This window comes from Macaca mulatta, chromosome 11 (assembly GCF_049350105.2).
Source record: "Macaca mulatta isolate MMU2019108-1 chromosome 11, T2T-MMU8v2.0, whole genome shotgun sequence".
NCBI lineage: Eukaryota > Metazoa > Chordata > Mammalia > Primates > Cercopithecidae > Macaca > Macaca mulatta.
In genome coordinates, this window is record NC_133416.1 from 13,320,155 (window position 1) to 13,392,243 (window position 72,089).

Genomic DNA, 72,089 nt, shown 5'->3' on the forward strand with positions numbered 1-72,089 from the left:
ACTCCGCGTTGCAGACAGCCCGTATGGAAGTGCCGCTTATTGCATTTGGCAGCAGAGAATACCTAAAATGATCTGAGAACCCAATGAAAATACTTCTTTCTAATTGTATATCAGCATGGGGTGGGACTTTCTTCATAAACTTCTACTATGGCTCTGCAGCCCACTGAATGCAGATTCAGGCATGAGAACCCGGCTGTCTGAGGTGCAGAGATGTTAGGTGTTTTCACAGTGGCACAAACGGTTGCCACACTGCTGCTTATTTTGGAAAATGGTTTCTTCAAGACTGTGTTAAGATGTAATGACTTTATCATTGTAAAATGAACTAAATTGTACTTTTTTTTTTGAGAAGGAGTCTTGCTCTGCCACCCATGCTGGAGTGCGGTGGTGTGACCTCAGCTCACTTCAATCTCTGCCTCCTGAGTTCAATTGATTGTCCTGCCTCAGCCTCCCTAGTAGCTGGAACTACAGGTGTCCACCACCACGCCTGGCTAATTTTTGTATTTTAGTAGAGACAGGGTTTCACCATGTTGTCCAGGCCAGTTTTGAACTCCTAACCTCAAGTGATTCACCTGCCTCTGCCTCCCAAAGTGGTGGGATTACAGGCATGAACCACCACTCCTGGCCTCAGAAGCCTTTTGTGATCTTTAATAAAGTGCACAGAGTTCCTGAGACCCAAAAGTTTGAAAACCACTGGCTTAAACCGACAAAATTGTCCATGATTCTTCAGTGTATCTTCTAATCTGTTGATGGAGAAAGGACGTAAGGGTTGTTTTCCTTTTTTCCTTTCACATCTCAATGGTGCTGGGACAACTGGGGTATCCACATGGAAAAGGATGGCCTGGGCCCTTCCTCACCCTACGCAGCTTAAAATGGATCCAGCGTAAGGAGCTGACTGCAAGACCCATTCTGTCAGTCTGCTGGGTACCATGACCAACACCACAGACCTTGCAGCTTAAACAACAGCATTTTATTTCCTTTGTTCTGGAGGCTGGAAGCCTGGGGTCAAGGTGCGGGCAGGGTTGGATTCTCTGGGGCCTCACCCCATGCTGTGTAGACGGCGTCTTCTCTGTGTCCTCACAGGTTTCCCTTACGTGCATGCAGCTCTGAGGACTGTGTGTCTAAATTCTCTTGAAAGAACACCAGTCATACTGGATCAGGGCCTACTCTTAAAATCTTATGGAACCTAAATTGCCAAGTTAAAGGCCCTCTATCTACATACAGTGACATTTAGGGTTTCTGGGGTTGTGATTTTAACATGGGAATCTTGGGTGGGGGGGCAGTTCAGCTGATGACACTTTTAGGGGCGAATCCTGGTGAAACTGTTATGTTGGACTAGACAATGTTTCCTTAGATGAGATGTCTAAAGCATAACAAGCAACTGAAGGGAAAAAGACAGTATCAAAATTAAATGTTCATTTCAGAAGATACTATTAAAGTAAAAAGACAGCCCACAGAACAGGACATATTATCCCAATAAGGGCCTGATATCAAGAATATATTTAAAAACTCTTAATAAAAAAATCCAATTTAAAAATGGACAAAGCATTTGAATACATTCTCCAAAGACATAAATGCCTTAAAAAGCACATGAGATGTATAACAGAATTCATCATCTTAGGTAATGGAAATCAAAACCACCATGAGATACCACTTCACAACCACCGAGATGGGTAAATCCCCAGTATTGGAGAGTGACATGTTGGTGAATTGGGGAAAACTGAAATCTTTATATACAGCTAGTGGGAGGGGAAGTAAAATGGTACAGTTGCTTTGGAAAAGTCTGGCAGTTCCTCAGAAAAGTTAAGCATAAAATCACCGTACGACCCAGCAATTTCACTCCTAGGCATATACCCAAGAAAATTGAAAACATTTTTACAAAAAACTTATGGAAGAATCTTCATAGTGGCACTATTTGTAATAGTAGAAACAGCCCAGGTGTCTGTCAACAGATGAATGGATAAAACACGAACACAATGGAATATCACTCAGCTGTAAAAAGGAGCAAAAGAACATGTGCTCCAACTCGAATGAGCCTTGGATGTGAAAGATGCCGGCGCCAAAGGTCACGCACTGTGTACGAGTCCCTTCACAACAGGTGTCTAGAATGGGCAAATCCAGAGAAACGGAAGTCGGCTGGCGATTGCCAGGGGCTGGCAGAAGGAGAAGGTGCTGACTCTTAATGGGTCCAAGGTTTCTTTGGCCGGTGGTGAAAAAGTCCCGGAACTACATACTGGTGGTTGATTGTTGTGCAGCTTTGAGAATACGCGAAAAAGACCGAATTGTATCCTTTAATATTGGGGCTTTTATGGTTTGTAAATTGCTTTTCAATTTAGAAAGGAACTCAAGAACTATTTTGGTGTTATTTAGAATGTGAAAGAGACAGTATCCAAAACATGTTACTATGTAACTCACATCCCCAGAGAGTTAAACTTCATTAAAGGATGTGTTTGAGCCTAGGAGACACAACGATCCTATACTATATATTAGAGCCCATCTTACTGATTTCTATCTCACATAACAACCATATTCAGGGAAAACGGACATGTAAACGTGAGCTGAATGCTATGCAGAGGCACATTCCTCTTACCCGGATGGTCTTTAGTGGTGCAGTAAGAGATGCGGTCATAGCAACGTTAGTTGAATTTCCATGGCAACAGGAATTTGGCACCTCTGATGAGTTAGATCTCCCTGCACAGCTCCTAGCAGGGTTGCCCATTTCAGTGTGGTGTCTGTACGTTCTTGCTGTGGAAATAAGTGATAGCACCTGCACAAACACTTGCCTGGAAATGCGCATGAAGCTGGTGAAAGCAGAGGACAGGCGAGAGAGAAGCACGGCTCAGCCCTGGCAAAGGAGACGGTTATTTCAAATGCGGGAGATTGAGGAACCACGATCCTTGGGAAGACTGGTGATGTCTGTAGATCTCACCTCTGTCGGGTTGTCTCTGTGCAGTCAGTTACCGGAGCCGTCAGAACCGCATGTGTTGGTATCGGTGTCATCACTCAATGCTTCTGAATTTTCCTGGTGCTAAGGATGACTGCATGTGGCAGAAGTAAAGTGTTGACTTAGCGCAGATCATCAGCTCCCAATTCTTTTCTATCAAGGGGGGCAGGGTTAGAAACCCCCCCCCCCCAATCTTATAAGAACTGGGATCTGATGATCTGTGCTGTCAAGAGAGGTAGGGTTAGAACACCCCACTCCCCATTCCCATTGTTGAAAATAATTGACTTGGGAGGGTTTTTACTCCTAAGATTAAAGCCGTGCATTTTTGGAGCCTGGGCTGTCAGCTGTGGTGGCTGGGGAATGCTGGGGCTGCGGTCATCTGGCCGCTGGCAGCTCTGCTGGTGGGTCCTGTCTCTTTGACACCGTTCATTTCTGAAGCTTGCTTTCCTCGGTGTTGGAAGTAGCAGCACTGGAGGAATGGCCTCCTTCCTACAGCGAAGCTCTGCCAGGAGAGGAGAAGACACGGAGCGTCTATTGAAGGATGTGATGTTTGGGGCACCGCACCAAGTGTTCTGCTTCTCAGCGGTGCCTCCTGGTTGATGTTAGTATCACCTGGCATTGCCCAGGAGGTAACTTGCAGATGCCACACTGATGGAAAGCTGCAGCAGCGTGGTTCGAGTCCAGAGCCAGCTGGAGCTTATCAGCAAGGTCAGGTTGGACACACATGCTCCACCCAGTGGGTGGGTCTGTGGAGCTGGGGTGGCGTGAGAGCCAGAGAGTCCTGGTGGAACCCTGCCAGATGACAGGAAAGGGGCCCATGAGGAGAGGAACCAGTGGATTCGAGACAGGAAGTGGAAGGAGCTCAGGAAGGAGTGAGCCGTCTCAGGGTGGGAGGCTCAGGAGCCAGCAGGCGAGTGGGATGTGGCTTTGGGGTGCTGCTTCTTTGGTGAGGGGCCTTCGGTGACTTTTCTGAGTGCAGTCAGTTGTAGGGGTGGGTGCCGGCTCCCACAGAAGAGCCAAGCGTTCTGTAGGAGACCAACGTGTGCACTGGGAATTCCCAGGTGCGTGTCCTGGCACACGGCCCAGAGGCACCTGACAAGGCTCAGTGCACCAGGCACACAGTGGACTGTTGGTGCCTGATCCAACGAGGGGAGTGAGTGAGGGCCGAGACACAGGTGCGGGAATGCATGGAACGGGGGTACAGTCAGGTGGAGAGTCATGCTGTGGGGTCCGGGAGAGACGGGTTCGAGAATAAATGGGATGGGGGTATATTTTGGTGGAGAGTCATGCTGCTGCGGTCTGGGAAATGTGTTTTTGCTTCTATCTGAGAAACTGTACCTGAGTGTGTCTGTGCTTTGACATTTAATCTGTGCACTATCCTCCGCAGGGTGCATATCTCTGTGGCAGAGGATACCCCGGGCACAGTGGATGACAGTGGCTGTGGCTGGACTCGGGGTCCGTGAAAGTTGCGTGATCGAACGTGTTTGGTACATTCTCAGCACCTGCCGTTGCCTCCCGAGCATCGGGGTGCTGTGGCTCTCCACACCCTACCCATCTGCGTGTAACATGACCACCACCTTCCTACCATGTTTGTCCTACCACAGCTGCCGTGTCTAATGGATGTTTTGCTCTCCAGCTACTTTCCTATGATCAAAACCCTTGACTTTCCCTGTGTTTCAGAGATGACAGGGTATTAGTCTTTCATGATTGCTTTAAGGATTTCCAAAAGCAAATGCATCTTACAGGATGCAAGATATTGGGGGCAGTAATTATAGATGACTTTTCTCAGTCTTTTGATTGTGGTAAAGTTATATAGCACTCGAACCATTTTTAAGTGTATGGTTTGGTGGCATTAAGTGTGTTCACCCTGTTGTGCCACGATCACCGCCATCCATCTCCAGAACTTCCTAGTCTCCCCACGCTTGAAACTCGGTCTATCAAATACTAGCTCTCCTCCTGCCGCAGCTCTGGTGAGCATACAGATTGCTTGGAAAAGAGGCTTTGTCAATAAGAGAAGGGGCCAGGAGAAGAGCTCTCAAGACTCTCTTGAGATTTGAGGAAGTGTTTTAGGTTTTGCTCACTGGTTCCCAGTGTAAAGGAACTATTGAAGACGTGGGAAGGCGAAGGTCTGATCTCAGGAAGTGCTGGGCTGGGCAGCTTTCCCGCTGTGACGGGGGCACTTGCCCTCAAACCCTCCTGAGATAATCGCATGAGGATGGTGCTGCATTGTGACAGCTCTTAACTTGGTCTCCTCGAACGTTGCCAAGTACATAAGCTTTGGCGGTTCCCGTCTAGTGTCTGCGGGAGACCTAGAATTGGAACATTGTTGACTTTAGAACACACTCATTCTTATAACGCTCTACCTGTTCTCATCAATAGGATGTATGCTGTGTCCTTTTTTTTTTTTTTTTTTTTTTTTGCTTTAATATTCTGTGTTGCAGTAGTTGCAGCAGACTCTACTTCTGGTTCATGGTTATTGCCAAACAGAAGCTTCTGGAAACCATGTGAAAAATGAAGGGGGAAAGTGGTTTTCTACATAAGCCTTTTTTTGAACATCTTGCTTTTTTTCTGGAATATCTGTTGTGTAAAACGTTTTCTTTTTTTTTATTTTTATTTTTTATTATTATACTTTAAGTTCTAGGGTACATGTGCATAACGTGCAGGTTTGTTACATATGTATACTTGTGCCATGTTGCTGTGCTGTACCCATCAACTCGTCATTTACATCAGGTATAACTCCCAATGCAATCCCTCCCCCCTCCCCCCTCCCCATGATAGGCCCCGGTGTGTGATGTTCCCCTTCCCGAATACTATGCAGCCATAAAAAAGGATGAGTTTGTGTCCTTTGTAGGGACATGGATGCAGCTGGAAACCATCATTCTTAGCAAACTATCACAAGAACAGAAAACGTTTTCAATTTAGGGAGTTGTAACGTGTTTTATTCTGGTTAGTTTGAAACCCCATGTTTCTGCATGTCATGGGGCTGCTTTATCCTGTTATTCTATGATATAGCTGGTTTTCAAAACTATTGGTTATTTCACTTTAAAAACCAAAGGAGCTTACAGTATGAGTGTGATTCCCATAAGAATTTAATTGTAAAATTGATTCGTGTTCAATAAACTTACTGGAATGACGCGTTAGATCAGTGGACGAAAAGATGATAAGAACATGTCAAGTCTCTGGGCCAGGAAGGACTTCCAAATAATACACGTGATACACAGTAATTTCTTAACAAAAGATTAGATTTAGTACATAACTGTTTAAAATCTCTATTTTCTATTATAGCCATTCCACAGTGCCCACGGGGGTGGGCTGCAGGACTGCCTATGGACACCAAGGTGTGTGGGCGCTCAGGTCCCTGGTATAAAATGGCATCGTGTTTACATATGACATACACACATCCTCCCGCAGACTTTCAGTCATGTCAGGGTTGCTCGTAACACCTATACCATGGACATGTCATGCGAGTAGTTGTTAAACGATATTGCTTAATGAATAATAGTCTGAATGCTTAGTACAGACACCTTAAAAAAGTATTCTTGGTCTATGTTTGGTTGAATCCACAGGCCTGGAACTCGGGGATAGAGTACAAACTCTAGAAGCAAAATGAACAAATAAAGAACTTGAGGTCAGCAGTGACGGGTGTAGGATCACACTGAATCTCGTGTGTTTTGCTGTCTGTGTCACTACAGAGTGTAAACGGGGACCATTTTTAGCTTAAGGTAAAATAGGTAACAGGAAACACTATGGAATGGGCACGAAGGCGCGCCCCTCATTACCACGTGTTACAGCCAAGTCTCTGCCTCTTGGGGAAGGATCTGTTCTGTGGGGAGACTAGACGTTGATGATTTCTGGACATGTGAAGAGAAATGGCCTCCGAGAAGTGTGGCTTTGGCTGGAGCACATCAGACGAGAGTTAGCGTGGCGTGGAGTTGCCACAGTGCCCCTCACACCTGCTGCTTCTCTCCTCTCCTCTCACCCCTGGCCCTGGCCCTGGCCCTGGCCCTGGCTCTGGCTCTGGCTCTTACCAAGGGAGGAAAGTTCAGCTCCAGCTGAACCCCACACAGGGCTGTGGGTCTCTAGGGCAGGTGCTGCCTTCTCCTGAACAGGCTGTGGCAGAGGAGGGTCTGGCCGTACTTGAGCTGTGAGCGATGCTCTCAGAGATCCAGCATCCTGCAAACCCAGGTGCTGAAGGTCCCTTCTCCACCGTCCTGCAGAGAGAGGGGTCTGTTCCTGCTTCCCCTCAACCTGAGCTGACTTCTTGTCTGTTCTGTACACCTATCTCTTAAGAGCAGTTATTGTTAAAGATAATCCTCTACCACACAAACACCAGAAGGTGACAGTCTGGGAGGGTAGATGGGGCTGGAAGATGGTTTCCTGAATAATAGGTTCAGTTTCCTGTTTTGGTGTCACTTGACCCAAGGCCCCCAGATAATTGAAATATTGTTAACAAAACACCCATGTTGTATCTGAGTTTTTTTTTTTTTTTTTTTTAAAGCAATGGGTGCAAACTTCTAACAGGGACCTGACAAAAGAGAAGGATTTCTTCTCTGCAAAGCGAGGGTTGGGGCTAGTTGGCATTTGCCATCTGTGACTAGCAGGGACCCAGGCTGCTGCCCGACTCCTGACCCTCCAGCTCCTGCCCCTGTTCCTGTTCCCACCAACAGGAAGGAGAGCGGGAAGGTGCCTTTTCCCCTTTAAGGGGATGAGGTAAGAGTTGCACCTGCCATTTCGCTAGTCCCTGGAGTGCTTCTCCAGCATGGATGGGAGTTGGGTTTGGCGGCCTGAGCCCCGTGAAGCTGGGGTTGCTCTTCCTTGAGCAGCAGGAAGCCTGGACTCTGGGGAGTGGGGTCAGAGGGTAGCCTTTGCTGCATCCCCAGGAGGGGGCCCCTTGTCCCAGTTGACATCACTGCAGAAGGGGGTGTGGGTTTTCATGGTCCATTGATAAATAGAACGTTCCTTTTTTTTTCTTTTTTTTGAAGCACATCAAACCCTAATTCCTTTGGCCTTTACTAAAGTGGCATTTTGTGATTCCACATGATTGCATTATACCCACAGGAGAGAATGCTTCCTGTAAACCAGAAGCGTCTGAGATAGTTCTTGGCCCATTCAGAAAGTTCATTTTCCCAAGGTTAAAGACACAGCGTCAGGAGGGGTTGAGGATACACTGTGACAGTCTCAGGATGGGTTGAGGACACACCTGGGACACAGCCTCAGGAAGGGTTGAGGACGCACCGTGACAGTCTCAGGACCCCAAGGTGTTTGGGGCACAACTTGGTCTTACACATTTTAGGGAGATGTGAGACATCAATATATGTGAGATGTACGTTGGTTTGGTCCAGTAAGGAGGGATGACTCGAAGCGGGGAGGGGTTTCCAGGTCACAGGTAGATCAGAGACAGATGCGTTTCTGGTGAGCCTTTCCAGAGAAAGCAGTAAGATCCGCATTTATCTCCGTGTGCAGATGGTGACTTTGAGTTCTGTCCTCTGTCCCTGAGGAATTTCCTTGTGGACCAACGGTTGTGAGGGAGGTACGTGGCTTCCCCCCCCCCCCCCCAGTCTCTGTTAGGAGCATGGGAGGCAGATTTGCCCTAAGCCGTTTCCCACCTTGACTTCCCTTTAGCTTACTGATTTCGGGGTCCTGAGATGTATTTTCACTTCACACTTCTGAACACACTGGCACTCTAAACAGTGTTGTAGGAGGCGTTCTAACTGATTTAGAAGAAGACACTATTTGGAAGGACTTGAGCACCTTCTTCCTTGAGAGAAACAAGCCTTTGTTTATTTGCCCCGAGGCTGTTAGGCTGGCGGCATGGGTGGCCTTAGAAAGCTGTGCCTCTCTGAGCGCCTGCCTGTGGAATCTGGTGACTTTTAAGTTAATCCAGCAGCTACATATTTTGGAAAGCAGATTGTCTCTTAAAGTGTTGGTGATTGATTCTAACACCGGAATTTCAATGTGTATTTTCCACCCTCCTTACTTTGTCTCATGCCCTGAGATACTGCTGCATTTGTCCTTAGGCTTCATTGAGGGAGGGTCAGTTCTGGCCCTTTCTTTAGATACTGACCTTGAATGGACAGAATCGAGATTCAGAAAAAGCCTTGAGCTGTGAGAGTGTGCTGATATCTATGTCAGTGGAATTCATGTGTTAAACTCAGTAATAGTTTAAGAAATATCAATCCTAGGCTGGGCATACTGGCTTACACCTGTAATCCCAGCACCTTGGGAAGCTGAGGTGGGCAGATTCACTTTTGAGCCCAGGAGTTTGAGACCAGCATGGGCAACATAGCAAGACCCTGACTCTACAAAAAATTAAAAAGTGGTGGTGTGCACCTGTGGTCCCAGCTACTCAGGAGGCTGAGGCTGCAGGATCACCCAAGCCTGGAAGGTTGAGGCTGCAGTGAATTGTGATAGCACCACTATACTTACGGTGCACTGTGCCTGAGTGACAGAACAAGAACTTCTGCCACCACACACACACACAATCAATTCTAAATGAACAGAAAAGAGACCTTTTAAGTGGAAAAACATCCTGTTTGGTTGCTCTACTTGGGTAACTGTTGACTCATTTGCCAGGAAGAAAATGCAGTGGCCAGGTCTGCTGGGACCACCTGTTAAGGCTACTCTGGGCCTCATGGTTTGAGAAGGGTCTGTCCAGGGGAGAGTGGGAGTGGCTTAAGGGCCTAGAAGCCAGTTCTTGTGGTTCAGCGTGACTCAGGGTGTGGAGCTGGGGGCAGGGCCCTCTAGGGCATGAGTGGATAAACCGATGGGCTTCCAGGATGAGCCCCTGTGACTTTGCCTGGTTTACATCTGTCCAGTACAAATCCACAGTCTCTTACTCTAGAAGCTTCTGCCAGGGCTGATGGACTGGCCTGGGGATAGAGGGTGCCCTCAGAGCCTCAGGGTGCCTTCTGGTTTAGGAAGAGCACTTAGTCACCTAGATCTAGGATTTATGGCACTACAGGGGACTCGTCACACTCAGAGAAGCAGCCATGTACATTCTAGACTTGGTTCTAGGCGAAGTATTTTAAAGCCTGTTGGAACCCTGTGTTCTGTTTATCTGTAAAACAAGTTAGAGTCCTAACTAGTTAAAACCTATTTTTAAAATTTTGCCACAGAATATGGCAGTTGTGGTGGAGCCTGGCCAGAGACCCCACACTCAGAGGCTGCTGCATGCTGGGGTTGCAAGCATTGCCTGCATCAGCTGCCTCTCCTGGCGCATCTGTGTTTTTGACATGGGCGCCCATAGAGGCTCGGCCTGTGGGACTTGTGCAGCCATTTTTCCGTGTTCCTCTGAGGTTCCACAGACTTCATGGGTCCGTGGCAGAGCGTATGGTATCTGCTTGCATCCTGATTTCCCCAAACCCCAGGACAGGCCAAGAATTCCTTACACACAGCTGCAGAGGGCCCCGGGGCGTGGATTTGCGGGTGACACAGGCTTTCCCCAGCTCGGCCTTCATCTCCAGAGTTGGCTTTAGAGCGATAGAAGCTTCCATCAGACTGGGGGGCCCTGAAGCTTTGGTGGTAGGAATTGGGTGACCAGCACGCATGATACCCCATTTCTTTGCATTTGTAGCAATAGTTGTTAACATGACCACGAGATGTATAGAAGAAGGAAAAAAGGAGGTTTTTTATTTTCAGAGTAAGTCTGTGCTTTGGGAAATGTGGTCTCGGGGGAGCTGTAAGCAGACGCCTCTCATGAGGGGAGGAGGCCGCGGCGTTAAACGTTCCGGTTTTTGTTTGCTGTGTGTGTTCATCGGGCTCATGGAATGTCTGAACGTTTACAGGAAAACTGGGGTTTCTTCATCCGGTTCGTGGAATGTCTGAACACTTACAGGGAAAGTCTAGCACATGCGCAGTGAGTTAACCTCTAACATCCATGTTCGCCTTGGGGCTAGTGTAACATTCGAAATGAGGCGGACTCAGCGTGTCATGTACAAAGGTGAGTTGTTGGGCACAGACGTTTATGCGCAGCCTCAATCACAGCCAGGACTTGCTTAGAGTCTGCGGTTTCTGGCGGGAAAGAACACTCATGAGGCCATTCTCTCCAGTTGGGGCTGCCGGCAGGGTCCCAGGGTGGGGCTGTCTGGTCGGCCGGCGTCGGAAGTCCACCCAGGTCCCTTCTGTCTGATGGCGGAGGAGACTTTAGGCTGGTTAACAAACTGTACAGGAGTTAGCGTCGTGGGGCTTTGGGGCTGACCTTCCTCCCTGTAATGCCGGTTACATTTCTCTCCGGGCCTCATTGTAGCCACAGAGAATCCACCTCGTCTGACAGCAGGGGGTGCCATGTTGACATAGTGATTTATTGTATTAACCTTTTTATTACTATTTTAATAAAAGCCTTTTTTTTCTTTTTAAAGTGATAGGGTCTTGCTGTGTTGCCCAGGCTAGACTTGAACTCCTGATCTCAAGCAATCCTCCCATCTCGGCCTCCCAAAGTGCTGGGCTTACGGTTTGAGCCACTGTGTCTAGTCCAAAGCCATGTTTTTAAAACTTGGCAGTTTAAAAACACTACTCCTTTCACCCCCTCAAGCAGGTTGGTTGGCCTTGTACCAACTGGAGTATCTGGACCTTGGTCCCCCTTTTATTTTTCCCTTTGGCCTCAAATTCTGATGAGAACAGCAGTTACAAAAGGGGCATTAGGTGACTCTTCAGTTACTAAAGCCAGAATTCTCACTAGTTAGAGATGTTTGTCCCCAGGATCCCAGAAAGCTGTTTTTGAATCAAGCCCAGAGCAAATAAGTAAGGAACTAAAGCCTTGGTCCTCTGCTTAGTATCTGGGGAATGTGTTATTGCTCACACCCTTTCATCTGTGCTGACGTGCTGCATCTCATCACGGGAAGCAAAGTCGCCCTGTGGAATAAAGCCAGGCTGACGGTGGCACGTCGGGATGCTCCAGGCTGCCAATCCCTTAGATGGCGGTGGACATGGAGGCTCAGCATCTTGTGCAGAGCCCGGGCAACCGGGGTGCATCCTTGGAGACCACACAGACGGTCGGCAAGGTTGGACGTCCAGGCAGATGGCCCTGATGGTCTCGCCACGCAGTGGTGAGCTAGGAATTTGTTAGCAAAGAAATGAAACTCGCTTGTGGGTCCCAGCTACATGGAAGGCTGAGGCGGGAGGATTGCTTGAGCCAGAAGGTCAAGGCCACGATGAGTCATGATTGTAATACTGCACTCCGGCTTGGGTGACAGAGCGAGACTCCGACTCAAAAAATAAAAGCAAGCAAGCTAAACCCTTACTCTCCATAGCAGGAGGGAGAATTTATCCAAGTAACTGCAACAAAAGTCTTAGATGATGTAATTTCAGTGGCTAAATGAGCTGTCCAGCCCACGTGGCTGGCTCACAACGCAATAGAGCCAGGTGCTGCTGCAGCTGCCCTCCCACCCGATCGCTTGTGGACATTTTCTGTTTTCCCATATCTCTCTTTTGGATACATAGCTCACTCATTTGTAGCTAAGCATCAGTAAAACAGGTTGTCTATTTTGAGACCTAACTATTGTGTCTTTTAAGGACGAAAAATGAAGCAGGTGACAGCGTGGCGATGTGGTGAATAGATTTAGATGAATATTTAATACTTGGCACCACTCTAATCGCTTCTTCCTGTCCCATGCTTAATTACAGCTGCCGCCTCCTAGGACAGAACACTTTCAGTTCTGTGAGTAGGAATTAGATTTTCTAAATCAGAAGTTTGAGTTAAGCGGTATTTTACATGAATGGCCAGTCCCTAAGTGCTCACTGTACTGGTGTGTGGTATAGAGGAAGGAACAGGGGCTTGGGGCCGGGTCTATGGTGCAGTGTCTTGGTTCCCATCTGTGAGATGAGGGCCGTGAGAATGGCCTAGAAGGTTCAGACTGTGGGATTGAATGGATCTGCCCACTTCTGGGAAGCCTCGAGTCTACCTCGACTTGGGCTGGTTTTAGGGAGATGCCGGCAGCGCTGTTCTCACAGGTCACTGGGAGGGGCTCTGGCACCGTCCCCTTCAGGTGTCTCATGATCAGCCCAACTTGCTCATCTCAGAAGCTGCTGGTCGTGTTCTCGTTCCTGTTGTTGCGTGTTACTTAGGTTCTGTTCATGTGGGGACCTAGGAAGTTCCACAGTGAGAGGAGAGCCGCTGAGCCGCCTTCCTGCCTGGACGCCAGCCCCACGGAGGACCGTGACTGCTTGAGGTTGGCTTCTGCCCCCGGCCTCACCTGTGGACGTGTTGAAGTAGTGGTACTATCTAAGCTCCTGGGACACACAGCACAGTTATGTGGATCCACAGGACACTATGGCATCCAAGCACGTGCTCCCGGAGGAGAGGACCCTGTGGGCGCTGATGTTGGGAGCTGGCCGAGAGTCCAGCGTGTGAGACTCCCTGTGACGTGCACAGCTGCCATCTGCGCAGGCCCTCGTGACGCCAAGATGATCATGCGATAAATGCACAAAGCGCATCTCCAACAAAAAGCCGCCAAGCATCCACATCCAGGATATCCACCACAGTGGCTTTTTGGTGTTAATACGATGAATGTGAGCAGTAGGTGGTCTGCGTTCTGGGGGTGTGTGACTGTGCCACTGCAGTTTTGTTCTCATGTCTTGATGAGCATGAACGGCTCCTGATGAGGGTAGATAAGGATGCTGTGACCGGAGACTCTGCAGGATTGTAGCTTGAGGAACCAAGGAGGATTTTTCTCTTGCAGACCCTTCAGGGAGGAAGTTCCAGGCTGGTGACTACTCCATGAGGTATTCAGGGATCCAGGTTCCTTCCAGACCCCTGCTTTGAGTTCCCAAGGACGCGGCTGTCCTTGCTGTGGTTGGGACTGGGTGATTGCCACGCTGTTGGGGGGGAGGGGGGAGCCTTAGGGTGAGAGTGTCCATGATTTGCCTAATCTACATAATGACAGGGAGCTGGGAGTAAAGTGTAGCCATGGCCTGGAAGATGGATGTTGGTGAACGACTGGCTGCACTTACCGCAGCTGGCCCAGGGATGGGGAAAGATGGCTGATTATGCCATTTAACTGTACCTGGTTCTTTCAGATTTGACTTCCTTATGGATTTTTTGCTGTAAAGAGGAGAGAGCCTGTGGTTCTAGGTCAAGCATCTCACTCATCTCAAAACATCTTGTATCCCTTAGCGAACATTTATGTCAAGTTTTGGAAGTCCTGCAAACTGGCAAGCATTTCTCAATCTGGTTTAACCGTTGGATTTTATATCTGTGTCTGCATCTCTATTTACATCTATGTGGTTATTTGGCACCTTGTAGTACCTTTGTAATAGGTTCTATTTGGTGGAAGTTATTTTCAACAAACCCTTGTTGCTACTAGAATTTTCAAGGTTGCATGTAGAAAGGAGAAAATAAAAACCACATCTTCTCTAATTTTAAAATTTGTTGTTCCTCAAATCACACCAGAAGTACAAATATTACAAATTACAAAAGCAGCCAGAATCAAGAGATTTCTGGGTGATTCTGGCTAATCAGTAGTATTTGCTGAGGTGTGTGAAGCACAGCAACACACCAAGAAGCCCGGGATGGGGGAGAGTTGGGAGGCCAGGCTCTGACTTCAGAGGTGCTGTTGCCTCAGGGAGAGGAGCTAGATGCAGAGAGGATAAATGGCCGCAGGTGCGACCACCGCCATCCTTACCGTGGTACGGGGGCCTTTGTGAGCTGAGTTATGAACCAGGTGAAGGCCGTGCAGGCGTCGGAGAATCCAGGCCAGACGCGACCGGTGGAGGCTTGGTGGAGGTGAGGAGCCAGACAGCCTCGCTAAATGTGCGGTGGCTCACTGCAGACAGCACCCATCAGTCGCCAGACAGACGGGCTTGATCTTCAGCCCCTACAACAGCTGCCCTTATCTTGTCTGCCTCCACCTTCTGAGGGCCTATAGGCGTCGCAAATGTGTGTTTTTAAAACAGATTCGGATGAGTTGCTTTCTGCACAACACACCTGGACAGACGGAGGCTGGTTCTCCACAATGGCAGCAGGGACTTGGCATGGACTGGTGGGACAGAGCCTCGGAGCACAGCAGCAGCTCCCTGGGAGAAGATGGTGCCTGCGGGATGGAGGAAAGAAGAGGCAAAGGGTGCTGAGGCGTGAACGCCAGTTTGTTCTTAGACATGATACACGTCTTCCGGAAGTTTCCAAAAGCACCGTTAAAGCCACCAGTGTGGACGGATGCTGAGATCAGGACGCCCAGAACATACTTGTATTTGAAATCCTTCATGTACTGCAATCTCTTCAAAGAGGACCACAAGTCGTCTCTAATAATGTAAAATTAATTGTTTAGTAAGTGCCATGGCTATTTTTTTTTTTTTTTTTTTGGTGGGGTACGGCTGGTGTGTGACAGTAAAACAGATGCAGTGACACAGCTGGTGGGTGTTGGTTCTGGGCCCCAGTTGGGCAGTTGTATGAAAACAAACCGAAAAGTCTCCACAGTGGTATGAACCGAAACACCTGGATTACGTGTTTCCATGTATTTAACATAAATGCACACATTTGTATTCTAAACATACATTTTTCTATTATGTAATAAAATTCACACCTTTAAGTATTTAGCATAGAAACAGCTGTGCAGCATCTTCTCCCTGCCCACAGATACCCGGATGTTCTGTGTGGAAACTGCTACTGTGGGCTTTGCGAGTGGTGAGCCGTGCACAGATATGTGCTACGTTTGCTGTGTCCGCTGATGCGAGTCCTGGTCAGTCCTGTTTCAGGTGGATGCTTTCCCTTGTAGTTCCCTTCTCTTGTTCTGTTTGTAAGTTCAGTAAACTCGGGACCAATGGTGAAGAGTAGGCGTTACAGGAGCGCGGTGTCGGCAATTAAGGAAAATCCACGCCAGTTGCACAAGGAGGCGTGCGGGGTTCCACTGCCTGTGTGAGCTATCACTGGTGAGGGCCTCTGGGCAGAAGCTCATCTGGGCTACTTGGAAATGCAGATTCCTGGGCACAGACCTGAGAGGCCGTGGAGTGACCACCCTCCAGGGATTCTGCCCAAACTTGGCCATCTTGTCTCTTGGCAGGTCGTCGGTGCCTGGCTGTCTCATTGACATGCCCGGCCATCACAGAGTTAGCTGAGTCATCTGCACAGCTGCTGTGGATGTGCTGATGGGTGTACGGGGCTGGCCCGTCTTCCTTTCTTCCCCTATGAAGTGTTTGAAGGTCTGTTATCCTACCCTGTTTCCTCCCTGTCCTCAGTGGGCAAGCAGGAGGTTCATTTTCACTTGCAGATGTGGAAAATTCTGAGTCTCATAAAGCAGCCAGGATCATCTTCAGAATCTTCTTTGTTCCAATCAGCTCTGATATTTTCAGTTGGAAAGACTTTTCCTCAAACATTTTGCATTCGTTCTGTATGAGAAGTGCTGTAGACTTTCCTGTTGTTTTAGTAATTAGGATCTGTTCTGTTGTCCATTACAAAGGTATATATTTTCATTCTGAGACACGCTGAGTCAGCCTTTGCAGTCCAGAGGGATTTCATGTGCGTTCATAGAAGCTTCCATCAGAAACCACATTCCAAATAGCTGTGGACATACAACCTGCTTGTGACTTTGGGAATTGCCAAAGTCAAATTCTCGATTTGAGGCTTTAGGAGCTTTAGAAATCTTGAAATTATAAAGTGAAAATGTGACAAAATTAAGTGTATTTAAAACAAAAGAGATATTATGCTGCGAGTTTTAAGGGCTGTGATGCATTATTTGGTTATCCTAAAGGATGTCCTGTTCCACCCAAGTTACAAATACATGAAATAATTTAAATATAAGGTGATCCCTTCAGAACATCCTGGATTTGGTCTTGATCTTCTGCCCTTGAAAATGTGATTCTTTCTCTTTTTTTCTTGAAAATGTGATGGTCTTAAACTGTGTGTCTAGACCATCTCATCTGAATTGCTTCAGAAACATCTGCACGGGCATCTTTCTATTCTTGGGTATAGAGAGATAGATATCATTACGCTTTAAAGTAGCAAAAGGCCCGTAGAGCAGTTTTTCTTAAACTAAGGAGCTATTGTTGGAAATCAAGGTGTAGCAAGTTATAGAATCTCTCAGTGAAAGTGATTATTTAAAATAGAAATCTTAGTTTTTAAAATAAAATGCTAATAGAGAACATTTTGTTCGCAAGAATGTAAAATGTTACATCTTAGTTTAGAATTTAAGGATAGTAATTTGCTTCTGAAATCTTTGTGACTGAGATCTGAAATCTTAACTAGGGTTTATCATCAATGTTTTATACATATGCACGTATACATATATACGTAAGGTATGTAAAAGGAAAATAAGCATGTCTGTATTTACATTTATATACACTTCTATAATGTGTATACTTCTAGTCACACAGAGGTCTAAGTGACTATGACTTTATTTGATGAGCAAGAGAGTAATTGAATAATTTTCCTGCTCTTAGCCTTGCTTTTGCATCTGAGCAGGGACCCTGCGAAATGTGCCTCCCATGTTCCAGGCCTCACACAGCCCGTGCTAGGTTTTGGAAGCAGGAGTTTTTCTGCAGCCACTTCGGGAAGCAGGTGGTTGCCAAGATTGCCTAGAGCTCCAGGCTGTCTCCAGTCCAAGCCCTCCCTGCGTCGAAGCTGCCCCACCAGGGGCCTGGAACCAGGGACTGCTCCGGAAGGAGGAGGGCTCCTGTCACTGCTGGGCATGGGAACCTAGGACAGGAGGTGGAACGAGCCTCGGGCCAGTGCACGGCATCCCGGGAGTACTTGCGGGAAGCCCCAGCCACACTTTCCTGACCCCACGGCCAGCACCCAACTCTGTGAGATCCCCTTGGCCCACCCCTCAGGTTCCTAAAATGGTTAGGGTTTCCTGGGCTGTGAATTTTTAAGTCTAGGCTAAAAAGTCCTGGGACAGACTCACAGGGTTCTTTATGTAGAAACGACGAGTGTGCTGGTGACTGAGAGCAGGCACTGCACCCTCACTCCAGGGTCCTTTGCGCCAGGTGGAAATGAGCGTGTGGGTCATGCAGAGTCCCTGCACCCTCACTCCAGGCAGTGCTCTTTGGTTTCTTAATTTAAAGCCTTGATAATGAAAATGTGTTCTCCCCAGAGTAGATTTTCCGGTTACGGAGGCTCACCTGTAAAAGTCGTGCCAGGTCAAATATATTGGGATCTGGGCTAGGTCCTGCTTCCTGCCCATGGCCAAGGCAGGTACTTCATTTGGGAGGTGACCCAGAGGGACATCTGAGAGGCCTGCTTGTCCCCGAGGGATGAAGCCGCTGGCCTTCACACTCTGCTCCGGCCACCATCAGCTCCTTCCTACCTGCAAACTGCCTGCTTTTATGTTGCCATCATTGGAGATATGTTAGGAACTTCGTATGGAGAAACCCCCATAGGACAAGCAGATCGTGGAAAGGTGGAAACCAGGGCTGGGAGGGTGGTGACCACGGCCAAAATGAGAACTGTGGTGGGCTGGGAGGTCCATCTTCTGTCTAAAGTGTTTTTTAAAATAAAACAGTGTCTCAGGAGCATGAGAGGGCAGGCCACAGACGAGAACGTATCTGTAGAAGACTCATCTGATAAAGGCTGTTATCCAAACCATGCAAGGAACTCTCAAAACTCAACAAGAAAATTAACAACCTGATTAAAAATGGAAAAGAGACCTGGACAGATACCCCAACAAAGAAGATATACAGATGGCAAATCTATAAGTGGAAAGATGGCCCGCATCTTATGTCATAGAGCGAGGCACCACTGTACACCCAGCAGCCTGGTCAATACTGGAACTCCGACACCATCGCGTGCTGGTGGATGTGTGGGCATCAGGACCCTCACTCATCGCTGGGGGAAGTGGGGCAGCTGCTGTGGGGGGCAGCTGCTGTGGGGGGCAGCTGCTGTGGGGGGCAGCTGCTGTGGGGGGCAGCTGCTGTGGGGGGCAGCTGCTGTGGGGGGCAGCTGCTGTGGGGGGCAGCTGCTGTGGGAGGCAGCGTGGCAGTTTTCCGTGGAACTAAGCACTCCGACCACAGAAGCAAATCACAGTCCTGGACGTTTACTCAGAGGAGCTGAAAGTTTACCTCCACGAGGAAATGTGCACACAGATGTTGACAGCAGCTTTATAGCTTTATTTACAATTGCCAAAACTAGAAAGCAACCAAGATGCACTTCAGTAGGTGAACGGATAAACTGTGTTAGGTCAGAAACTGGGATACTATTCAGTACAAAAAAGAACTGGACCACTAAGCCATGAAAAGACACGGATCTTAAACGCATGTTGCTAAGTGAGTCTCCAATCTGGAAAGGCTGCCTGCTGTGTGAGTCCAGCCGCTGGGCAGTCGGGAAAAGGCAAAGCTGTGGAGACAGTAAAAACGGTCAGCAGCTGCCAGGGGTTGGGAAAGGGAGGGATGAATGGGAGGAGCATAGGGGGATGTATAGGGTGGGGAAGCAACTCCGGATGGGGCTTTCATGGGGAATCCATGCCGTTCCATGTCTGTGAAACCCACAGAGTGAGCAGCAGCAGGCCGAGCCCTCGTGTGAGCTGTGGACTCTGGGTGGTGGTGCCGCGTTGATGCGGGTCTGTCAGTCATACAGAAGTGTGCTGCTCCGGTGGGGGCAGGAGAATGATGGAGGCTCTGCCTGTGCTGGGGAAGGAGATAGATATGTGAGGACTCTGTACTTTCCTCCTGATTTTGCTGTGAACTGAAAACTGCTTCTGAAAACGTTTATTGAAAAGGCAAACAAAAAAGAGTGCTAGCCAGATAGCATCTGTGTGAGGGTGTGGCCTGTGTTCTATGTTCAGGATTTCCCTGTTAGAATACACATATCTAAATTATTCAGAAGTTAAACCTTTGCATTAAGTAACTCACTACAAAGTTACAGTATCGGCTTGAGCACTGCCAGGATAGCCAGGATCCTGTATCCTGACTAGCTTCTCCCCTTACAGGTGCAGTGATGCCCATGGCCTCACCCCAGTGAGCAGCAGGGCTGGGACCAGGAGTCAGGCTTTGGGGGGCAGAGAGGAAGTGAGATCTGTAAGCCCATGGCAGGGAGGAGCCTGTAGCAGGGAGCCAGCAGGAATGATTTTTTTTTTTTTTTTTTTTTTTTTTTACTAGTTTTCCTTATCACTGAGGCCTTCTTAGACTTGGGGAGTTGGGAGTCCCCACTCTAGGGCACCTCAGAAACCAAAGGCTGCTCCTAATCCTCATGTTCCATATGCCTCAGGGGGAGGTACCTGGGTTGTTGGATGCAGTTCCGTTATTTGCTGCTCGGTGGAATTTGCCCCCAGCATTTCTGGTGGTTTTTAAGAGCTGATGCTTGAGCTGCTTAAAATCACATATGGATATTGATTTACCTGTAAAAGTTAAGAATGGAATTTGAGTTCAAAGATTTGTGAAAATGCTCAAGTTTGTGTACTAATATATACATTTCTGGAAATATCTAAAAGTCCGGGATTTATATTAAACACTTCTCTTGATTTTTGTAATATCCACCTGTCATATTTCCATTTGGTTAATAGATGTCAGAGGGCTTAAATTTTGAGTGCCTGAATTCACTGAATTTAAAACTTCTTACATCAATTTTAATTAAATTGAATGTAGCCAACAGTATTATAAGTATTGATTAAAATATATATAAAAGCACATATCCATGAGCATGCAGATGGGGGCAACATATTAAACCATGGAAGTAGAATTAATGTTCTTTGTTTTCTGAGAAGACAAATTTTTTTTTTAGACTTAAGTTCTAGGGTACATGTGCATAACGTGCAGGTTTGTTACATATGTATACTTGTGCCATGTTGGTGTGCTGCACCCATCAACTCGTCAGCACCCATCAACTCATCATTTACATCAGGTATAACTCCTAATGAAATCCCTCCCCCCTCCCCGTGATAGGCCCCGGTGTGTGATGATCACTAGTCAGTGATCTCATTGTTCAGTTCCCATCTATGAGTGAGAACATGCAGTGTTTGGTTTTCTGTTCTTGCGATAGTTTGCTGAGAATGATGGTTTCCAGCTGCATCCATGTCCCTACAAAGGACACAAACTCATCCTTTTTTATGGCTGCATAGTATTCCATGGTGTATATGTGCCACATTTTCTTAATCCAGTCTGTCACTGATGGACATTTGGATTTTTAAAAAGCCAAGGGATCTTACAACTTTTTAGTTTGCAACTTATTTGCCCTAAAGTGAAAGTTTGGCAGCAGATTGACAGCAGCAGAAGAGTAGATCCTGGGCAAGTGTAGGCTCTGGGAGCAGCGGGGTGAGTGCTGGAAAGAACTGGCTGGAGGCAGAGCAGGGAGGTGCTCAGGCAGGTCAGGATGGCCTCAGGGCACACAGCTCAGCGAGCGAGAAAGGGTTCACATTTCCTGGAGAGCCCTTGTCTCTGCCCACAAAAAACTCAGACTCCTTCCAACTGGGATGGTGCATCTCATGTAAAAGTTGCTACTCCCAGAAAGAAAGCCAGTGGATATAGAATTTTTTTTTTGCAGAAATTACTTTAAATTTGTTTCTAACCTTATCCTTTTCTTCCCCCATCTTAGTGTCTAGTAACTTTCTACAGATAACACACATATCTTAGGAGAGCGCTGTATTTCAGTTGCTGTTGGCTCTGATGTGACTTTGTGGTGTCTGAGGTTCTGCCCAGAGTGTGACGCTCTCTGCTGAGCGTTGCTTGTTGAAGGCCCATATGGAAACTTTGCCTGTAAGCTCGTCGACCCCAGCAGTCTTGGTTCAGAAACCTTTGGATTTGCTGAGACTTCACACGGCCTTCTGAACTTCTTGCGTGACCTTTTCGTTTTAGTGTTCCCTATTAATTCAGATGTTTTCCAGAAGGTAAGTAAGCTGCTGAATGCAGGGTGGGGGGTGCCCTCCATTGGCCCTGGGGAGAAGCATCACTGTTTCTCCGGGTGGAGCTTCCCACCCGCCATGGTGTGCTCCAAGATGGAGTAGGGTTCTTCGGCAGAAGTAACCGTCAAAGGCCCGCCTCTCAGCGGCAGGGTGGCTGTGGGTGTGCGGCCTCGCGGCCATACGGGCCCCTCCCTGTCAATGGCACCAAGGAGAGGAGCAGAGAGAGGTCAGGGAAATGTGCTTCCGAGACTGCGTCGTCCGTTTGTAACTAGACATGCAGAGAAAGGGTTGGAAATAAGCAGGAGACAGTGTCTGTCCCTAATGAGCTCAGGCGTGCCGTCTGAATCGGCCCCCTTCCCAGGCTGGCTGTGCCAGCTGAGCGCCTAGGCCTGACTTCCCGCCAGGACAGAGGCCCCGTGTATGTTGGGGGAGGAAGGTTGGGGGAGGATCTTGCTTTATTGCCGTATCCAATGCCGATGCGGGGTCACCACTCAGGAAACGCCACGCAGGGTCAGTGATTGAGTTAAGAAACCTGGAAAACTCAGCAGTGCAGACTTTGGACATGACCCGTCCAGCCCTGGGGCTCTTTCTCTGAATTTCCTTCCATGGCATCCTCATCCCAGAGGCTCCTGTCCCCACACGGCTGTTGGCAGCTTCACAGCTTCCTCTGCCTCCCCTCCCAGGCCCTGGTGTGGCTGGGGCAGCTGCTGGCTGTGAAGACCCCACAGCCAGTAGATCGTTGGTGCCAACGGCTTGGGCCTGGGTTACCTGAGCCAAGGACTGCAGTGCACAGCTGAACTCACCTTGAATGGCTGGATTGGAAGGCCTTGGGTTGCAGAGAGGCAACCAGAAGATTGCAGATCGAAGGACAATCTGCAAAGAAGAAAGGGAAATGGGTATGCTGGATGGGCAACTGGAGAAGTCTGTGCAGAGCCTGGGACCCGGTGCAGACACAGAGCTGGCATGGGGAATCTGGTGACATGGCCACCGTGGAAGTGGGCAAAGTCAAAGGCTTCAGACCGACATGGAGGGGCTGGTCTAAAACGATCCTCCTTTTCCTTTAATCCTAGCAACTGTTGGCTTACAGGGTGGGGGAATGAGATCTGTGGTGGTGGCGAGGAGAGACAGGGATTTTAATTAAACCCCTCTTTCTGGGAGAGGGGAGTAGCCATCTCTGTAGGACAGTGAGCATTGTCATCTCAGGCAGCTCAGGCTGCTGTAACGAAACACCATTGACTGAGTGGCTTATGAACAACAGAAATTTGTTTCTCATAGTTCTAGAGGCTGGAAGGCGGGATCAGGGTGCCGCACAGGTGGGATCTGGTGTGGGTCTCTTCCTGGTTCGCACACACCTTCTCTCTGGCCCTGACACAGTGGGAGGGTGACGGATTTGCTGGGCTCCTTTCTGAGGCACAAACTCCATTCACAGGGCTGCAGCCTCGGAAACTCATCACCTCCCAAAGACCTCCTGAGAGCATCGCACTGAGGGTGAGGATTTCAACCTGTGTTTTGGGGGACAGGCAGGCGGTTCATAACCGTCAGCCTCTTTGTGTATTTCTGACTCAACATTGAGTCTGCATTGGGCTGTCCAGGGGACAGAGCCTATGTGGACACTGAGCGAGGTCAGAGCTGCAAGCATGTACACATCGAGGGTAGGGGAGCTGCCAGGGCTGCAAGAACGGTGTTTCAGCATCAATCGGAGCTACTTTCCTGGCAAACGTACTCATAAGCTATCCTGGCAACATTAGCTTTTCATGAAGAGTCGATCAGGCAGTGGGGGCAGCAGGCGGTGTTGCCAGAAATTTGGAACTGATGGGCAGCAGAGAAGGGGCAGAGGCCACGACCTTGGTGTGGTCAGAAGTGCCAGGTGTCTGCCCTCCAGGCCTCACGCCTGTGACTGCAGAGACTGAGCCGACCGGGGCTTGTCGGCCAGTGTGGCTCTCATGCAGGTGATTATCGGGGTGTGCTTTCTATGTAATGTTCCCTCAACCCCATCCCCACCCCACCAGTTTCTGTGCCTAGCAGAAATCATGCTGCTCTCCTTGATGAAGCATTGAGTTTCCTATGGAGGTGTAGGAATAGCACGATTTGGCTCACATCAAAATACTTTGCAGTGAAGCTGCACAGAAGAGGATTTTAGGCTTCCATTTGATGTTTCAGACAATGCCTGAGTGTTACAGGGCCCTCTTGCTTGTTAACAAACACCAGATGAGAAAGGCTACTGGTTAATAAGGGAGACGTTTTACATTAGCGCAGAGAGGGTGGCTTGAGATAAATTCAGTGTAACGTAGGTGTGTAAGCCGTGAAAGGGACCATCTCTCTGCTGGCGACACATGTTTTCTGGTATGGATTTTGTTCTGAAAAAGGATGACTGGCATTCGGTAGAATCATTCCAAAATTCACCTGGAAGGCATCCACATGGTGCCTTGTTTTCTCCTGACATTCTGGGCAACACGAGGAATTATTCTTGTCTTCAGCACTAGCAGGAGACTTCCTCAACACCTGCTCCTCTTTGGCATTGTGGGTGTGAAGGGGTCAGAGTGACCCTGTCTTCATGGAGATTTCAGACACCATGGGGACAGTGTGGCATGATGTCGGGCTCGGGTGGGATGGAGGCTTTCCCCAGAAAACAGCTGCTGATTCCAGGGCAGCCCTCGACCCCTCCTCCCTCTGTTCCTCCACGTCATGTCTGAATTAAGGTGGTTCTATCATAGCGGGGGTGTCATGTTAACTGGAAGTGTGCTTTTGTTCTGGGCGGTAAATAAATTAATGGTACATTTGCCAAGGACAGCGATATTTGATTTGATGAATCCAGTGTGGAAAAGGAGAAGGGGCTTGGCGGGGTGGGGACGTGTGTGATGGCAGCAGAAAGGAACAGCTGTACAGGCTGGTGGGATGGAGGGGCCGCGCCCGCATTTGCATGGGGTCTGTCGATGTTTGTGCCACTAGACCTGAACCTCTGTCTCCACTTCTAAAACCTGCATGGTGAGGAAGCCCCTGATGGGCCTGAGTTGTTACTTCCCGTGGTCATTGCTGGGAAGGGCCCCGGACGCCTCTCCTGGCTGGTGACGGCCCCGGGCCTGGACACTAGGTTAGTCCTGAGCTCTGCGAGGGGCTTGGGCTCCACGCGCAGCAGGTACCGGCACATGCCTTTGGAAGTGAGATGTTGGCGCTTGGCTTGGAGGCCACCGCGATATGGGTGTGGTCAGGACTGGCTCATCCTTTGGGGAGAGAGCACCTGCCTGGGGGCTTCTCTGAGGTGCATAGCCCTGCAGTGCCCTCATAGGATGCCATGTCCTTTGGGCACTTCCTGCCTTTCCCCTGGACCCTCAGGTGTGGGAGCCAAGTGTGGTGTGTCTGTCACGGGCGGGGGGTGCTGAGGACACCACGTGCCTGCTCATGCGAAGACCCGAGGCGCTGCGTGGGCTTGTTTCTAGGGGGCCGTTGGCGTCTGGGGGCCTGTGGGTGTCTTTCCACTGGCAGGAAATAATGGGTGGCCCATGTTATCTTTTTTGTCTTTTTTTGCCAAAAAGCCCTAATGCCAACGTTGTTGTCCCACTGTGGGAACCACCCATCTCAGGCTCACTGGCCCTTCTGTTTCTGGGCTGTTGCAGTGTTGTGTTGGGATAACTGTGTTAACTTCGTTTGAATTTTCTTCCTGTTCCTTTGGAATAAGTGTTGATAGCTTGTGCTGCTTGTTCACCCCAGAGGCGATGGTGTCCTTTAGGCCTGGCAGAGCACAGCGGTGCAGGGAGGTGCTGGGCCTCGGCCTCCCTTGTCGGCAGCCCTCAGTGCATGTCTGCTCTTCACTCCTTGTGCACACGGCTGGGGTCACGGACTGCTCGCTCTGCTGTTTGAGATCTTCTGAAAAGGTGGTGTTTACACTGAAGGGAGATTGGGGGTGTGCAGCTGATTTTAAATAGGAGGAAATGATGGTAACAGAATGAGCAATGCCTAGCACTTGGACTTAGGCTTGAGTAATTATGTTTTAGAAGCAAGGTATCCCCAACTCCGGTTTTCTTCAAATTAAATCTTTTAAAGAGTCCACAAATATAGTTAAAGCCTAAAATTATGCAACAGAGGGCCTAGAGCCCAACCCACTGCCACCTCTGACTCCAAGACACCTCAGCAACTTGGTCCTCCTCCTCAGAGAACCCCGCTTCTGCTCCTCCCTCCACGTTCCTCTTCCTCCCCCTCCCTTTCCCTGGACAGCCCTCCCCTTCCCCCCTTCCTCGGACAGCTTTCTTCCTCTTCTCCCTGCCTGTCCTTGGGCAACCTCCTTCGAACTCCGGTTGAAAGTCACTGGTCTGTGGGGCCGCCCACTTGACAGACGAGCATGCTGAGGCCAAGGCACAAGTGACTGACTCAGACCCGCGCAGAGGCTGACCCAGAGGCCGTACCAACGGGTTGTCACTAATGCAAGAGAATCAATGATGCTGCTTCACTGATCTCCAGGGAAAGCAGGTCGATAACAGGTTGGAAAAGCCATCGTCCACCTGTCAGCTTCATCTCTCCTGCCTGGAAGATGTAGGGAGAACCTGCCTTCAGCCCACCCTCATCCCGTAACAGGACAGAGGACAAGGGCAGAGACTCAAGTCCTGTCAGTGCCCTCAGGAACCCCCCGTTTCCTCCTCATGGTGGAAGTGGAAACCATCCCGTTGGATGATCTTCCCGTGGAGACCCTCCACCCTGAAAGCAAGGAATCTAGTTTGAGCACACACACATTCTTGGTGCCATCACTTTCTGCAGGTGAACGCTGCATACGTGGCCCATTAATCTTGCTCGTCCGGTGTTACTGGGTCCTGGGAGTTTCTGTGGGCTGAAGGCAACTGTTTACCATTGTGTTTAGAGAGAATAGAACTTTTTTGTGTCAAAATCACATGATAACCATTGCCATGTGATTCCTTGGGTTGGTTGGGGCAGGGGATGCTCAAGCATTTTCTGAGGGCTGAGTGCTTGTTTGAGACAGTCTCACTTTGTCACCCAGGCTGGAGTGCAGTGGTGCATCTTGGCTCACTGCAACCTCCGCCTCCTGGGTTCAAGCAGTTCTCCCTGCCTCAGCCTCCCGAGTAGCTGGGATTATAGGTGTGTGCCACCACGCTTGGCTAATTACAAAAATTTCTAATACAGGAAGGGTTTTGAAATATTGGCCAGGCTCATCTCGAACTCCTTACCTCAAGAGATCGGCCCACCTTGGCCTCCTAAAATGCTGGGATTACAGGCTTGAGCCACTGTGCCCGGCCGGATCCTGACATCTTTTAAAGCTGCCTTCATGTATCAAAAGCCAGTCTATGTTTGAAAATCAGGCTTGTGGAAGAGCCAAGGAGGAGAGAGGGATATACTTCAGCTAGGTAAATAACTATGCATATGTTAAAAATATGGGCCAAAATCTACCCCAAATATTAACTCTTCTGCTTGGCGTTCTATATCCATTTATGGTTATTCCTTCAGTATTAAGAGTTTTAAAGATTCTTTTGATAATTATGGACAAATTGCTATTAAAACTCAGCTGCATTTGTAACTTTAAAGAACTAATTGGATGACATTTTTCTCGGAGGCATTTTGGATAGTTACATAATTGTTTATCTCTTTGCCAGAAATCTTTTTTTTCCAGAGCAGAAACCTGAAAAAAAAATTCCTTTGCATTAAGTGCTATTTCACTGTGTGGCAATCAATTTTTGAATGTGAGGACAAGGTCATCGTGTATTTTTGGGATAATTCTTGCTTAATGGTGATAATGCTAAGTGTTAAAATTATGGAACAATTTGTTTCTTTGAAAATTACTATTTGCCTGCTCACCAGGTGGAGCTGATGAGAACGTGGATGTAAAAATTAAATTGTATTTAGCTTGTATAAGTTAAAACTTTTTTGTGTTGTGCTACTACTGAAGTTGCTTAGCTGTGGAAATGAGGTGATTGTAGGCACCCAGAATTTTATCTCCTTCACTTCCACAATGGGAAGAAATTCTCCAAGAAGCACAGGAATCTGACTTTCTGATATGGAGACTCCTAGGCATCAAGCCCCATGGAAGGGGTGGTGATTACATGAGCGTTGGCGTTGATGTGGGCATCCTCCAAGCCGGACGCAGGGAGCAGGGAAGGGCAGAAAGAACAGGCCCCTCAGGAGCCATGAGAAAATAAAGTGTTGTCAGCAGTGGTGAGGGTTGGTGTCAGGGGCCAGGAAGAGGTGGCAAAGGGGAGCATGTGCCTCAAGGCAGCCCTGGAACCCGCAGTCCCTGCAGTGAGGTCTGATCTGCAGGGGACATGGACGGCCACGCAGCGAGGCCCACAGACAGCCTGAACTTGGCTGCCTCAGAACTCTGGTGGACGTTGCAAACGGCCCCACAGGGTTGCAGTGCACATTCCTCGGACAGAAAGATGATGCTTGGAACTGTTTCTGGCACGAAACCAGCGCCCTGTGAACAGTGGCTGCTGCTGTCATGATTGTCGTCCAACTGGGGACATTTGCTCTGCTCAGTTCACTGCCTTCAACAAGCTTGACGCATTGAACGAGGGCTCAGTCGATAATGTACTCTGTAAATACTCTCTCCCGGCTAGAGTGAGCAAAGCCCAGGGAGAGGGTGGTTCTTCAGTATTACTCAGGTGTTTGTGGCAGGGCCAGCTGTGCGGCTGCCAGAGCGAATGTGACCAGGAAGCCTCTGTCCCCCCGAGGTGGCCAGCGATCCTGTTACATGTGCCATAGGCAGAAGGTGGGCACTGTTGGGGAACTTGCTCATGTTCCTGTTTTCTGATTGGAAATTCAAGGTTTATGAGCATCCTACTTCGAATTTGTACATTGCTGAGACTTGTACACATTTCAACGCTTGTTTTATTCTGCTTTTCAGATCTATACAACCTGGCGTTTGGCCGTGGCTTCCAGGACAGGCTGGATGCAGAGTGAAGTCCTCTCCTGTCAATGTTTGCAGATGTCTTCCTGTATAAACTTCATATTTCTTGAGACTTTCAATTAGGTTTTTACTTAACTAGACTTTTTTATATTACTAAAGTTCTAGAGTACATGTGCATAACATGCAGGTTTGTTACATATGTATACTTGTGCCTTGTTGCTGTGCTACACCCATCAACTCGTCATTTACATCAGGTATAACTCCCAATGCAATCCCTCCCCCCTCCCCATGATAGGCCCCGGTGTGTGATATTCCCCTTCCCGAGTCCAAGTGATCTCATTGTTCAGTTCCCACCTATGAGTGAGAACATGCGGTGTTTGGTTTTCTGTTCTTGTGATAGTTTGCTGAGAATGATGGTTTCCAGCTGCATCCATGTCCCTACAAAGGACACAAACTCATCCTTTTTTATGGCTGCATAGTATTCCATGGTGTATATGTGCCACATTTTCTTAATGCAGTCTGTCTCTGATGGACATTTAGGTTGATTCCAAGTCTTTGCTATTGTGAATAGTGCTGCCATAAACATACCTGTGCATGTGTCTTAATAGCAGCATGATTTATAATCCTTTGGGTCTATACCCAGTAATGGGATGGCTGGGTCATATGGTACATCTAGTTCTAGATCCTTGAGGAATTGCCATACTGTTTTCCATAATGGTTGAACTAGTTGACAATCCTACCAACAGTGTAAAAGTGTTCCTATTTCTCCACATCCTCTCCAGCACCTGTTGTTTCCTGACTTTTTAATGATTGCCATTCTAACTGGTGTGAGATGGTATCTCATTGTGGTTTTGATTTGCATTTCTCTGATGGCCAGTGATGAGCATTTTTTCACGTGTCTGTTGGCTGTATGAATGTCTTCTTTTGAGAAATGTCTGTTCATATCCTTTGTCCACTTTTTGATGGAGTTGTTTTTTTCTTGTAAATTTGTTTGAGTTCTTTGTAGGTTCTGGATATTAGCCCTTTGTCAGATGAGTAGATTGCAACAATTTTTTCCCATTCTGTAGGTTGCCTGTTCACTCTGATGGTAGTTTCTTTTGCTGTGCAGAAGCTCTTTAATGAGATCCCATTTGTCAATTTTGGCTTTTGCTGCTGTTGCTTTTGGTGTTTTAGACATGAAGTCTTTGCCCATGCCTATGTCCTGAATGGTACTACCTAGGTTTTCCTCTAGGGTTTTTATGGTATTAGGTCTAACATCTAAGTCTCTAATCCATCTTGAATTAATTTTCATATAAGGAGTTAGGAAAGGATCCAGTTTCAGCTTTCTACTTATGGCTAGCCAATTTTCCCAGCACCATTTATGAAATAGGGAATCCTTTCCCCATTTCTTGTTTCTCTCAGGTTTGTCAAAGATCAGATGGCTGTAGATGTGTCATCCCCATCAAGCTACCAATGAGTTTCTTCACAGAATTGGAAAAAACTGCTTTAAAGTTCATATGGAACCAAAAAAGAGCCCGCATTGCCAAGACAATCCTAAGTCAAAAGAACAAAGCTGGAGGCATCATGCTACCTGACTTCAAACTATACTACAAGGCTGCAGTAACCAAAACAGCATGATACTAGTACCAAAACAGAGATATAGACCAATGGAACAGAACAGAGTCCTCAGAAATAATACCACACATCTACAGCCATCTGATCTTTGACAAACCTCAGAAAAACAAGAAATGGGGAAAGGATTCCCTATTTCATAAATGGTGCTGGGAAAATTGGCTAGCCATAAGTAGAAAGCTAAAGCTGGATCCTTTCCTTACTCCTTATACAAAAATTAATTCAAGATGGATTAAAGACTTAAATGTTAGACCTAATACCATAAAAACCCTAGAAGAAAACATAGGCATGGGCAAGGACTTCATGTCTAAAACACCAAAAGCAACAGCCGCAAAAGCCAAAATTGACAAATGGGATCTCATTAAAGAGCTTCTGCACAGCAAAAGAAACTACCATCAGAGTGAACAGGCAACCTACAGAATGGGAGAAAATTGTTGCAATCTACTCATCTGACAAAGGGCTAATATCCAGAACCTACAAAGAACTCAAACAAATTTACAAGAAAAAAACAACTCCATCAAAAAGTGGGCAAAGGATATGAACAGACATTTCTCAAAAGAAGACATGCATACAGCCAACAGACCCATGAAAAAATGCTCATCATCACTGGCCATCAGAGAAATGCAAATCAAAACCACAATGAGATATCATCTCACACCAGTTAGAATGGCAATCATTCAAAAGTCAGGAAACAGGTGCTGGAGAGGGTGTGGAGAAATAGGAACACTTTTACACTGTTGGTAGGATTGTCAACTAGTTCAACTATTATGGAAAACAGTATGGCAATTCCTCAAGGATCTAGAACTAGATGTACCATATGACCCAGCCATCCCATTACTGGGTATAGACCCAAAGGATTATAAATCATGCTGCTATTAAGACACATGCACAGGTATGTTTATTGCGGCACTATTCACAATAACAAAGACTTGGAATCAACCCAAATGTCCATCAGAGACAGACTGGATTCAGAAAATGTGGCACATATACACCATGGCATACTATACAGCCATAAAAGAGAATGAGTTTGTGTCCTTTGTAGGGACATGGATGCAGCTGGAAACCATCGTTCTTAGCAAACTATCACAAGAACAGAAAACCAAACACCGCATGTTCTCACTCATAGGTGGGAACTGAACAATGAGATCACTTGGACTCGGGAAGGGGAACATCACACACCGGGGCCTATCATGGGGAGGGGGGAGGGGGGAGGGATTGCATTGGGAGTTATACCTGATGTAAATGATTCGATGGGTGCAGCACAACATGGCACAAGTATACATATGTAACAAACCTGCACGTTATGCACATGTACCCTAGAAATTAATGTATAGTTAAAAAAAAAGTTTACAAAAATGACTGGCTCTAAACCTAGGCCTTTGTTCATCAAGATTCTGCTGTTTCAAGAGGGCCGCTTGTAGACTCATGCAGCCCCAGGTCCAACACCCAGAGTCAGTACAGAATTCCTGTGCTAAAACATACCCTGTGAACTCGAACAGGCTTGACGAGCTGCTTCTGTAAAGCTCAGGCCTGAGAGGTCCCGACCTCCACCCTCCTACCTGGCATGATCTGGGTCCGTGTAGGGGACAGTTCGGATGCATTCGCCCACATAATTCACCAGGAAGGGCATCAGGAAGTGAGTCTTCATCTGCCAGGGCTTGAAGGTGGGTTCCTGAGGGACAAGGTGTGGGCAGAGGCAGCTGTTCTTTTATTTTGGCCTTTTTCTCAGTGTGTGTTTTCTGTAACTACTGCTATGTAGAACCTCTATGTGAGTTTTAGGTAGAGAATCTTGCCCACCCAGAGGTCCCCCACCCCAGAGAGCCTCCACTTCGGTCCCCCCAGGCTGGTCCTGCCTGTGCTCCGCTTGGTGTGACTGTTGAGTGTGACCGATGCACATGGCTGCTTGACCCTGCATCTCCTTCCTTCTTGTTGCTGAGGCCAGTTTTTTCTCTTTCTCCACCTGAACTGCACTTGAAGCCAAGATGAAGGATGAGAAGTGGTTGCTAAGAAGGATCCTCCTGCAGCGAATTTGCCGTGAGGCGGCTGCACTGGCCCAGCCTGTGCTTTCCTTCTCAAAGCTCATTGCAGAGGTCGGCCAGGGGCAGCCCGTACCTGCCTGCTCCTGTGGCCCGTGAATCAAGAATGGATTTTACATTTCCAAATGGTTGAACAAAACACTTCATGACACTGAGAAGTTTCCATGTCCATAAGTTTGATGGGGGTGCAGTCATGCCCATCTCTTCAGGGGCCACCTGCAGAAAGCTGCTGTTATGTAGCCAGGGCAGAGTTATATCCTTGAGGCAAAGATCAGTTGACAAAGCTGAAAATACTGACTCTTGGCTCTTTAGGGAAAGTTTCTAATCCCTGGTTTAAGGGCTGTGTGACAGGACCCCAGGATCTTGGTCAGATTGCTCCTCACTCAGGGTCTGCTGTGGCCCTGAGTCATTCTTCATCTAGGTTTTACGATTTATATCACAGGCGCGTTGTACACCCCTTGTTATATTGGATGGAATCTCATCTTTCAACCTGTATCTTTAGAACAGTATCCCATGGGGCCTGTAAATCCCTTCAGTATTAGTACTAATACCATCCTGTCGTTTCCTGGATATAAGAAAATACCACAGGAGGGGTGTACACCTCTTGCAATATTGGTGGTAATATCACCTCTACCATGTGGTTATTAAGGACAAATATTAAGGTCTTCAAAGTCTGAGTGCTATGGTGCCTCTCATGGCGGCATTGAACTCTGTTGTGCTAGATTTCAGGGTGTCTGCCTCATAGTCATGTCTAACAGAGACTCTGTGGCCAGATTCAAACAAGCAGGAAGTTGGTCTTTGGCAGCAAGGACACCTTAGAGCTGAGTTGCCACCCATCGTGAGGTGGTCCCATGATACCCACTCTCTGGGTCAAGGTTGGGGCAGGGCTGGTGTCCTGAACTGCAGTGCGATGTGGATCGTAATAGCCACGGGGTAGAGGGGGCTGCTATTACTCCCCACATTGCAGGGGGTGCCTCACCCCCCTGCGAAGTGGATCGTAATAGCCAATTACTCCCCGCCACAACGTGTGTCCATTATTAGTCTCTCTTGTTCAGGATATTAGGAACAATTTCACAGGTTGTGTGTACACAGCCTGCAATCGGAGAACAAATACCATTCTCTCCACCTCCAGATATGAGGAACCATATCACATAATGGGTGTACGCTTTTTGGGAGATTTAGGGTAACGTCCTGTGTTTCCCTGAGTACTTGGAGACACAGCACAGGGCGTCTGTACACTCACTACTCTCTTGGCAGGTACATCCTACTTTACCTACTGCAAATTAGGAGCAATATCACAGACTGCGTGTCAAGCTACTGTCATATTGGTAGTAGTATCATTCTCTCCCCCACAAGTTATGAGGAACAATATCCCAGGGTGGGTGTACATCCCCTGCGATACTGGGCATATTCTCATCGTCTCCCAACATGGATATTGGGCATAGTGTCACAGGGGGGTGTATGCCTTCTTCGATATTGGGAGCAATATCATCCCTCCCCTCAGAATTGTAGGCAAAATACTGCAGGGGTTTTACAACTCGTGTGATATGGGCAGTAATATCATCCTCTCCCCACCTAGATGTTAGGAACTATATCACAGGCGGCTGTACACTTCTTGCGCTATTGGGAGTCATATCCTCTCCCATCATGGATATTAAGAATATTACAAAGGTGTACAGCCCCTGCCATACTGAGAGAAATATTATGCTCTCCCCTTTGGGATATTAGGAACAATATCGCAGGAATTGTGTACCCTCCCTGCAATATTAGAATATCCTGTCCCCTTGAATATAAGAAACAATATCACAGGAGGATGCACATGCCCTGTGATATTGGGAATCATACCATTTTCTGTCCCTCTGGATATTCGGAACAATATCACAGTGGGTGTTTACACCCCCTGCGGTATTACCACTAGTGTCATCGTCTCCCTCCCAGGATATAGGGAACAATATCACAAGGGGCTGTACACCCCCTGCAATATTGGAAGTAATATCTTCCTCTCCCCCGCTGGCTATTAGGAGCAATGTCACAGAAGGGGTGTACACCCCCTGCTCTATTGGGAGTGATATCGTCCTCTCTGTGCCTGAATATTAGGAACTATATCACTAGGGAGTGTTCACCTCCTGCAATATTGAGACTAATATCCTCTCGCCCCCTGGATATTAGGAATCATATCACGGGGGTGGTGTACACCCCCTGCAAAATCAGAAGAAATAGCGTCTCCACCTTTGGATATTAGGGACAATATCACGGGGGAGGTCTACGTCCCCTGTGTTACTGGGAGTCATATCCTCTCCCAATCCAGGTACAGCGAACAACATGACCGAGGGGATGCATACCCACTGCGATAGTTTCCATGTTATCCTCTACCTCCTGGTATTAGGAATAACATCATAGAGGGGTATACACTTTCATCGATATTGAGAGTAACATCATCTTCCTGCCGGATATCAGGAGCAAATCTATTAATATAAAATTAATAGTAATAATCGATATTAATCACAATATAGTAAAAATTACTGCTCAAAAATGTTAATTAGTATTAATACTAATATCACAATAAAATATATCAGCAATTAATGTTACTTACCTCAATACTGAGATATTGTAATATTGTTAAATGACATTAAGTGTGCATAATCATATTTAAAATTATGTATAATGGTATCCTGTTTAATAGTATCATTAAAATGGACCATTGATGTTTAATAATTAATCATATTATTCCTAATACCGCAGGGGGTGTACACCTACCTGTGATGTCCTTCCTAATATCCAGGAATGGAGAGCATTATATTAGTTTTAATATCAGTGCCACCCTGTGACACTGATCCTAAAATCTAAGGGGGAAGAGTATGACATGACTTCCAACATAGAAATGAATGGACAGCCACCTGGTGATATTGCTCCTAATATTCACGGAAGAAGCGTATGATATTACTCCCAGTATCACAGGGAAGGTACAGCTCTTCTGGGATATTGTTCCTAGTATCCGGAGGGGGAGAGGCGGCTAATAATTCCAGTATCACAGGCTGTATTCACCCGCCATGAGATAGTTATTAATATCCTGGGAGAGGATATGACTCCCCACAGAGCAGGAGGTGTACACCCAGTCTGGGATATTCTTAAAATCTCAAGGCCGAGAGGTTGATATTACCCTCAGTATCGTAGACACTGTGCACCCCCGTGTGATACTCTTCCTGATATCCGGAAGGGGAGAAGATGGTATTAATCCCCATATCGCAGGAGGTGAACACCCACTCTGTGATCTTTCCGAATTTGCAGGGGGAGAGAGGATATTATTATTCCCAATACTGCAGAAGATGTACACACCCCTCTGTGATATTGTCCTTAATATTCCAAGGCACAGATGTTACTCCCCATATCGAAGAAAATGTACACCTCCCAGTGATGATGTTCCCATGTTCCAGAAGGGAACAGGATATTACTCCCAATATCGCAGAGGTTATAAACACTCCCTTTGATATTGTTCCTAATATCCAGGTGGGGAGAGGATGATCTCCCTCCCTATATTGCAGAGGGTGTACACCCGTCTTTGATACTGTTGGAAATGTCTAGGGGGGAGACGATATTACAAAATTGTAAACACGCTGTGTCTACCGTGGATCCTAATATCCAGGGAGGGCTAATACTCCCCAGGTCGCGGGGGGTGTCCACCGCGCCTGTCACATTGTTTCCTAAACCCAGGGAGGAAAGGATGATATCGCTACCAAAATTGAAGTGAACATGCCCCCTGTGATATGGCTCCTAATATCCACGTTGGGAGAGGATATTCCTCTCAATATCACAGGGGTTGTCCAACCCGCCTGAGATATTGTTCCCACTATCCAGGAGGAGAGCATGTCGTTACTTCCAAAAGTGCAGGTGATGTCCCCCGCCATGTGATATTGTTCTCAAGAGCTAAAGGAAGGTATTCTTCTTTGCACTGCAGGGGGTGTTCAATCAACAGTGATATTGTGAGGGGGGTGAGGCACTCCCTGCAAGGTGGGGACTAATAGCCACCCCCTCTCCCCACCTTAGCTATTAGGAAACAGGGTGGACTCACAGCCTGCTTACGATTTTGAGAGTAGTATCATCTCCCCCTCTGAAAATTATGAACTCTTTCCTAGACGGGTGTACACCCTCAGAGGATGTACACCCATCTGTATTGGAAGTTGTATCATCCTCTTCAATATTAAGAGCAGTATCCCAGGATTGTATCTACTCCCTGCAATATTGGGTGTCACATCCTCCTCTCCCACCTGGAAATTAGAAACAATATCACGGGAGGCGTGTACACCTTCTGCGATATTTAATGTAACATCCCTTTCCCTCCAGGATCATGGGAACAATATCCCTGGGGGGTGTACACTTTCTGCCATATATGTAATATCCCCTCTGCCTCGGAAAGTTATGAAGAACCATCTCACACGGGGGTGTACATCCGTTGCTGCGATATTGGGAATGTGATTTCCAAATATCTGCATATTTGGAAACATATCAGAGTGAGTGTACCCCTCCTGCGATATGGGGATATCTCTTCTTCTAGATATTAGAATATCACACGGGGGTTTGCACTTTCTTCCATATCTGGAGTCATGTCACCCTCTCCTGTTTTGAATGGCAAAAACAATCTCTCAGGGGGGATGCTGAGAAGTTAGGGGGCTGTCACCTGCCAGCTTAGTCCATGGGAACAAATGTGCTCTTCTATTTTCTTCTGAAAAGCTCCCTGTGATTTTAGAGTTGTGGCCATCTTCCATCCATCGGTGAATGTTACGTTTATAGAAACTACTCAAAGGCAGACGGTGGTTCTTAGACCAAGGCGCCTGGGGAAGCCTTTCCGATGCATAGGCATCAGGTCCCCGAGTGAAATGTCTGCCATCCGCCCTCCACGAGGACCCAAGCTCAGCGGGGAGAAAAACAGCAGAGAAATGCATCCGCGGCCTTCCCACCCACACACCAGTCCGGGCTGCAGCGCCCTCTCCTGGGACTCTGCAAAGCCTCTGCCTGGGCCTCAGCTCCCACCCCGGCACCCTGCAATCTCTTCACACAGACTGGAGACCCATCTATAAAAACCATTCAAAACCCTTTGCTCACTTCAAGTACACGTCAAGCCTTTCTTGGGAATCCCTGGCCCTGCCTGCTTCTGACACCAGGTCCCGCTCTAGCTCCAGCCACCCCAGGTCCTCCTGGGACCTCTGGATATGCCGGTCGCTGTGTACATCACATTCAGGCACAGTGGTGGGCGGGTGGGAGGGCCCCCCCCCCAAAGGAATCCCGGTACTAATCCCTGGAACCTGGGAATGTGCCCTCACGCGGTGATAAAGGTGAATCCTGAGGACTACCTAGGTGTGCCCTAAGTGCCGCCACTTGCATCAGAAGATGAGGGGTGCAGAGGCTGAAGGCCCTGGAGCAGGATGCTGCACTCCCACATGGGAGGCGGCGGCGGCTCCAGGGAACAAGGCATGCGAGGCCCACAGCTCTCGGCCCCTGAATGGGCCATGAGGGACTCTCCTGGAGCAAACACTCTGGTCTCAGCCCATGGCTCCCGCCCTCCAGAGCTGTGGGAGAGCGAGTATTATTTTCCAGCCCCAGGTGTGTGGTCAGGGTCACAGCGGCCACAGGACACCCAGAGGGAAATGTCATTTCCTCAGGAAAACGCCGTCTGGTTTCTAGGACCAAAGTTCCCTCCGTCAGGGGCTCTTGGGGCACCCCATGTCTCCTCTTCATAGAAATCACCCCGGTGTCTCTCCCTGCAGTTACCTCGTGGTTATTTGACTTGCAGTTCTCACTAGGCTGCGAATTCCATGAGGGCAGGAACTGTGGGCTGGGCTTACAGCACTGCACCATCAGCAGTACCCGGCTGAGCCCCCACAGCAGGCGCTCAAGAAATGCTTGTCTCTGAATGACATAAGCACAGTATTCCCCAGCCAGCCAGCCATCTGTCCGTCCGTCCGTCCTGGTCAATAAATAAGCCCAGGCTTTTTTCTGTGCCCGGGACATTGTTGCTAATCGTGGCCGGCACCACACACGGGGGATGCAAAGCTCCTGGTGGCGGCCTTGTGCCTCGGCCATGTCGCACACGCTCTTGTAAGCCTGAAGCAGCAGGGCCAAGTGGTTAGCAGGGGTGCCGGGTGCTCACCTGCCAGCCCCAGGGCCTGCATTGAGGTCCAGGAAGGGACAGGAGGGGCCTGAGTCACCAGGGAAAGCCCGTTCATTTGGGTCAAGGGGCCCAGGGAGCTCTGGAGGCTGTGCGGGAGCAGGACAGGCCTCAGTGACACAGGAGGCTGCCTGGGCACAGTCCAGGTCCTCATGAAAGGGGAGGCCTGCAGGCAGCACAGCAGGGTGGGTGTGAGGCAAGCAGCAGAGCAGGTTGCAGGCAGTGGCGAGTTAGTCACGAGCGGGACAGCTCAGCTCTCGGCATCTCATTGTGGGTAAGGGAGGCCAGGGCGGTCAGGACGTTTAAAGGCAAAGCCAGTCCTGTAGCTTTCTGCAGGCAGGCAAGGATGAGTGGGATGGGGCCCACAGCTGTAAGGACCACACCAAGTGACCGCCATCATCGTGCAGAGGCGGCCTCCACGCGCAGGCAAGGAAGGAGGCAGGCAGCTGGATTACCGGGGGGCCACACTCAGCCCCGGGCCGCATCTCTGCTCTCCGGCGGAAGGCTGCCATTTCTGCCCTCGGGAAGCCGCACACAAAGCCACACACGCGAGCAAGAACCTGAGTTGCTGCTCTGGGGTTCCACCGGGAAATGGGCTCTGGTGTCAGAAAGGGGAGCTGTTCTCCAGCCCGTGTGCACCGGGGTTTTTCAGACTCCACCTCAGGTTGTTAACCAAGGTAACAGCAGGACAGGTCCACACGCCCACTGTTCCCACCTCCCAGCGGCCCCACATGGCAAAGTGTTTCTGTCATCCACTTGGTGGCAAAACGAACAATTTATGGACTTGGACGTGTCCCTCTTACTGTGAATATCTCCACATCTGCTGCAGAAATGCTACTGTTGGGACACAGGGTGGGGTCCACATCTCCCAGGAGAGTTGGACAGTGAGCGACCCAGGCTTTGCAGCCCTGGTGCAACCCAAAGCATCCCAAGGCCAGGAGCCCGTGTGTGGGCAGAGGGCTTTGGACAGTGAGTAGAGATCCGTGGCAGGTGAGTTCACAGCGTGGTGGGTAGGAGGGTAAGGTGGGTGGGTCAGTGCTGGGTGACCACGAGGTGAGCTGTGAGCAGGGGCCCCCAGGCCCCCATGGCACAGCCTCCACATCCACCCAGGCCCAGCATATGCCCAGCTCTTGGGCTGCTCTGTACAGGCTCTGGCCATGGCAGTCTTTGCAGGACTTCAATCCAAATGCCAGCCTGCTTCCCAGCCAGAAATACTCATCTGGGGATACTCACTGGCCTGGTGCCCAGGATGTGGCCCCCTCAGCACCACCACATGCGGGGCTCCTTATGCTTTTCAGACAGGTGACGTCACTCCTTTACTGTGGAATACCCTAGCTCAGGACTGACCAAGACTGGCTGGATCAAGACTGGCTGCGGGGAGCTGGCTGCTTCTCCAAGAAGCCCTTGCCGGAAGCCAGAGGGTGTGGGTGACCCGGGGCCAGGAGGGGCCTGAGGCACACAAGAGGGCAGGTGGGGGGATCTCAGCTCCTTAACTCCACATTGAAATCTGTGGGAATGGCCACATTGCTGCAAATCCTCTCTCCCCTCTTCCCTATCGCTTTTTCCTTCCTTCAGTCTCCAAAAAAGGGGAGGGAAGCTTCACGACAGGGGAGACCCTGCCCAGAAAAGCATAAAACTCTCAAGACCAAGCACAGCCGGGCCCCTGGGTCTGTGGTGGGGCCACTATGACAAGGAATTACAAGGCTGTGGTCACCGCCACCTTCGCGACACCTGACAGCAGCGTGGCACCCACCTACTGTGTTTCTGATGTGACCTGATCAAGCTTACAGGACAGAGTAATGCACCAGCCAGCGCTAAGGAATGAAAGGAGTCCAACTGAAACTCCCTGCAGCCACATCCTGAGAATGTGTAACACCTGCTCTGAGGTATTTCATTCATTCTGTTCTGCCCGGAAGACCCACTCGCCAGCACCACATAGATTCTGAGGGGCTGTGGCATCAGCTAAGCATCAATGCTGGCAAGAAGCAAATCATCAGTGAGGATGAGGACACACGTGTCCAAAGATGACGACTTCACCACATCAGATCCACCCAGGGCTTCTGAAGTGCAACACGGCCAGGTCCTGAGCCAGACACCTACTATGGAGCTCGTCCTGTGCTTGGGGGAACTTTCCGCAGCATCTCTTGTCTCCAGCCACAGGTGCTGGGAGCATCCCTTCTCCCAGTTCTAACCAGAAACCTCCCTGGATGGTGCAAACATCCCCTGGGTCACAGTCACCCCATGAGAATTACCAAATTGACTGAACACCTGGAGCCATCCAGAGACCCCCCAAACATAAATGCTGCCCAGGGCCAGGCCAGGAGTCACGGGTCACAGAGGGTGTGGCCGGACAGGGAAGAGACGCTCACTCCCACACGTCCTCAGCCTCCGACGGCTTCAGGACAGTGGCTGGAACGACCCGGAGCCATCCACGTTAAGTCGCCTCACGCCCTCATTTCCCGTGTTCGTCACCATCTCCTGTTCTACGGCCAGACAAGCCCAGTTCAGACCCAAATTCAAACCTCCTCAGGATTCAGCCTGTTTGGCCGTCAGTAAACAGGGCTCTGGAGAAAACAGCTGCCATGTCCACATCTCGGTCCCTCTCCCTTCAGGGGTCCACAGAGGGATCCTCGGCGGCTTTCTCGTCCCTGCCCCGACTCCTGAGCAGCTGCAGCATTCGCCAGGGTGACCTCGATCAGCTCAGCCGGCGTCACTCACCCATCATGAGACTAGAACCACAGCACTCCCAAGACAGCCTCATTCCTCGGAGCTCAGGATCAGAAGGGCAATGAGGACACACACAAACACACTAAGGTGGCTGTGCCTGGCCAAAGGGAGGCTCAACTAACTACACGCTCCAGTTCTTTCTCTCTTGTAATCAGTTAACTTAAGGCCCAGGGCAGTGGCTCATCCCTGTAACCCCCGTGCTTTGAGAGGCCAAGACAGGGGGAATGCTTGAGCCCAGAAGTTTGAGACCAGCCATGGCAACATAGGGAGGATCCTCGTCTCTATAGAAATACAAAAAATTAGCCGTGCACGGTGGCATGCACGTATAGTCCCAGCTACTCAGGAGGCTGAGGTGGGAGGATCGCCTAAGCCTGGGAGGTCGAGGCTGCAGTGAATCGTGATTGCACCACTGCACTCCAGTCTGGGAAAGAGAATGAGGCCCTGTCTCAAAAAAAAAAAAAAAAAAAAAAAAACCCGAAATTGTTTAACCTAGCTTTGAGAAACTCAAACGAATGAAAAACTGAATTTAAAACAATCGCATAATAAATCACACAGTCCCTCCAAGGGAAGTCAAAGTGGGTGGAACTGATCATCTCTGGGGTGTTTGGCTCAAGTATTTTGGTTTTCAAATTTTGACCCTACACATTTGTTACATATTTACAGCGGAGGACCCTGGAATTAGAGATTTTCTTCATGCCTGCAAGTGTACATCACATACCACAAGGATCTATGCTTTGTGTGGAAACTTGAAAATAAAAAAGTCACAGGGAGATCCAACACCAGCTTTGTCCCACATCTTCAGATGCTCAGCTAACTGCAGTGACTGCTCTCAAATTCTCACCCATTCCCTCTGGGCAAGTTCCAATTAGGTAATGATTTAAAAAGAAGCTTCAATCTCTCCCCATTGCACACCCAACTTTCACAGACCCAAAAATCCAGCTAAAGCCGGTGAAAGAGCAGTGAAAGCCATGCTGGAATCCCCTCTGTGAAACAGACACTCATGTTCACGTTCCCAGCATGAAGGTCAGCCCAGAGCCGGGCTGGACCCACAGCAGCAAAACCGTGACACCCGTCACCAGGATTACAGAAGCCACGTCTAGGTCAGAGATTAGTGACTGCCAAAAATAAGGTGAAAGTTGCCCCCAAAGCCAGTGAACATGGGAAAACCTGGGCAGGTTTCCTTCGCTACGAAAGTGAAGAAAGTTTAAGACGCTCAGAAAAGCAAGAAACGAGTGCTAAGCATTACTTACCATATGAGCTGTATGTTAAAATCTTTTTTTACCAGTGCTAGAAATAAGTTTCATGCCAAGGATTTACAAAAAAAAAAAAAAAAAAAAAAAAAAAAAACCTTTGAAAAATATTCGTGAGAACCAAGTCGCACAAGAAAAATTAGAACTTGAGAATTTCTGAAAAATTTTAGACATCAAGTTTTAAAAAAATGAAATGCTTCCTGCGTTAGGTAAGGTTCAGATTCCCACGTGAATCACCAAGTGTGACACACAAACATGGGGATAGGCATATATTTCTTTTAGCCAGGAATGGCGTTATGTGCCTGTGGTCCCAGGTACTTGGGAGGCTGAGGTGGGAGGATCACCTGAGCCCAGAAAGTGGAGGCTGCAGTGAGCCAAGATCACACCACTGCACTCAAGCCTGGGTGACAGAGTAAGACCTTGTCTCACAAATCAAACAAAACAAAAAAACAGAAGAATATACTTCTATGTTTTATTATTGTCTCTTGGCAAAAAAACTAAACTAGCCCCAATATTGCCTTAGACGTAATTTAACATCCCCAGATTACAAACGGGAAAATGAGGTCAACAGCCAAGACCAAAGAGATAACAAATGCAATGGTACGTTCAGGACAATGACTACAATTATAAAATATTCAGTTCAATTTCTACCCTCAGCATCAAGGCAGGGGTTCATCATAATGGGTATTGGAGGTTCAAAGAAAGTTTAGGTTGAGCATTAAAAAAAAAAAAAAAAAAAGGGAGGGGGGGGATTTTAATGCTGGTGCAATCACAGGAGACTGCAGCCCAGCCATCCTCAGCGCTGCAGGTACTCACGGGGTCTTGGCCATACTACGTCCCCACCGGTGGCCACACAGAAGAGGCGGTCAAACTTTTTTAGGAGTGAGATCAAAAATGTTCAGAGTCTAAAAACCTACTTTTCTAGGGGGGAATAAAGAAGGAGAAGCTCTCATTCAGGGTATTTGTAAAAGCCTCTTTCTAGTGCACTGGTAGATAAAAAGGGCCAGGGCCCTCGGGTTAGCGTCAGCCGGTGCCGGCCTGGCTGGGCGCACAGGGACTTACCTCAGTGATAGTGTTCAGGGCTGTGCCTGCCCCGATGCTGAAATCGGAACGCGGCACATTGCTGGACACAGTAGCGGGAACCATGACCATGGGCACACAGAACTCCTCGTGCTTCTCCCGGGTGGCTGACAGCTCTAGGAGTCCCATCTAAATTGACCCAGTATCTACACACCGGCTACTCAGAGGCCATGGTGTGGAATGGCCAGGACATCGCTTAGTCATACAGGGAACAAGCACCTCACTTGCCACTCCTGTCTATTTCATCAAACCCCATTTTCTCCTGAATATTGACCATAGCAAAGTCATTAGCCTTAGAGATGCATTTGAAACATCAACTTGCTTTGTTCAAGAGGTTTAAGACACACGTAAGTCTTTCTTGCCATGCTCGACACACACGGCCGGCCCTCTCTGAAGTCAGTGTTTCCGGAGCAAAAGCCTTGGCCTGCCCGGTGAACATTCACGTTGAGCACACTGTGGCGAGGCCGCTTGGTCAACCAGCAGGGGGCAGAAGAGAGCCGCAAGTGCCACGTGCGGTCCCTGCAAACTGCACCTCTCTCCCTCAATCAAAGGGGGTGCCTTCTGCCCATCCAGCGGCTTCCTCCAAGGCCTCTTCAGCTGCCACAGCACTGACTTCAGACTGCTCAGCCAGTGGGGTAACAGATTCAACAGAGTTCCATGTTGTTAAAGGAAAACTTCTGTTACCAGGCAACCTTAATATCAGATTCAAGGTAAAATAACCAACAAGATTGTTTCCAAACCAACATGCTACTAGTGCCTTATCCTTCAATGCTGCTTAAACATGGAGAAGTATGAGGAAAAAAGAGCATGGCACTTACTTCTTAAAAAATAACACCTCTTCCAGGTTCATGTTACCCATATCATAAAGACTTAGAACTGTGGATTCCCTACAGAAATGTGTAGTGGGGGTGGATCCCCACCGCTGACCCAGCCTCCCCCCAGGTCAGTCACCCCCCCCCCAACACGGGGTTCACACCTCTCCAGGCCCTGTCACCTCAGCAAGGAAAGGTGGCATCTCTGAGCTCTCTTCACAGGGAGCACCCGAACGGGAGCTAGAGAGACACAGACACACCCATAACTGCTTTAAAATCCTGAAATGCAATACATATTCAAGGACTTCATTATTAGTTTTTTAAAACTGTAAGAACAGAGCATGGTTTTAGCCTCTCTGCCACAACACCACCATGTACATCTGTCTTTTTACTGTTTGTTCCTTCTCCAGCAGCTGCTGCCTGGCTGGCCGACTGCAGAAGAGCAGCCTCTGGTACTCCCGGTGGGCCCTCGGGAAAAGCGTGAGCACCACGATCGCGTCTCAGGACGCACAAGTTAGGGTCGCCCACAGACCGCCATTCCCAATGCCTAGAAGGCACTGAAGGGGCCTCCTGCTCTTTGTAAATGTCAACTCTCCTAAGCTATGTTGTGTTGAAAATTTTTAACTGCAGTCCACACATACTTCTTTGTTTCGGTCTTGTTTTTATCCTAGAGGCATATTATGGAAAATGAAGTTTGCCAGGTTGAAGGGTTTTCTGAAAGTTGACTTCTAATCCTGGAAGGAAGGAAAAAAAAAATGGGCCAGATGTGGTGCTCAGGCCTGTAATCCCAGCAGTTTGGGAGGCTGAGGCGGGCAGATCGCTTGAGCCCAGGAGCTCGAGACCAGCCTGGAAAACATGGCAAAACCCTGTCTCTACTAAAGATACAAAAAAAAAAAAAAAAAAAAAGCAGCTGGGCGTGGTGACATGTGTCTGTTCCCAGCTACTCAGGAAGCTGAGGTGGGAGGATCACCTGAGGCCAGGAGGTGAAGGCTGCAGTCAGCCTAGATTTGCGTCACTGCACTCCAGCTTGGGCGACACAGTGAGACCCCGTCTCAAAAAAAACAAAAAGCAAAAACAACTGTATAAATCATTACAGAAGAGAGCTGGCCGAGCACAGTGGCTCATGTCTGTAATCCCAGCACTTTGGGAGGTCGGGGTGGGCAGATCACCTGAAGTCAGGAGTTTGAGACCAGCCTGGCCAATATGGCAAAACTCCATCTCTAATAAAAATACAAAAATTAGCTGGGCGTGGTGGCGAGTGCCTGTAGTCCCAGCTTCTCAGGAGGCTGAGACAGGAGAATCACTTCAACCTCGGAAGCAGAAGTTGCAGTGGGCCAAGACTGTGTCACTGCACTCCAGCCTGGGCAACAAGAGCAAGAGTCCGCTTCAAAAAAAAAAATAAAAATTAAAATAAAAGGGAGCTAATGTTTTTCATTTAAGGGAAGGGAGAAGAACATTCAGTATTTATACATCTCACGCACACATCTGCAGTGGTGGCCTCAAGTATTCAAGATACACATTCCTACAAACATAGCTCAAAACTACTCACCAAGTTACATGCTAAAAACTCATGCATTGTAAGAATGCTACATTATTTTTTTAAAAGCATCTGTATCCAATATTTTAGCATACTGGCAGTTTTCCCTTCAGGTGCTGTATGCCTAAATTATTACATGTTTAGTCATTCATTTTAGAATTTATGACTTCCTTTAGACAAAAGAAATATATTTAAACATAAGCTACTAAATTAATGACTTAGGGGAAAAATTACTAAATTAACTTGGAAGCTAAACTTTGCAAACTGAATTTGTTGGACCTCATGTAAGCTACATGATCAGTTTTTTAAATTGTTGTGTGTTTCCCTCGAGGATAGAAGTCCCCTCTTGTCTCTCATCCACTGTGCACACCCACTGCAGCCCGCACCTGTCCACAGTGCCACAGTGCGGCCTGCAATTCACCCTGTACCACGCCTTCCACAGCTTACCTGAAAGTCACTAAGTATAACCAAGAAGGCAATGAAAAGCAGATAAATGACCTCCACCCCCACATCCAGCATGCAAATGTTAAACATTCATCAAAGTAAAACCAAAAACCAAAAACCAAAAACCCATGTTAGCTCAAGATTGTAACTGGTAGAGTTATGTGCATGGCAATTTTAAGAGTCTAGTTAAAACCTAATTGAAAGTCTCAAGAAATACGAGGTTTATACAAGAAGACATCTGCAAACATTGACAGTGAGGAGAGGACTTCACTCTGCATCCAGCCTGTCCTGGAAGCCACGGCCAAATGCCAGGTTGTATAGATCTGAAAAGCAGAAAAAAAATAAGCGTTGAAATGTGTACAGTTTCAGCAATGTACAAATTCGATATAGGATGCTCAGAAACCTTGAATTTCCAATCAGAAAACAGGAACATGAGCAAGTTCCCCAGCAGTGCCCACCTTCTGCCTATGGCACATGTAACAGGAACGCTGGCCACCTCGGGGGGACAGAAGCTTCCTGGTCACATTCGCTCTGGCAGCCGCACAGCTGGCCCTGCCACAAACACCTGGCTAATACTGAAGAACCACCCGCTCCCTGGGCTTTGCTCACTCTAGCCAGGAGAGCGTATTTACAGAGTACATTATCGACTGAGCCCTCGTTCAATGCGTCAAGCTTGTTGGAGGCAGGGCAACCCCATTCCTGGCCCAATTAAGTGAACTGAGCAGAGCAAATGTCCCCAGTTGGACGGCACTCAGTCACAACAGCAGCGGCCACTGTTCACAGGGCGCTGGCTTCGTGCCGGGAACAGTTCCAAGCGTCTTCTTTCTGTCCGAGGAATGTGCACTGCAACCCTGTGGGACCGTTTGCAACGTCCACCAGAGTTCTGAGGCAGCCGAGTCCAGGCTGTCTGTGGGTCTCACCGCATGGCCGTCCATGTCCCCTGCAGACCAGACCTCACTGCAGGGACTGCGGGTTCCAGGGCTGCCTTGAGGCACATGCTCCCCTTCGCCACCTCTTCCTGGCCCCTGACACCAACCCTCACCACTGCTGCCAACACTTTATTTTCTCATGGCTCCTGAGGGGCCTGTTCTTTCTGCCCTTCCCTGCTCCCTGCGTCTGGCTTGGAGGATGCCCACATCAACGCCAACGCTCACGTAATCACCACCCCACCCCTTCCATGGGGCTTGATGCCTAGGAGTCTCAATATCAGAAAGTCAGATTCCTGTGCTTCTTGGAGAATTTCTTCCCATTGTGGAAGTGAAGGAGATCAAATTCTAGGTGCCTGCAATCACCTCATTTCCACAGCTAAGCAACTTCAGTAGTAGCACAAAACAGCTTTTTTTTAAACTTCTTTTATACAAGCTAAATACAATTTAATTTTTACAACCACGTTCTCATCAGCTCCCACCTGATGAGCAGGCAAATAGCAATTTTCAAAGAAACTAATTGTTCCATTATTTTAACACTTAGCATTATCACTATTAAGCAAGAATTATCCCAAAAATACATGATGATCTTGTTCTCACATTCAAAACTTGATTGTCACACAGTGAAATAGCACTTAATGCAAAGGAATTTTTTTTTCAGGTTTCTATTCTGGGGGAAAAAAAAAATTTCTGGCAAAGAGATAAACATTAATTATGTAACTATTCAAAATGCCTCCGAGAAAAACAAAGTCATCCAATTACTTCTTTAAAGTGTTACAAATGCAGCTGAGTTTTAATAGTAATTTGTCCACAATTATCAAAAGAATCTTTAAAAATCTTAATACTGAAAGAATAACCATAAATGGATATAAAAAGCCAAGCAGAAGAGTTAACATTTGGGGTAGATTCTGGCCCACATTTTTAACATATGCATAGTTATTTACCTAGCTGAAGTATATCCCTCTCCTCTTAGGCTCTTCAAGCCTGATTTTCAAACATAGACTGGCTTTTGGTACATGAAGGCAGCTTTAAAAGATGTCAGGATCGGGCCGGGCACAGTGGCTCAAGCCTGTAATCCCAGCATTTTAGGAGGCCAAGGTGGGCCAATCTCTTGAGGTAAGGAGTTCAAGACCAGCCTGGTCAATACGGCAAAACCCTGCCTGAAAAGTTTTTGTAATTAGCCAAGCGTGGTGGCACACACCTGTAATCCCAGCTACACGGGAGGCTGAGGCAGGGAGAACTGCTTGAACCCAGGAGGCGGAAGTTGCAGTGAGCCAAGATCGCACCACTGCACTCCAGCCTGGGCAACAAAGTGAGACTGTCTCAAACAAGAACTTCGCCCTCTGAAAAAGCTTGAGTATCCCCAGCCCCAACCAACCCAAGGAATCACATGGCAATGGTTATCATCTGATTTCGACACAGTGAAGTTCTATTTTCCTCTCTAAACACAATGGTAAACACTTGCCATCAGCCCACAGAAACTCCCAGGACCCAGTAACACCGGACTAGCAAGAATAACGGGCCACGTACGCAGCGTTCAGCTGCAGAAAGTGATGGCACCAAGAATGTGTGTGCGCTCAAACTAGATTCCTTGCTTTCATTGTGGAGGGTCTCCACGGGAAGATCATCCAGCGGGATGGTTTCCACTTCCACCATGAGGAGGAAATGGGGGGTTTCCTGAGGGCACCGACAGGACTTGGGTCTCTGCCCCTGTCCTCTGTCCTGTTACGGGATGAGGGTGGGCTGAAGGCAGGTTCTCGCTACATCTTCCCGGCAGGAGAGATGGAGCTGACAAGTGGATGACAGATTTTCCAAAACGTTCCAATGTTTATAACCTGTTATCGACCTGCTTTCCCTGGAGATCAGTGAAGCAGCATCACTGATTCTCTTCCATTAGGGACAACCCAGTGGTATGGGAGGCAGGAGATGACCTGGGTCAGCCTCCGCGCGGGTCTGAGTCAGTCACTTGGCCTGGGCCTCAGCGTGCTCGTCTGTCAAATGGGCGGCCCCACAGACCAGTGACTTTCAACCAGTTTCAAGGAGGTTGCCCAAGGATGGGAAAGGAGAAAAAGAGAAAGAAAGCTGTCTAGGAAATAGGGAGGAAGTGGGAAAAGGAAGGGCTGTGCAGGGAAAGGGAGGAGCAGCAGCAAGAGCATGGAGGAGGAGGAGGAGCAGGAGCGAGGAAGAGCAGGAGCGAGGAGGAGCTGGAGCGAGGAGGAGCTGGAGCGTGGAGGAGGAGCTGGAGCAGGAGCATGGAGGAGGAGGAGCGGGAGGAGCAGAGGGAGGAGGAGCGGGAGGAGCAGAGGGAGGAGGAGCGGGAGCAGAGGGAGGAGGAGCGGGAGGAGCAGAGGGGGGAGGAGCAGAGGGAGGAGGAGCGGGAGGAGCAGAGGGAGGAGCAGGAGCAGAGGGAGGAGCAGGAGCGTGGAGGAGGAGAAGGAGCAGGAGCGTGGAGGAGGAGGAGCATGAGCGTGGAAAAGGAGCATGAGTGTGGAGGAGAAGCAGGAGGGTGGAGGAGGAGCAGCAGCAGGAGAGTGGAGGAGAAGCAGGAGAGTAGAGGAGGAGGAGGAGGAGCAGGAGAGTGAAGGAGGAGTGGAGGAGGAGCAGGAGAGTGAAGGAGGAGTGGAGGAGGAGGAGTGGAGGAGGAGTGGAGGAGCAGGAGTAGAGGAGCGAGGAGGAGGAGCAGGAGTGGAGGAGCAGGAGTGGAGGAGCAGGAGTGGAGGAGCAGGAGTGGAGGAGCAGGAGTGGAGGAGCGAGGAGGAGGCGGAGGAGCAGGAGCGTGGAGGAGGCTGCGGCCGCGGCACAGGAGCGTGGAGGAGGGGGCGGCGGAGGAGCAGGAACGTGGAGGAGGAGGAGGCCGATACAACAGGGTTACTTTTCAAAGGTTTGGAGGTGAAGAACAGATACAATGCATTAACTTCCTATTGCTGCTGCAACAAATTACCACAAATGCAAACCTCTTCTCAGCCCTGGAAGTCAGGAGTCCCAGGGCTGAAGCCAAGGGGTCAGTAGGTTGTGTTCCTGCCTGGGGTCTCCCAATTCAGAGGTCACACCATGCAGCTTGGCTCACAGCCCCACACCCCTCCAACCACTGCCCCGGCCTCAGCCCTGCACCCCTCTGGCCCCACCCCACCCTTGGCCCCATGCCCCTCCGGCCCCTGCCCCACTCCCACCCTCAGCCCCACAGCCCTCAGGTCTCCTCTGAGGCAGACCCTCGTACTCCCTCTCATCAAGGCACATGTGAGGACACCGGACCCCACCTGGACAACCCAGGGTCCTCCCCCATCTCACTGTCCATTACAGTCACATCTGCAAAGCCTCTTTTGCCATGTAAACTTCATTATACTAACATAATCATTTAATAAGTCCATTATAATGATGTAAAAATTGGCATTGTTTTCCTAATGAGATCTGTCACCTGTAACCTATAAAATACTTGACTATTAAATACACAGTACTGTAGGAGACAAAGAAGAGGAAGATGACTGCACCCTAGACAGAAGGATGATCATTCTGAACAGAATCAATGTAACTCAACATTTGAGTCAGAGAGGCCAAGCAGTAAGACTTTTGAAAAAGCAACCAGAAAGTATGTACCGTGCCTGTAAGTTCACAGCTGAGCCTGGCCTCATGAGCACAAGTGTGCGGACACACACACCAGGCCCAAGTTTAAGATCAAATATAAGGAGCTTTCAACTGTAGTATTTAACTAGATCTTATTACAAAATAGCCTCTTGATTGCAATTTTTATCCAAAAAGTTCTCTGTAATTAAATTAATTTTCCCCTAAAAAGACTTTTCTCTATCATCCCATATAAACTAAATGGGTATATTAAAGAAAAAAGACAAATGTTTGACTTAGGGGGTTTGCCTAAGACTTGGATAAGCATGATTTTCTTCTGGCCAAGCAGGGAGCAGCTGGACCAGACTGGAGGGAAGGAAAAACAAATTCCACTCTGACCTCAGTTGGGCACCAGAGTCTTCCCTGTCAGAATGTGGGTGTGGTGCTTCCCACACAGCAGCCTCTGACAAAACTCAGCACAAGGGTGTGGGAAAAGGCCGTTTACTTCGGTAAAAATCTATAAAGTGCAGACACATCAAAAGCTTCAGAAGACTGTAAAGCGCCAAGGAGACCACTGCACCCTTGGAGTTTACAGAAAATGGTCAGCAGCACACGTGCCTGAGGTCCAGGGTCAGCTCCCAGCTGCTGCGACGTCGTGAGCACAGCCCTGGCTTCCCCTCTGATGCAGAGGGCTGGTCACTCCGCTGGCAGCACTCAGAGCTCAGAACATTCTAGATGAAAGCAATGTGTTCCTTTTAAAATGGGGAACTGGGGCAGCACAACTGAAGCTCTACGACTATCTCAACTACTGGGTTTCGGGGTAGCATTAGGAAATCATGAGAATCCAAATCTCAATTTCGTACAGATTCCAGATTCACTGCAGGTTCCAGAATTTCCTGAAACATTCTTCCACTTTATCACTCAGGATTCCCTTGCCAAAGCTAATAAAGTCTAAATTCCTTAGGAAAAAGCCACCAATAAGCACCACCACAAATAAGATCAAATGACGCCCGCCCTTCCCACCAAACATACAAACTGTTACTCACACAAGACTGTGCTGGAGGCAGCTCTCAGCTGAAGCCGAATCCGTGAGACTTCATTATCCCCATTTTGGATGGAGTGTGAAGACCGTCAGCAAACCAGGGCCCCAGTGTGAAGCAGAGAACAGAGCCTCTGACGTCTGCCTGAACATTTTCTTCCCACCTCTGTCTTGGATATTGAACACCCTCAGAACTACTGAGTCACCCGCATTTGCAGGTCATTTACCCAGCCACCAGGATAACATAACTATGTGATAAAAATGCCTTCTCAGGGCTTTGTCATACTCAACAAGGACGCTCAGAAGGCTTGGTAAGCCCAAGAAAGGGGGAAGCGTCCTCCAAACAGACAAAAACCAAGGAAAACCGTGTAGAGACTCTGTCAAGAGAGCAGAAACAGAGCCCGCTGTAGCCTTTCAGGCCCTGCTGGCCACAGCCCTGCATTAGGTGGCACCATTTCCACAGATGCATCCTGCTGGGCCCATTTGAAAGGTCCCACTTGCGAGACACTCACCTCCACTTCCAGCTCCTGCAAGACCCGCTGCAGCCCCACTCCACCCGGGGGCTGACTGTGCAAGTCTCCCTGGCGAGACCCCTCAGAGCCTGCGCAGCGTCTGAGACTGGGAAGTACCAAGGATCCAGAAATGCACAAACCCGTTCTCCTCATGCTGCTTTCTGGGTTCCAAATTGTCTTCAGAAGAGTCCTGCACAAACCCCGGGCTGGGGAGCCAGCCACGGAGCAGCAGCACCCGGCTCATGCGCTCCACCCACCCCACAGAGGACTAGGGAGGCCACAGCACGCTCTGTCCGCGGGGGCAAGACACCAGAAACAGCCACAGTTCAGGGTTCTACCACCCGCCCCACTGCCCTAATTACTTGCTGTGATCTGAAGTCTCATTGGTTGGGAAGGTGATCTTGCAGCTCCATTGCCCTAATTACCAGCTGTGATCTAAAATTGCATTGGTTGGGAAGGGGATCTCACTGCTCAAGCACTCCCTGCTGCCTCCTTGCAAACATAAAAAAATCCAAAAACCCCTCTTAAAGAACGTTTACTATAACCTCAAAACAAGACCCATCCCGAGACCAGGGAAGATACACACGCACATCTAACATCTGGTGGGCGTCGGTGACTGACGCCACGGCTTCCTTGTGGCCTGTGAAGCGGGAGGCCTGGCAGGGTGACTCAGGCTGGGGTCTGAATAGGGGTCTTCCAAGCAACTAGGCAACCAGGATGCACACACCAAAACCCAAGTCCCCGCACTCAGGTACCTGCCAGAAAGGCTGCGTGGCCATCACACCAGTTGTGAACGAAGACCGATCTGTGTCCTGTGGCCCTCACAACGTCCGTACATGCCTGGGCCCAGCACAGCCCTGCACTGCACCCTGCTCGCTGCCTCCAGTGGGGCTCTCTCCTGCCAAGGGGGTTGGCCCTGAAGTCTGTTGGGATTTCCAAAGCTCTCTAAAATCGTGCTTCCTTCTGCTTGTTCAGAAGGCCTAAAGCCCTGAAGACACCAGTGAGAATTGACCTAGCCTCTTAAGGCAGCTCAAACACCTAAACACAGGAACACTGGACCTCTCTGCCCTGGAGAGCTGCCAAAACCCACTGGGCTAAGCAGAAGGCACAGACCTCACATCCACAAGCCAGTGGCGCTCACCTTTGCATTCCAGGAGCCGCCCATGTGAGTCCTGCCAAGGCTTCCAAGTCCCACTTGATTGTTTTCATCGTATCTCTATAACATCAGTGACATTATATCTCATGGTATCTATGACATCGTCTCTACTTTTATGACCACATATGCTCCCTGACTTACCATGGGATGAAACTGTTCCAAACTGTTCGTACTTGTATTCAATTCTAGGCATTTGGAATAGACCTAATGGGGGATTAAACCTCTCCTCCAACCCGTTGCTTATTCTTAGAGGATGAAGGATTTTGCATAACACAAGTCAGCATATAAAAGATCTTGTATAGAAACATACTTTCAAGTGGTCCTCATTATACTGATTCAATATACAAAGTACCCAACATACAGCACAATGTCTACTAGAAGAATGATTAATTTGTTCCCCTAAAAATCCTAATATCTACACAGAAAAAATACCCTATACACATTTTATCATTCTTTACCATATAGTCATACAAACAAAGGAGTATCACAAAAGCAAAAGAACACATTTGGTTTGATTCGCAGTTCTAAATTTAATATAAAATTGCTAAAACCACTAAGACAAACATAACTATGAAATATTTAACGATGTTCACCTAAATTCAAGTCACCATTCAACCACCAATACCTCTGCTCTCCTACAGGAACTTTCCAAAAGTAAATTCTGGAATTAACAGGACACATTTTTCTGATGATAGAAATTAGGAAGAAATTGGTTGAAGGCTGTTCCTTGGCTGTCAAACATTTTCTCGATAATATTTTGTAAAATAAAAGCATCAAACAGATCTTTACATTAACTTACAATCTATCAAGTAATACTGGAGCAAGCTTTAAATAACAGCCACGTTCTGTCAGGGCTGACTAACATTAAGTCAGCCTTAGTCTCATGTCTTGCAGCATCCAGTTTGTCTTCTCAAAACCACTTAAGATTTCATAATTAACTCAATTAAACTATGTAAGTAATCTCCTTGATCTTTGACATGAAGGAGTGATTTTCCCCCAAAATAGTACCTCTTTCCTTGACATGATTTAATCTGTGGTTAGAGTATTTAACAGGATTTTTTTCCTTCTTAGAAAATCAAATATACACCTTTCCAAGATGAAAAACACTGATAATGCTATAGCTTAACCAGGTCAAAAGCCTTTTTTTTTTTTTAAGTTAAAAAAAGAACCTAACTGCATCTTTGGACCTTGTGTGAAGCAGTGTCCAGGGTCACTGGGACCCCTGCTTGGTCAGTGCAGTCATGTACCAGTTAAAGACAGAAACCCAAGCGTTCAAAGCCCCTTCCCAGCGGTTCATCCTAGTGGAAGCCATGGGCACAAAGGACTGTGGCATTCCACGGAGGGCATGGAGGATAGTCTGCTTGAGAACATCAAAGTGGCTCACGTCCCCCGAGTATAAAGCCAGTGACTGCTCCCGGCTTCAATGCAGCACCATCCACAGCAGCCAAAGTCCGAAATCACCTGAGTGCCCGTCAACAGGGGATGAAGGGAACGTGGCCCGAACATACACAGGAGCAATACTCCACCACACAGCGGAGAGCCCTGTCATCCGTGACAGCATGGATGGAGCTGGAGGACATGACGTTAAGCAAACAGGCCAAGCAAAGAAACGGCGCATGTTCTCACTCATAAGCAGGAGCTGAGAGCAGATCTCATGGAGGCCAAGAGTAGGTGGCCAACAGGGCCCAGCAGAGCCCACTCATAAGCGAGATGGGCAGAGGCTGGTAACGGGCACAAACAGCCTAATGGGAGCACAAGACCTACTATTGATAAAGCAGAGGGTGGCAGTAGGTCATCTACTGTGTATTTCAAAACAGCTAGGAGAGAATAACTTGAACATTACCAGCACAAGGAAAAGAAAATATTTCAAGTGAAAGACATCCCAAGTACCCAGATTTGATCAATATAGGGATGAATCAAGATATCATATGCACTCTGAAAATATGTACATATATTATGTATCAACAAAAACAAAAATCAGTGACAGAACCACTTGGGAAGCACGTGCAGAAGAATGGGAAACCTGACATGGTGTGGCTCTGTGTCCCCACCCAAATCTCATGCTGAACTGTAACTCTGTGTTGGAGGTGGGCCCTGGTGGGAGGTGATCGACTCATGGGGGTGGTTTCTAATGTTTTAGCACAATCCTCCACGTGCTGTCCTCATGATAGTTCTCTTGAGATCTGGTTGTTTGGAGGTGCATGGCACCTTCCCCTTCACTCTCTCCCCTTCCAGCCATGTGAAGACATACCTGCCTCCCCTTCACCTTCCACCCTGATTATCAGTTTCCCCAGATGTAGAAGCCTGTACAGCCCACAGAACTGTATGCCAATTGAACCTTTTTTTCCTTATTACCCAGCCTCAAGTAGCTCTTTATAGCAGTGAAAGAACAGTACAGTCCTCAGGACTAACAACGTTTTTCTTCTACCCAGCAGCCAACAATGTCCCACACCCTAGCTGGTTTTCCGAAGCCTTTTCCAGAATGCTGAGGCTGTTTTGGGGATACTAACTTTCCCCATCTCTGGCAAACCAGATGGGGCATCCTATTTGCCTCTTACCACCTTTCTCAGAGAGACCTCACCTCTGAAACAGCCTCTGCCAGGAGCCTCCTTCAGCAGCAGCAAAGCTGAGTATTCCTTGCACTTCCCTTCTTCTGAATAAACATTCTAAGCTTGTTTTTCCATCTTCCTAGCTCATTGAAAAACATCTCTTATGCTTTTTTTATACTTTAAGTTCTAGGGTACATGTGCATAACGTGCACGTTTGTTACATATGTATACTTGTGCCATGTTGCTGTGCTGCACCCATCAACTCGTCATTTACATCAGGTATAAATCCTATGCAATCCCTCCCCCCTCCCCATAATAGGCCCCAGTGTGTGATGTCCCCCTTCCCGAGTCCAAGTGATCTCATTGTTCAGTTCCCACCTATGAGTGAGAACATGCAGTGTTTGGTTTTCTGTTCTTGTGATAGTTTGCTAAGAATGATGGTTTCCAGCTGCATCCATGTCCCTACAAAGGACACAAACTCATCCTTTTTTATGGCTGCATAGTATTCCATGGTGTAGATGTGCCACATTTTCTTAATCCAGTCTGTCACTGATGGACATTTGGGTTGATTCCAAGTCTTTGCTATTGTGAATAGTGCCGCAATAAACATACATGTGCATGTGTCTTTATAGCAGCGTGATTTATAATCCTTTGGGTATATCCCCAGTAATGGGATGGCTGGGTCATATGGTACATCTAGTTCTAGATCCTTGAGGAATCGCCATACTGTTTTCCATAATCATTGAACTAGTTTACAATCCCACCAACAGTGTAAAAGTGTTCCTATTTCTCCACATCCTCTCCAGCACCTGTTGTTTCCTGACCTTTTAATGATTGCCATTCTAACTGGTGTGAGATAGTATCTCATTGTGGTTTTCATTTGCACTCTTATGCTTTCTATTTTCCTAAGACACATACACAGAAAAGAGGCGTGAGTGTAGGGGCTCTTGTTTTCCCAGATCTGAGCCTGGCCCTCAAACACTGGCCGAATTCATACTAACATGATATCCAGAGGCAGAAACGCAAATATCCCCACCACTTCAAATACCCTAAGGATCTAACAGGCCGAGCGGCCCATGTAACTATGGTTTGTGCTGGACCATTCCACTGGTGTCCAAATCCAAGTGAGCTCTTTAATTTTGGGACTTTTCAGACAGCTGTTTTGTTTTTTGTGTGTTTTGTTTTTATTAAAGGGATCTATTACAGTTATAATCAAGAATATCTCAGGCCGAGTGTGGTGGCTCATGCCTGTAATCCCAGCACTTTGGGAGGCCAAGATGAGTGAATCACCTGAGGTCAGGAGTTCAAGACCAGCCTAACATGTTGAAACCCCATCTTTACTAATACAAAAATGAACCAGCCATGGTGGCAGGCACTTACAATCCCACCTACTCAGGAGGCTGACGCAGGAGAATGGCATGAACCAGGAAGTGAGGCTGCAGTGGGCCAAGATCACACCACTGCATTCCAGCCTGGGCAACACAGCAAGACTCTCAAAAAAAGGAAAAATAAACCAACACGCCCACTTAGTTCTTCACCAATGTCAGATACATCGGTTAAAATAAAAATATGAAAGCATATTTTTACATTTCAGTGTTGAATTTAACCGTATCTTTTAAGAAGATATGAAGATAGAAGTTCCCCAAGGATCAGGGGAGAAAAAAGTACAGTTAAAAAAATTTTAAAACCTCAGGAGAAAAACAAGTATGTGGTAAGACCTTAAGGCAAAACTTTTTCTTTGCACTTTGATTTCAAAAGAACAGAGATGCCCAAAATATGAACTCTCCCATCTGCATTTTATATTCCTCTACATCCTTTGAAAGGCTGGAGATGAGATTCCAGGTTCCAAAGTGCCTGGCCATGGTTCACATCAGGCGGCATCTTTCACAGCCGTTTACTCCCCTGACTGTGTCTAGAGATCTCTGTGGCCCAATTTACACAAAAATGTCCTAATTTACACACGTTCATTACTTTGAACAAAGTCTCAAGAAATGAGGCAAATATTGACACTCCACAGACGCAAGTATTCTCTTCCAAAAAGTGTCAGGTTCCCATGAGCCAGGGAGCTTGGTTACAGAAAGCACTGGCTGACCTGCTGGTTTAATGTGAAATGCATTTAAAATGTTAAGTGATCAGGCCCCCCTCCAAGTGGGTGTGCATTGTGCTGGCTGCAGTAGTGATGCACACTGACCACGTTCTTTCCTTTGGTTTTACTTCAAGCAGAGCACCCCACACCCAGGAAGAGGCCATAGGACGGCATCGAGGTCTAGGACAGTTCTCAGGAGAGCTGCAGGCTGACTGCCTTGTCCGCAAATAGTCTCTCATTTCAGAGGAAATCACTGAAGAGAGTTCATGACATGTGAATTTTAAAAATTCATTTTTCTAATTTCATCCCATTAGAACTTTTGAAGAACAGATGTGCACCTGCTCCAAGTCAATGAGAGGACACTCGGACAGTCCCTCATAGGTCCTCGGCCTCCACCTCCCACCTAGAAAACATCAGCTCAAGCCGATCACAGCACAGTGCGATTTTCTATAAATAACGTGCACGCCTGCCTCTGAGCCGAGATGTGAATGTCTGGAATGTGCCTGCCAGGCCCAGGAGGAACTGCAGCATCTGTGGGGACACAAGCCCCTAAGGAATCCGATTTGGAGGGAACTCAAGGCAACTAAAACTAGTTCCACAGGTTTTTCTTGGCAAGGCTTGACCAGGCAAACTTATTACTGTTGCTAATTCATGGTAATTGGGATGGGGACTTAACAGTAAGTAATTAGAGCAATTACAGAACTTGCTACTCAATTACAATGGCAGAGATTCCTGAGAATGGAAGAACTGTTGCCCAGGAATAGAGTTCAACAGGTACTCCCCACGCCCCAGGAAACATGGCATTTCCACGCACCCCTGCTTTGGTCCCGCAGCCACAACCCTCCTGACCTCGGCCATCTGATGGCATCACTCCCCACAGCTGGACACACCTGACCGCTTGTCACCCTCCCATCTGCCCTGCCTTCCTCCAGCCCGGGATATTCAGGGATGCCCACATACAGGACCAGGAAACCAGGGTTATCCTAAACCAGTGCCAGCATTCAAAGTCCTCCACGGAGGACAATCACCAACGGTCAATACTCCCAGAACCTTCCACCTCAAAACGGGAACACATCTGGATTCAAGCTGACAACGCTACATTCTCTTTGCCATGTACACACGGAGGCATGTCAGGTTCCACCTAAAGGTATCAAGTTCCACACTGGTCAGGAGCCCAAGCCTAGTCACTCTGCATGATCTCACTTCACCATCCACAGAGAAGCCTGCAGTTTTCCTCTGGTGCACGGTGTGGATGGTGGATGCATTTCCCATGAAGACTCGGAGACAGGAGCCTGGCTAAAGAGGCCAGTCACTCCAGCCCCTGCAAGGCACGGACCTGCCCCTCTAGTGTCTGCACACAGTACCACAAGTCTAGCAGTGCTGGCTCTGTGGTGGGACCCATCTGGGCCTGCAAAGGACCTGGGGCACAGGAACCGTGCAGCCTGGCTGCAGCCAGATGCCTAAGGGATCCCCACAAGGGTCTCCAGCTGAGGTGCCCTCACCACAGGCAGAGCCATGCAAGAGAACTGCCTGCTGAACTGGAAACGTCCCAAACTGCTCAGCCAACTCAAAGGCAACAGCCACCTACAGCTGCTCAGGCCCAAAACGTGGTCACTGGGCCTGAAGGGCTGAATCTGGAATTTAATCTGTGAAGTTCTTTTCCAGTGTGTTTGGCTAGGTAATCAAATCTTTCTTCTAATTTAAAGGAGCCTCTGGCTATGGGCTCCCTTGTCGGGCATCACAGCTCCAGGGAGTAAGAATGGGAAGGAGAGGCCCAGAGCCTCTCCCATGGCATCACAGCTGCCTCAGCCAACAGGCAAAAGACAATGATGCCCACCTGGACAGGCCACCGGATGTGATGATGCATCCCAAGCCCTAGTCCCACAGCAGCCAGAGACCACCCGCTGCTTATCCCGGGTGAAAGAGGCAGAGCTGCCCGAGCCCTCAAAAGCAGGAAGAATAGAGGCGGCAATTCCCGTGATTTTCACGACCCACATGACACTCCTCGGAGACAGACACAAGCTTCGCTGTGAAAGTGCAGAGGACGGTGCTGTCCCTAGGCGGGCTGCTTCTTCCAACGATCGGGGAAGAAAGCAGATCCATTTCCTTGTGGGAGGATCATTTGTACCGTGATTAGAAGACAGGTGGCTGATGTTATCAAATCACCAAGCACCACATGGCTGCTTCTCCAAAGAGGGCCTGGAAACTTGCAGCCACCCGCGTAGGGGCCACAGTGTTTACAATGGAGACACGGGTGATTGAAGTCTGGCTTCCTCAGGGAAGCTAAATTTGAACCTTCACCACTGAGGGATCGGTCATTTACAGTCACTCATCCTCAATGCAGAAGAGGGCTCAAGACACTGCACCAGACTTCAACACTCAGGGTTAGGGTCAGGGTCAAATTCACAAGTTTTACAAAATGTATTTACTTGGGATGCCAAGAGATGTAGCTTCACACACGACCCCCCCACACACACCCCGCCAGGGTTTGCTGAGCCCCTTCACCAGTGGATCTCACCAACAGATGACACATCCACGCCTCATCCATGGAAGCACAGAAAACCACTTGGAAGACAGCCACTCCCACCAAGCTTCCTGGCTTTGGTGTTTAAATTCTGCATCTCATACGTGAGATTACACTCCTCTGAACAGACATTGCGACTGTCATTTCACCCAAAAGTGCTTTAGGAAATGACATGCGGCCCAGACACCAGAGGCCGCCGGCCACCTTACTCTAGCCTAATTCCTTTGTGCCTGTATGGAGGCTTCACAGATACAGCCTGGTCACTAATGACCGTGTAAGCAGCTCAGGGCATAGATGAACTCAGTGCTGAATTTTTCCATTTATCGCCCCTTTGTTTTATCCAGAAGACAGCTGAGAAAGGCTGGGGCAGATCATCTCCTCCAGTGTAATGACTCCACCCACTTCTCTTCACCCCAGGTCACCCCTCACATACATGCTTTTGAGAAACCAAAGCAATTCTGTTCTCTTCACTCTGGGTTCCAAGTACTAAATTCCTCCGTTTTCTCAATTAGATTATCAAGCAGCCGTTTGTGATCTGGACTGCAATCTGATACAAAATTTAAAGCTAATTGAGGTTGCGGTAATAGCTCCTATTTACATTACAGACAAGGCATGAATGATAACTTTAATCTGTTTGTTCATAGGATCAATTTTGTAAATAAACTATTCAAGCAATGATTGTCTTCAGATTCAAATTTGCTCATAAAAGATTTTCCAGTAGGAATTTTTAAATCCATGGTCTGTATTCCCTGAGCCCGTCTCTGCACCTTCCCCCGGGTGCACAGCAGGACTTCCCAGGGCATCCCATCAGTAGGCCCACTGAGGAGAACAAGCCCGCAGCCCCCAGCCCAGGAATCAAGTCCGAGCCCCAGCAGCCCCTCGTCCTGCCGGGGCTTCCTCACCAGCACAGCACCCAGAGGTCTTCCAGGTTTAATGCCACGTGTGCGTGGAAAGTAGAGTGCTGGAAGGACCACAGTGAACATTCTACAAATGCAAATTCCCTCCTGGAACAGCCCAGCAACCTTCTGTACTTTCCTCAAAGTACCCATGTCAGGCAGGCGTAGAGAGTCTAATGGTGTGCCTAGGAATCAGCATTTAACACAATTCTGAATAATAAAAGTTTGAGAGGCTGGTGAGAGGCTGCCATGGCCTCCACTCATTTGCAGGCTCTGAAGAGACAGATTTAAGTAACAGGCCACACAGGACAGCACAAAGATGGGGAGGTGGAGGGCAAATTCCATGGACCACCAACCACCCCGCCATCCCCACTGAGACTCCGTGATTTAGGGAGAGGCAAATCCAGAGAGAAAAGATGCCCCCACCACGCGAGGGACTGAGATTTCACCTAAAGCCCGAAGCATGTGGCTGAGGGCCAGGGTTGGGCAAGCTGGGAGCTCAGAATGGTGTTCACAGGCCCAGGTGTCCCCCACACCCAGACTCTGCGCAGACCTCCCAAGCACTGCCTGTGTCTCCTGCCTCCCTTCTACTGTGTTGGTTTCTCAGCCGCCCCCTGAAATGCATGACCTCCTTCCCCCCTCCACCACAGCCCCCTCTCAAGATTGGTGGACTGAAAAGAGCAGGGGGGGTAAGAGTTGGGCTCTGGGGGCAACGTCCTGAGACATTAGTTCTAACCCACCCAGCTGTGATGTGAGCCTGTGAGATTTCTCAAATGTGAGATGGGAAGGTAACTGAACGCACATCCCAGGGCTGCTGTGGAGACAGATCACATATAGCCACACCTCGGCGTCCAGTACACGTGAGATACCAGCCATGTTGCCCCTGATGGGAATCCCTTTATGTCCCCTTTGCTACCAGAGCCAAGTCCCAGCAGTAGCTGTGGAGGGTGCGTCCTCTATTCCCACTCCACTCACCTCCCATCACTCCACGCAGTGACCTGCCACGCAGTGGCCACCAGCAAACCTGGCCCCACTGGATAACTGACCACCCCTCTCCCACTTTGGGGCGTCTTCCACTGGCAGTTCCGAAGCAGGCTGAGAAACCGCCCTCAAGGGCACTCACCTGTTCCTTATTGCACGTAATGACCTGCCACGCAGGACCACCAGCAAACCTGGCTCCACCATCCAGGCTCCGGGGGAGTAACTGACTCCCCCACCCCGGGCGTCTTCCACTTGCAGTTGCGAAGAGGGCTGAGAAACCGCCCTCAAGGGCGCTCACCTGTTCCTTATTGCACGTAATGACCTGCCACGCAAGGCCACCTGCAAACCCGGCTCCACGGTCCAGGTTCTGGTGGGTAACTGCACCCCTCCCCCGCTTCCTCCTGCAGTGTCTGGGAGGCTCAGAAACTGCCCTCCAAGGACACTCATCTGTTCCTTATTGCACTAATACCTCGTTTACAGAAATCCACTTTGACTTCCAGCACTGCAGGTGTGACAATTTAGGAATCCTGCTTGCTTGCAAGCTCCAAGAGCTTGAGGTCACGTCCACCTCACCAGAATCCCAGAGACCCAGCACTGTCCCATTCTGTTTAAAATCCCAAAATACTCTTTTAAAATGCTACTGGCATTTGGTTTGTGCATAAAATGCTAAAAACCTTCAAGTGAAACATATCTCCAACAGTTTGACTCAATCAGAACATGTGAGTTACATATTTGCCAAGTTGTAAAGCCTCATGAATTTGTAACATTTTATGGTCAAATGGTTCATTAATTATGAGACTAACAGATTTTTTTTCAGCATTAGATGACCAAAGGAAAACTGGGTTCTGACTGGCTTGCGGGCCTGTAGAGGCAGACATATCTGCTGACATACCCGAGCTCCTTCCCACTGACGTGGCCTCATCCCAGGCCCCTCACACAGATGCCAGCATGCACCTGGAGGAGCAAGCTGAGCTGCCCACATTCTCAAATGCACAGCTGTTGCTCACACTGCAGATGGAGCTCAAGGCACGAGCAAGCCACCACACTAAAAATACCACGCAGCATCCACGCCAGGTGACGGTGGTTTTCACTCCATCCCAAAACCCCATGTGAGAGTTTACAGCCATGACTACTAAATGGATTTTTAGATACTCAAGACATACTGTGTTTGCTTTTATGCAACAAAGTTAAGACTATCCCTCAGATATAGGCTCTGAAACTGTGGAATAATTATTTGGGAAGAGAGCCTCTGCCAGATCAGGATAAGCACTTGGGACAACACCCTGTGCCCTCGGTCCACACAAACCCATCCAGACCAGAGGCCTCCCGCACTGCCCTGTAATTTCTGTGGATTTCTATAAAGGAGGTATTAGTGCAATAAGGAACAGATGAGTGCCCTTGGAGGGCAGTTTCTGAGCCTCCCAGCCACATGGCCACGTTCAGGCTGAAGCCACACCACCTCCAGAAACACTGTCCCTCGCCAAGGTGTGCCTGGCTTCTCCCTTTTTCCAGAACTTAACAGAACCTCAAAGGACAGGTCTGTGTAGAAAAACACAAACTACTTGCCATTCCTCTTCCCAGTTCAGGCCGTAGGAAGCTCATTTCAGCCCTCACCATGTTCTGTGGCTTGGTTCCCATAAGAAATAAAGTCAGAATTCTAGTCCCTGTCTCCCCGGTGGTGTGGCAGGCATACATACCTTCAGTTACATGAGGAAAGGCGTAGCGAGCTCCCTTCCTTCAGTAAAACTGCACGGTTCCCAGAACACTGATGCCCACTCTGTGAACAGCTGGACAGAGCACATTTCAATGCGTGCACCTTCATGGACTAGTTTTCTATTTCTCCACTAAATCGCCCTAAACACTTATTTTCTCACATTTCTGGAAGCTGGAGTCCAAAACAGGTCCCAACAGCTAACGTTGAGGTGTCGGCAGGGCTGGCTCTGGGGAAGCGACTGTCTCCTTGCCTCCCACAGCCTCTAGAGGCTTCCACATCCCCTGGTCCATATGGCATCCACTGTCTTCAGGACCCACAGCGGCCCTGACGGCCCCTCAACAGGAAGACACAGAATGTCAGGAGCCTGAGCTCCAGTGCTAAGGCCAAGCCTCCCCCACCCTCCCAGCTCCTCACGTACTCACGTACGAGCTAATATAGATTCCACTTCAACTAGTGACACCTGTGTAAGGGGTAAGTGCCCAGCTGTGAACTGGTTACCCTCGCCCACACAGACCCCGGGAGTAAACTCACAGGCCATGGACCACTCCACAAGCAATGAGTGACCACCTGCTCGGGGACCTCCATGGCTCAGCAGAGCCCTCCGGTGCCTCCACGTGGACTCAAGGGACCGGCAGCCGGGGTCTGCTGCACCAGAGGGCCCTGGATAAAAAAGACAGCTCCCATGTCAGGAGGCACCCGCCTGCGGTTGGGTTCCCGGGACTTTAAGTAGCCCAGGTGGACAAGCCGTGCCACGTGCAACTCCATCACCAGAATAACGGCTGCACATGGCGAGTGCACGGGTGGCCACCCCTCAGCCCAGCTGGCCGCGCTAAGCACATCACTGCCGTGATGCCCAATCAGACTCAGCTGCTGGCACAGTCCAGGCATCGGGCCCCAAGAACATTCTAGATCACAATTCACAGTAGTGATTGTGATCAGGGCCACATGTGGCTGAATGTATTTACAGGAGGACACCACAGCCGATCTGGCTGGACTGAGAGCATTTCCCACTGTACATTCTTACAACACCATTTTATTTGCACTTTATTAAACTTTTATGGCTTTTTTTCTGCCTATCTACTTTATGGGAGTGTTTCTTGTTCTTATGACTGCAGTGATACTTCAAGCTACAACTATCAATGTGTAAAATTAGTTTGGAAGGTGCCTTATCATTAAACATTTCACAAGCAAGCAGTCAGAGGCACCCAACCCAGAGGCCTGTTTTCTTCTCTGAGCCAAACCTACGTTGGATTCAAAGAAAACGGCACACGGAGAGGGGCTGGATCTCCAGCGCCCGTTCCTAGGGGGCCTCCTGGGGAGCAGATATGGAGGGAAAAGCCCTGGGCTACGGCACCGTCTTACTAAAGAAAAGTCCATTTGGGTAAATGGAAGCAACAGACCTAAGAGATTAAGTAAACCATGAAAAGAAACCACTAACCACAGCTTCTCCAAAACAGAACTAAACTCCCTTTAGTTTGAATTGGAAAAGCAGAAGTGATGATCAGGATACAAAAAAAAAAAAAAAAAAAAAAAACCCAAAGTATCTGAACACAGGAGAATAAACAAGGGCCACTCTCTCTTCCTGTGTCAGTGGGAGCCTCGCATCTAAGCTGGATTTAGAAGGTTGCTACTTTGGATGGAAAGTTATCCCCCAACCTTAGTTTGTAAGCAAATGGAGCAGAACACTTCAATTATTTCAAGGTTTAGCAGTAAAGCTCTGCAACTCTCACAACCATTTTAATTGGTGTGAATTTTAAAGTGACTCAATCTGTTGGCTAGAGTATCTAACGGCTTAACCACGGGGTCGTGTTGGAAAATTATTCCAATTGCTTTTGTTTTTCCTACTGAAGATGCATTTGAACGTTCTTGTAGTTTGCAGTTGACCGGTTCTGATGTTTGGTCCTGAGGAGGCCCAAGTACCTGGAGAGGAAGAATCTGAAACCTCAAGACACTCGAGTGCTGTCTGGGGAGATAGAGACCTCAACCCAAGGGCCATTGACGGACTCAGCATGGGCGCACATCGCCCGAGGCAACAGGCCACGTATTTGCCGCTTATAAAACAACATAAGCACACACCCCCAGGTGTGCACACACGCTCTGTACATGCTCACGTCTGTCCATGCCAACACCAACACACAACCCTGAGATATGCACACATGCTCTGTACACATCTGTCCCCGCCAACACCAGCACACACCCCCAGGGGTGCACACACGCTCTGTACATGCTCACGTCTGTCCATGCCAACACCAACACACAACCCTGAGGTATGCACACATGCTCTGTAAACATCTGTCCCCGCCAACACCAGCACACACCCCCGGGGTGCACACACGCTCTGTACATGCTCACGTCTGTCCATGCCAACAACAGCACACACCCCCAGGTGTGCACACACGCTCTGTACACACTCACATCTGTCCTGTCTGTCCATGCCAACAACAGCACACACCCCCGAGGTGTGCACACAAGCTCTGTACACATCTATCCCTGCCAATGCCAGCACACATTCTGTATGCACTCACATCTGTCCCTGCCAATGCCAGCATACACCCCCAAGGTGTGCATACACGCTCTGTACACGCTCACATCCCTCCCAGCCAATATGAGCACACCCCCCCCAGGGTGCACACACGCTCTGCACATACTCATGTCTGTCCCTGCAGCCTGAGTCAAACAGTCACAGAGAGACAGAGGAGGAGGAGGAAGGACGCGATGGGCACTGAGGTCCTGGGCCGGTTCCCCTCCCGACCTTGGGATAGACCCCTAATGTGATCCTGCCATCACTCACCCTTCCGCCTCCATCCTCCATCCTCCCACATGGATGAGGAGGACGCCCACTGCACAGAGCTGTGATGAGTATAAACAGATGGCATGAGTTCACGCCAAGGTGGTGAGCACCGGGCCTACGGAGTGCTTCTTTCTGCTGTGGCTGACATCATCAAACAAGAGGCTGATACAGCTTCCAGAGAGAAAGTCACTCCCTGAGAAACTGAAACATGTGACCTAGGAGCCTGTGAAGGTCTAAGAACAAACCAACAAACCAAACAACTTTGTTTTTCAAACACCATAGCCTGTTTTTTCTTTTTTTTAATGCTCTACCTTGGGTATCATTTAGTTTAATTTCAAAGTAAGTCCAATAAATACATAAAATCATAGGACTGAGCATGGAGCATTGTTTCACTTCATGTCCTCCAGCCTTTAGGGCACATTAAGGAAAGACAAGATTCCAGGATTCCCATTAGAAAGGCTGCCCTGAGGCACCTGCTGGGGCAGCCAAATTGTGGCACTTGATGCTGCCCCCAAGCTACTTGGATGAAGCAGAAGATTCCAGAGGTCTCTTCTCTTCTGCCCCTCGCCCAGGAGAGAAGGTGGGGGGAGAAAGGTGAGAGAAGACAGGAAGAAGGAAGGGGGAGGGAAGGAGAGAGGAGGGGGGAGGGAGGGAGGAGTGGCATGTTCCATCCACCAAGGCAGCTGCACTACAGAGAGAATGGAGGGTGTGTTGCCTCTCAGGACAGCAAGTTCAAGCTGTTTATAATTGGCAGCGTAAACAGGGACCAGCAGAGGACAGGGCTGTAATTGGAGTTGATGTTTTATTTTCATAGTTGATATTGGGGACTTGGACCTACAGCACTGTGCCTTGCCCTTTCACCAGATGGGCCATGCCTCTCTATACTTGAGTCTATTTGACTAAATACCCGATATTGACTAGGAATTATGACATGTAGGATACCCCTTACCACAGTAACATCGAATTCACGTTCGAAATGCAATTTGCTCAGGGACTGGCTTCTAACTCTGGGTGGGAATGTTAAGCTCAGTCCCGTTCAATTCAATAAGCATTTGTCAAGAAACTCCTAGATCAAGAGCTGTGTTAGACACTGGGTATGGGGTGATGGGGATACAAAGATGTGGAATTAGAACTCGAGAAGCTCAAATGCTTTCATTTAATTCCCTAATGCAATTACCTAGCTTCAACGTGATGGCTGTAATGTCTAAATTCACTTTTTCTTTATTCCAGTTCTACATGACAAAGCATAAATAATCACAGAGGAATGATTCTGTGTTGGACTATTCAGTGGACAGAGAAGAGCATTCTGACCGGCATGAGACACTGTCTCCGTTCCCAGGGAGCCCGTGAGGTGGCTGCACGGAGCACACGCGTGAAGATTCAGGAGTAGGAGCGTCAGGTGACGGGAGGGACACCGAGGCAGCACCAGACAGATGCCTGCCCAGGGGCCGCTGCAGTTGGGTTTGCCCAGGAAGGTCACAGGAGCCGGCGCAGGCGTCTGCCTCCAGCCGCACTTGGTTTTCATGAGGACGCCTACAGGGAACGGGATGACACTGAAATGCTGTGGGGCTGAGGGGAGGAGGGGAGGGACGCAGGGCTGAGGGCTGGCTACCACCCCTTGCGTCCATGCCCCTATGAAAGCTGCCAAAATCAGCCCCAGTGGGGATAAGCGAGGTGGGTGAAAGAGGTGGACAGACTTGGCTTCCATGGAATTCACAGATTCCAGTCATTAAAAATCCCGTCTGAGTTTTCATCTGGAAAACTTTGCAAATGTATTTAGGGACAAGAGGCAGAAGATGAAGCCAACACACTTGGGCTCAAACCGCCGCCCTTCTCCTTCTCTCTGTATCCAGGACCCGCCCTGAGGACCTGGAGTTGCCCAGCTCAGGGGCGTGGCCCCTGACCAGAGGAGGGAGCCGCAGGGCGGGGCCCCCAGCATGTGGATGGCAGGATCTGTGCTATCTCAGTCCCAGGGCCCCAAGCAAAGAAGGCCTGGGGCTCCCAGCTGAAGTTTTGCTGTCTCCTCTGTCACCAAAGTCTAGGACTGAGTGGGACCAACGCCGGACCTGCCAGCTCCTCGGTGGCTGCCAATGTGGCCCTCAGGCTGCGGGTGAGACCGTCTAGGGGAGCCCAGACAGCGGCGAGAATCACAACCAAGAGTGCTCCAGGGGCCCCAAAACACAAGCGCAGCCTGAGGAAGGCAGCGCCCGCTCAGATCCCCGTCCAGGCTTGTGTGCCACACTCGAGAGGCACAAGGCACCAGAACATGGCGCTTTAAGTGTCTTTGTGGGGTGTAGGAACACAAAGTGGGGCCTCCAGTGGCTCAGAAGTCACTCCCACCAGCCTGTGGGGACCCGGGCGGCCCCTCTGGACGTGGCTGGCGTCTCTCCAGGGCGGGCTCCAAAGTCCCACGGAGGAGGTGAGCCTCGGTCTTGCTCTGACCTGAGGAAGGCCCCTGACAAGTATCCTGAACATGCAGGCACACAGCTGGCTGACTCATCTGAAGGGACCTGCTGAACTACCAGCCAGGGAAGGCTGGAGAGAACTGGACTAACACACGAACCCTGCCCAGGCGCCCACCTGGGGCACCCAGGAGAAAACTAGGGAAGCTGTGAAGACGGAGGTGTGCATGGGGCTGGGAGAACCCAGGGAAGAGCCGCACTGGGGACTGGGAGGGACGGAGGGCTGGGCCCCACAAGCAAATGAGGGAGGCGCTCAGTGCCATGAAGACCCCGCTGCACCCACAGCTGCAGGCCTGGCTGGCAGCACGACCTTGGATGCAGAGGCCCAGGGGCACGTGTGTTTGGCAGGAGCTGCCCTCCTGGAGCTGCACTATGGGTACTGTCACTTTAGAGGCAGGTACCTGATACTAAGGATGACAATCAACCATGCCACCCTGAATTACAGCCTTGTCCTCAGCGGGTCACTATTTATGCTGACAATTACAAAGAGCTTGAACTCGCTGTCCCAAGAGGCAACAAGCCCTTCATTATCAGGGTCGCAAGCCTCTGTGCCGCCCACCTCCCCCACCGCTTCCTCTCGAGGCAAGGTGAAGTCCCATGACGGTGACTCAGAGCCAGCCCAGTAGCTTCAGTGCAGGAAAAATCACAAAAACTCAGACACATCCTAAACATGGGCAGTTGGTAGGAGCCGATTCCTCAATTAAACCTGTTCGGAGGCTTTCTGGGCTAGCACAGCTCTGATCACAGGCTTGCGCTTTCTGCTCCCTGTGAAGGGCAGCGAGGAGGCTGGGCTCTGCCATTCTGCAGGCTCCGCTACGTGGAGTCTGCCCTGTGGCCTCAGTGGCCTGTGCCAGACAGTGTGACCGTCGCCCACAGTGAACACTTGGCACAGCAGAGCAGGCTTGGGGAAGAACAGAAAGTGACCTCTAAGCCTGCAGAAGAGGCTAAGCCACGCAAGGCCTCAGGTGCCCTGCGTGCCAATCACCGCGGAAGCAGGAACGAGCTCTTAATAGTTCCAGTAAATGCAAAGGCCGCCCTGGAAAACTGCGTGAACCTTTCTGGCTACTCACAGGTGAGGAGCCACTGCCTGAGACACAAAGGTGAAGAATTAACCTGAAACTGCATATTATAAAACTTATTTTTAAATGAAGGCGCTTAATTTAAAAGACTCCCAAAGAATTAGAAAGCATTAGAAAGTGACAGAGTGAAACCGTGAGGCTGACCACAGGAGTCCCTGGAAATTTCACCAAATGTTGTGTCAAAACAGAAGAACCGCACCTGATGAAACATTCGATTAATCACTCGAGTCCTCCCCACATACAAAGCTATGTTAAAAAGTGTTCCAAAGGTGCAGAGGATGATATTTCTTCCGATTTCACAGGGGGTGTACACCACCCCTGTGATATGATTCCTAATATCCAGGGGGCGAGAAGATGATATTAGTCTCAATATTGCAGGACGTGTACACTCCCTAGTGATATGGTTCCTAATATCCAGGGATGGAGAGGACGGTATCACTCGCAATAGAGCAGGGGGTGTACACCCCTTCTGTGACATTGTTCCTAATAGCCAGCAGGGGAGAGGAAGATATTACTTCCAATATTACAGGGGGTGTACAGCCCCTTGTGATATTCTTCCCTATATCCTGGGAGGGAGACGATGATACTAGTGGTAATATCGCAGGAGGTGTACACACCCACTGTGATATTGTTCCGAATATCCAGAGGGAGAGAAAATGATATGACTCCCAGTATCACAGGGGGTGTACATCCTCCTGTGATATTGTTTCTTATATTCAGGGGGAGAGGATGATGTTACTCCCAATATCGCACTGGTTGTACACACCTCCTGCGATATTGCTCCTAATATCCCGAAGGGGAGAGCATAATATTTCTCTCAATATGCAGGGGCTGTACACCTCCTTTGTAATATTGTTCTTAATATCCATGATGGGAGAGGATGATATGACTCCCAATATCGCAAGAAGTGTACAGCCGCCTGTGATATAGTTCCTAACATCTAGGTGGGGAGAGGATGATATTACTGCCCATATCACACGAGTTGTAAAACCCCTTCAGTATTTTGCCTACAATTCTGAGGGGAGGGATGATATTGCTCCCAATATCGAAGAAGGCGTACACCCCCCTGTGACACTATGCCCAATATCCACGTTAGGCGAAGTGGCTCCTAATAGCCAGGGGGGGAGAGGAGGTGGCTCCTAATAGCTGGTGGGGGGGGTTTGGGGTGGCTATTAGTCTCCACCTCACGGGGGGTGCCTCACTCCCCTGCGAGGTGGCCCCTAATAGCCAGGGGGGAGAGGGCATGTCTATTAGTCCCCATCTCGTGGGGGGTGCCTCACCCCCCTCACAGTATCACTGTTGGCTGTACACCCCCTGCAGTACAAAGAATAATATTATCTTCTCTTCCTTTAGCTCTTGAGAACAATATCACACAGCGGGGGACACCCCCTGCACTATTGGGAGTAATATAATTCTCTCTTATTCTGGATAGCAGGAACAATATCTCAGGCGGATTGGACAACCCCTGTGATACTGAGGGTAATATCATCCTCTCCAAACTTGGATATTAGGAACCATATCACAGGGGGCGTGTTCACTTCTTTGATATTGGTAGCGATATCATCCTCTCCTCCTTGGGTGTAGGAAACAATGTGACAGGTGGGATGGAC

General features: G+C 48.9%; 1 long non-coding RNA gene across 1 annotated transcript; it reads right to left on the reverse strand.

Annotated features, from left to right (window-relative positions):
• Positions 1-18,952: 18,952 nt before the first annotated feature.
• LOC114670788 (uncharacterized) lies at positions 18,953-51,802 on the reverse strand. The gene is made up of 3 exons (XR_003720522.2): positions 51,737-51,802; positions 20,080-20,199; positions 18,953-19,489 (listed from the first exon to the last, which is right to left on the reverse strand). It is a non-coding gene; the product is annotated as an uncharacterized LOC114670788 (long non-coding RNA).
• Positions 51,803-72,089: the final 20,287 nt, after the last annotated feature.